Source organism: Phlebotomus papatasi, chromosome 1, assembly GCF_024763615.1.
Source record: "Phlebotomus papatasi isolate M1 chromosome 1, Ppap_2.1, whole genome shotgun sequence".
Taxonomy (NCBI): Eukaryota; Metazoa; Arthropoda; class Insecta; order Diptera; family Psychodidae; genus Phlebotomus; species Phlebotomus papatasi.
In genome coordinates this window covers 15,908,795-15,980,573 of record NC_077222.1, presented here as the reverse complement: position 1 = coordinate 15,980,573, position 71,779 = coordinate 15,908,795, and the positions used below count along the sequence as shown (strand labels likewise).

Here is a 71,779-nt window from a genome sequence, read left to right as displayed (position 1 = left end):
ACTTATGAAACTTACAATTTCACTTACCATTCCAACATTTTACTTACCGAACCTAATTTTTTACTTACCAATTTTGATGTTTTTACTTACTAAGTGATTTTTTTTACTTTTTTTACCAAAATACACAAAAAGTACGATTTTGGATGGTGAAAGTGCGGGATGGGGACGAAATGAGAGTTATATTAATAATCCTCCGGTTTACTTATTAGAAGGTTGTCTGAAGACTCTAAGTCGATATCTCAAATAGAGATGGCCAAGAAATTTCTATCGGAAATTCCCTTAGGGAATTTCTGGAAATTTCCAGAAATTGCGGAAAATGTCCCTTTGAAGAACATTTGACAGTGGTGCTCAAACCATTTCGCATTACAGAACATGAAGAAAATTAGTGAAATTGGTTTTATTGCTCTTCTTGTGAAGCTTAGAGCCATAGTTATGGCATAACGAAAAGGCCCAGATAAGCTTATGGTAGCTGAGATTCTTTACAGGTGACCTCGAAATGCGTGCAATTCGGGGTGCTTGCAACTCGGAATATGTGAAAATTCGATTGTGAATTGAATTTTGGGGGTAAAGAATCGCGTCAAGCAAACGGTTCTTGGCTATCGAAATGGATAAAATTGGCTCGAAGCGATTCTTTACCGTTTTACTTCATTGAAATCGGTTAATAAACATTAGAGATAGAGTCCGGTCCATTTGGATATAGTAAGGGTCGGGGTACAGTGGGTTGGGATAGAGACGGATAGGACCCATCGTTAGAAAGATCTTGATCCCAGAATAAAATTTTGTCAAAATCGCTTTAGAAACACCAGCAGTCCGGGCAAGACATTTTTGGTTATAGCTCGGGTCAGGGAACATGAAAGGAGGAATGCGACCCACCGTTGGAAAGGCCTCGACCTCAGCTGTAACGTACTGAAATTTAAAGAAAAAGCATCGTCTAGTTTTCGAAATATTTGAGATCGATTAATCAAAAATCGATTAATCGTATAATCGGACCTTAGATTAAATCGGATGAAATTGGGGTGTCATAAAGGTTGTAGTACTCCACGAGGGCTTTCCAAAACACCAAAATTTTTCGAATGGCGATAATTAGAACCGGAGATATTGCCATTCGAAAATTCAATTTTTGACCCTTTCTAGCTCGGGTCAGGCAGGTCGGGGGACCTTATTTTTGGTAATGATCGAAAGATCTTAGGTCCAGCTATAACATACTAAAATTTGAGATCGATCCATGCTATAGGGGCTGAGTTATTGAGAAAACAAAATTTGGTGGTGTTTCAAAGTGGCGGACGGAGGGGTTGGGGGTGGATCTGACATCACCTACTTCTAGCCGCCCATTGACATTTAACCTTTGCCGAAAACCGCTTGTCGATATCTCTTTCCGTTCTCTCTCCAGAAGTGGTTATACGACGGATGGACGGACGGACGGACGGGACGGGACGTCCACGAAAATCAATTTTTGGCGCATATTATATTCGTGATCTATGAGTGTCAGAACGTGTAAATCCAAAATTTGGGGCCAATCTGACGAGCTCGGATTTCACCTGTGACTACAAAAGCCGATTGTAAAGAATATCAGCTAAGAACTATCAATCTCTTCTTTTATACTCTAAAAGTTTAAAAGAGTTCTTCTAATTAAGTATTTACCGGAGCTTTTATAGAAAAAGTGAAAAAAGAAATCTTTATGACATCTTTTCCTTATCTTAATATCGTGGGTGGACTTCAATATTACTACATGGAGAGTAGTTTATACTTAAGATATTTACTAATTATAAAAACATTCAGTAAAATCATTCCCTAATCTTCAAATTTTGCCCAAACATAGGGTAAATGTCCTAATTCAAAACCATTTCCAGACGCTTTAACTTTGATAGAAGATTCAACACATTAAGTTCATATTTTTCTGAATAGAATTACATAAATTTGCTCATTGACTCTTCTAGAATGTGACTGTTTAGTGAAAATTATTTAGATATAATTTGAAAACTTCTTAAAAACAAGAAAAATACGCGAGTATGAAATGCTTCTATTGGAAACAAATTAATCCAAATGGAGACAAGGGAAAGTTTCTAATTGGAGACAAACAGTGTAAGTGAAACCGCGACGAAAGGCTTCCAAAACCTTGTTGAGTTGCTCCTGAGTGCAGGATTTGTTCTTATTCCTGGTCTTTTCTCCTTTCCCATATAAAACAATAAGAAAATCTCTCAAAAAAAATCATATTTCCAGGGTTTCCTATTGAAACATTTGCAGACACTTCAGAAAAAACCCTTTTTCTTCACGAAATAGGTAATTATTTCATTTGAAAACTTCACGTACCATTAACAATAAAGATTAGCACTGAATTTAACTAAAATTAGCCAGAAATATGACAAAAATGTTAAACAAAATGAATAAACAACAGTCAGCTCTTTGTGTTTTTCATTGGAAAACATGGTCGATCGATGAAAAATTCAATGCTGAAAAGGTAGACTTTTAATTTTTCTGAGAAATTAACAAATTAAAATTAGTGAATATGAATGTATTTTTGCTTTATTTGGAGCAAAATTAACTAAACAATGAAACTGTGGTATAGAAAATATACAAATATAATAATTTAGTACTGAATTTATCATGAAATTAATGACGTTTCCATTTGGAATAGAGAAAAATTTCCATTTGGAGCAGGTTTTGAATTAGCTTAATTTACCCTACTATCATAATATATTACTGTCGTGTTGAATTTATCAATGATCTAGTACAGACATAAAATAATACCCCCATTCTAATTGATTTCACATTCTAATTGATTTTTTTCGGACTCCGATAGGCAACAAATCCAATAGAGTTAACAGGCTTTGAAAATATTAGTTGACTCAATCGAGGTCCCACTGTATTTCACAAATTCATATAACCACGTTTTTCTGTCCGTTACAAGTTTGAAAATTCTTCGTTAAATTTCAAACTTCGCCTTTCGATCAGTTTACCTAATGTCAAATTTTTGTGTTTTCTTTGAATTGGTTTGTACGGAAAAGTTGTTTGTATCCGCGAAAACGTTTAATTACTGCACTGCATTATCTCAGTGAAAAATGGTAAAATTAACACCAGAATTGATAAATGTGTCTATGCAGTTTATGAATCCCTGCAGAGACAGGGAACTCTGCCTCAGGGGTAAGCCAAAACAGGGATTTCCTTCGACAAAACATCATGTTGATTCCTTGATGATTTTATTTTGCAGGCTACAAAATCCCTCAGATCGAAAATTTGGGAGCTACACTGGATCAATTCGATGTGATAGATTTCTCGGACAATGATCTACGCAAATTGGATGGATTCCCACATCTGCAGCGCCTGAAATGCCTGCTACTGAACAACAATCGGATTGTGTGAGTACATAACCTCAAAGAGTACGAAATTGCCTTCCGGAAGGCTTTTTGGGGCATTTCTGAGACTTTTTTACCCTTGCAGGAGGATCAGTGAGAACCTTCATGAGTCCCTGCCCAATCTGGAATCTGTTATACTCACTGGGAATGGCATCCAGGAACTTGGAGACCTTGAGCCCCTTACACACCTTCCGAAGCTGGAGACTCTCTGTTTATTGATGAATCCTGTGTCCACAAAGCCCCACTACAGGGAATACATGGCTTACAGATTTCCCAATTTGAGGCTACTGGACTTCCGGAAGATCAAGCAGAAGGACCGGAAGGCAGCTAATGAGCTGTTCAAGAGCAAGAAAGGCAAAGAAATTCACAAAGAAATCACAAAACGGGCAAAGACTTTCACTCCCGGAGCTGGATTGGACAAGGCTAAAGGTGAGTGGATTTTATTTAAAGATTTGTGGGCATTTCATTTATTTTTTTTGGGCTTCCAGTTCCGAGAGTCAACAATGCCAATGTTCAGGCCATCCGGGAAGCCATTAAGAATGCCACATCCCTGCAGGAAGTCGAAAAACTCACGCGAATGCTGCAATCTGGGCAGATCCCGGAGGAAGTTCAAAATGGAAATGGTGAGTAGAAAATCTTCTGGAAGATACCGTGAATGTCATATTTATTCTTTAAAAAAAAAATCTTCCCTGGTCAGGAACGACACAAGAAGAGGAGCCAATGGAGGAGAATTGAGCCTGGGATTCTTGTACACTGAGAATAAAATTTTTCCTTAAACAATAAATTAATTAAGAAATCAAGAAAAAAATGTTTCGTAGAAGGATTTCGTAATGAAAGGATGGGCAATGATTCCACTCAATGAACAGCGATCTTTAAGCTTTGGCTGGATCATCAACTTCACAATCACCTGAAAATTCATATCGTAGCCAAGAGTTTTGCACGGGATTGGCTCGAATTTCCCTCTGTGAATGTCCTTGGTCAGTTGTTCAATTGTGGTGCCCCCAAAGGGCGGCTTGAGGGTGCACATCTCATACAGGATCACTCCCAGTGCCCAGACATCGCTTAGGGAGCTGTATGAACGCATGGTGTAAACTTCCGGAGCCATATAGATTGGCGTTCCGAAGTACGAAGCTTCGACGGCTTTAGAAGGATCACTGGTCACGAAGGAAATGCCAAAGTCGCCAATTTTCACTCTCATACTGCTGTCCAGAAGGACATTTTCAGGCTTAAGATCGCAGTGGATGACATGCCGCATATGCAGATAATCGATCCCCATCAGCAATTCACAGAATAGTCTCAAGATAACTTCCTGCTCGAAGAACACTCCCTCTGCCTTTTGCTGCTCGATCAGACCATGCAGAGTCCCTCCGCTGGCGTACTCCATCACGATATTCAACTTCTGGCCAACGCTGTCCTCGAAGCACGAAAGGAATCTTATCACTCGGGGATGGTCCAATTTGGACATGATCATGATCTCCTTGGCAACGTCATGGATAGATAAATTGTTCGTCAGGAGCTTTATGGTCTTTATCACAACTTTCTGCTTCGTCCGGATATCTCGATAGAGCTTCACGTCCCTGAAAAATTCTCAGCAAGCCATGAGAATCAAATGCGAGATTAGTTGAGTACGTTTATATCCAAAGGGGTTAATCATTTTAATATTTCACTGATAAAGGAAAGTAAAAAAAAACACTCTTTTGGTTTAAATTTATATCCTATGAATAATCCGGGTTTACTTTAATTTTAATTTATTAAATTAGAATTAGACAAGGAGGGCTTAGAAAACAAGGAAATCCCAATTTGAACATTGTAGTACCGAAAAAACTCATAGAAAACCCCAAGACAAGTCGTCAGTTGGATCAGCAATTGTCGTAACTTCCTCATCAACTCATTAGCAGTTCTAGTATGGTATGTGTATTTCCATGTAGTTAAAAGAAGTGCTGGTGAGGCGATAAGGAACTTAAGGCAATTGCTGATCCAACTGACGAAGTCCTTAAATTATTATTATTAATCGTGTCGGAATACTTGTTAGAATGTAATCATGTTATATTGCTGCTGTTGTATCCCGTGTTGGAAGACTCCGCTAAGTCCATGTGTAGACCGCCCAGGAGCGCCTTCCCCGTGATGTGGATGCTTCTTCCATGCTCCCGGAGTTTTTTGGGCAGAGGCGGTGCATTTTTATTACGTTATATCACAGTGAAAGTGTCTTTTTCTAAACATTCAGATCTTTGCACCGGGCGGGACTCGAACTCACAACTGTGAGAGTCGAGCCAGAGATCTCATCCGCCCAAGAACCAACGGTCTTGCCTATTGCGCCACTGAGACCCCGTCCTTAAATTTAGAGACACAAATTTAAATACAGTAGAGTCTCTCAAATCTGAATCTCTCAAATTCGAACGCCGTTTGGATTCAAAATGTCAATTGTGAGGTTATGTTAGAAAGTTCGTATTCTTTGTGAAAGAAAATCATATTTATGTGCTTCTTCCTGAATGTTTACATGGCCGTGTAAAATGAAAAGGAAGTATGTTACTACTAAGACTTGCGAGAAAGTACGGGAATTCGATTCAAAGCACAATTTAATCTCACACAAATTTCGTTAGTTTTGAAAAAATCGTTCGAATTTGGGAGGTGAGAAATTTCAAAAATACCCCCCGAGCGTTCGAATTTAGGAGACTCTACTGTATTGTGCATTTCACATATTTTAATTGAGTGACAAAAAAGTAAAATCCTTTGACCGGATAAGAGTTTAATTATTTAGTTTAAGATTAGAGTTTAATTTAGTTTGAAATATGTAGCTTTTCCAGAGTTTTCATTAGTTGTTAAGCCATTGCCATTAGTTATCTAATTTAAATCTCAGATAAAAAACTGATTCATTTTGGGATTCAGCAGGAGTAGGTTCTAAGATTAAGATTTGTCACATTATGCACTCCCCATTCCTCCACTTTATCTTAATCCTCAAGGCAGTCCTCTAGCTCTATATCTCAGCTTCTGTGAGACCAGCCTGGGTTGGACCAGTTTCAGTGAATGTATATTTATATCGTCAGAACTCTTTACTCCGAAACTCGTTTCAGTACCCGCCTCTCTTCTTTAGGCGATTTATTGTCAATGCATTGGCATTACTTTACATTCATTCACTGGACTAATTCGAGACTGAACCGGCAGCTGATAAATCAGCAACAGCCGATCTTACAATCTGAGACCTCACAGTTATAGAAACACAATTCTAGCATCTGATCCACTGAGATTCTTTCAATGAGCTCTACTCTTATAGCCTGAGTGTACGAGGGGTATGAGGGTTAACATGAGCATTGTTAAATTATAAAGAATTTTGCTAATTTCAAAGATTTTAAATCTATTTAAATTCTTTAAATTAATATATTCCTTCCGCTTTAGGCTTACCGGTCTTATCTATAAAATAATACAAAATACCCCTAAAGAGCTAGGAGCTGAGGGTCAAAAAGAAAAGAAGTAGCAAAATCTTTATATTCTTGACGTGACTGGATATCATTTTTTTACAATTACTCATTAAGGAAGGTTCGGATAGAAAATTATGGGATTTTAGTAGATAATCTCAAGTCAGAAAACAGAAAATTTGCTAAATTTCGATAGTTTTTTTTTTGCTTTTTTTTTTAAATGTAGCTGCCGCGCGAATTAAAAAGTAGCCCGATCCTATAAGAATTGAATTACAGAGAGTCTACTGTATTGTTTTCGTTATTTTCATTTTGTAAAGATAGGAACGCTAGGAATATAAAAGGCAAAGTATAAAATAGGAAAAGGGCTATTAATTCCAGGCGAAAGACTTTTCTTTTGATGAACTATAATATCATAAAATATTTGCTATTTTCTTATTCAGAAAGGAAGTTTAGTTCGGAAATATTCGATATTTTATCAAGTATTTTTATTATTTTTTTTTAAAGATCTCATTGGGTCTTGGTTGGATGAGATCTCTAACTCGACTTTCAAAGTTGTGAGTTCGAATCTCGCCCGGTGCAAGGAACTGAATGTCAAGAAAAGACATTTTCACTGTGATAAAACGTAATATAAATACATCGGAATTCCATGTTCCCAGAGTTGATTTTGGGCAAATGCGGTATATTTATATTACACAAATCTTAAGAAGCATCAACACTTGCGGGATGGTGCTCCTGTACGATCTACACATGGATTTAGCGGATTCTCTAACACGAGATAGAACAACAATATAAAATGATTACATTGTAACGAAATATTCCGATAAGATTAATAATAATATTAATTTAAAAAATGTTTTTTTTTAATCAAATACAAAATAAATATTAAAATAAAATTATACAGGAGGAGGTGGGGCTACTTTGAGCTGTGGGCTACATTGATATACGGTTTTTCCGCATGTTTCTAAAAGATACTAGGCTTTAGAAAAATAATGTAATTTAGATAGACAAAATCATTATAACTAAATAAAATAATTATGAGGCCCACCTTCCATTAAAAGTATGTGAAAAATCGTAGTAGCCCCAAAGCTTTAAATAGCCCCACCTTCCCCTGAAATTATGTTTTTATTGAATTTTTATCGAAATTTTTAAAATACTAATTCTTCAAATACCAATAAACCGGCAAATTAATCTAATTCTAATCTATTGAGGTAAATGGCTTTGTAGAATTATCGTTAGATTTCAATTAAAAAAAAACTGGAAATCTCATAGAGGGACGTGGGGCTACTTTGAGCTGTGAGGCTAGATTGTTTAATGACTTTTTCGCTTAGTTCTAAATGAAGCTGGTCCTTACAATTATTTTATTAAGATCCACAATTATTTTGTCTATCCAAATTACATCATGCTAAAACCCAGATTCCTTTAGAAATATGCGAAAAAAATCGTATAATAATGTAGCCCTACAGCTCAAATAGTCCCACCTCCCCCAACCAATTTTTCTTATGATTAACCCCTTGGATTATTTAGTTCCAAAATGCGTATAAACGTATTCAACTTAGCTCACAATTCTTACCCATAAGTCCCATTTCCGAGGCACCGGATGTAGGAATAGTTCTCAATTTCTTTAATGGACATTTTACAACACTTAAGAACAGGAATCAAAGGATAAAACTACAAAAATATCAACAAAACTACACGACTGGAAGACCGTCTTGGTCGGCGAAGGTTCAGAGTCCGTTAAACCGTTATTAATTGTGGAAATCATTGTGGAATGTATTTGGAATCTGTGGAAATGGGTTTCGGAATTCTTCCGGATCACCCTATTGACGTTTTGTGTTTTGCAAGTTTTTTTTATTCTGCAAAAATATCCAAGATTTTCGGGAATTGAGACTTATTTTCTGTGTTTGGGGGCTCAGTAGGGAAGTCTGTTGAGATGGGGAATGCTGTTGGACTGTATTTGACGAAGCCGGATACCACGCCGGATCCCACCAAGGATCCCAGTTTCGATCCAAATCTAGGATTCCCTTCCGGACGCAAGGAAAGAGGTGAGGGGATTTTTTTGGGTGGGATATGGGGGTGGTGGGATGGCGGGGGAGGGGCTGGGAATGTCCTGGGAAGGCTCATTTGGGGATTATGTAACTGACAGGGGGGTTTATTTGTGGATTTCAGTGATGGTGGCCACAGTGGCTGAGATGGAATCCGCCAAATTGAGCGCTGAGGAACGAGATTACTGTGCTCATCACTTGTTGAACTACCGTGCATGTCGTCGGGAGGAGTGGCCATGGGTTTACAGATGCCATCATGAGAAGCATGAGTATCTAACCTGCGAATACGAAGAGTAAGAGGAAGGATTTGGGAGATTTGGAGGGGAAATGTTTGAATTTTTATTGATTTTTCCAGCTATGTTTTGAGAATGAAGGAATATGAGCGTGAGAGAAGACTCCTGGAGCGTCAGAAGAGGATTCAGAAGAAGCAGGGTTTGGAATTCTCCTAGAAATCTTGTCCCTAGGGAGACGTTTAAAAAAATTAGCTGCAAAAAAACCTGTGTAGAAACTCAGGATGCGTCTTGTAAATAAATTATCGAGGAAATTGATTTGTTTTCCTGGGATTTGGGAGCATTTTCTTGGGAAATTTTGTCTGGGTTTTGTGGCAGGTTAAACCCGAGATTGACAGTCCCGGTGTTCGGAATCTGTCGGCCTTCGGACGACGCTTCAGTAATGGCTGCCTGAAATACTCGAAGTGGTTCAATTGATTTTCCCTTTGGCCAAAAAAGATGTAAGTGCAGTGATATGTGGGTGTTTAGACATTGAGTGATAGTGCCAGGAGATGCTCTAGTGTCCTGTCTCGTGATTGCCAGTGAATATTTATCCACAGATTGCGGGAAAATTTGAGAAAACTTCGAGGTAAGTTGGTTCTGATGGAAAAATTCTCCCCTTTGTGTCAATATTGGATGAGCATTTTTTCCATGGAAAAATTCCCATGAAATTTCAACCAAATCCCCCTTCATGGGCACATGGGATTGTCAAGGGAGATCCAAAGAAACTTTCTAAGTCATCCCCAAGCCACCATGGTCATCACCTAATCCCACAGGAAGCCCAGAAAGGACCTGCATTGCAACATTAATTATTCATCTTTCAGTGTGTCTTTTGTACCTCGACAAACCCCTCAAACCAGGTGGTCATTTTGTCCAGTGAAACTGTGGTGATGGAGTCACAGAGAGATTCACCGAGTCAGGAGAGTAGCCAGCCCAGAGATGTGACAGAAAACCCCGAAAATGTGCAGCAGAATAAGAGGAAGTTGGAGGAGGAGGATGACGGACGAAAAGTCAAAGCAGGATGTCAGAGGGAAGATATCCCATCTGATCCTCCTGATGTCTTTGATCCAGGCACCAAACCCTCCACCTCAGACTCAGAGCCCTCGGATTTGGCGGAGATTCTGAAGCAGGGAGTGGCAATGGAGAAACCAATAAATCTCGCAGAAATCCTCCCAACTTCATCAACTCTCGAGTCTCCTCCAATCCTTCCCTTCTCCGATGACTCTCGCTCCGATCTGGCCAAGCTCACCCATGACTTTGACATCTCGGAAAAACTCCGGGAAATGGGCGAAATCTCAGTCCAGCCGGTGTCCAAGAGTGACACCAAGAGACTCTCCGAAGTGGACAAAGACGAAGTGTCCGTGGAGATAACAAAGAAGGGCTGCGATGAGTCTGAGGACAAGAGAAAGGTCACAAATCTCCGGAAGAATATCCGGGAGGTGATGGATGACAATCAGCTGGATGCTTCGACTCTGGCTGCCCAGCGCGAAGAGTTGGAGCGTCTGGCCAGGGTGCAGGAGCAACAGAAGATCATCCGGGCTGTTCAGAGGCAAATTGACGCTGAGAAGCAGAACAGCAAAATGCAGTCGAAAGTGATTTCACTGCTGCAAGGTAAAATAAAATACATTCCTCCAATTCTTTTGCCTTCCTAAAAAATCACAGATATTGCAAACAATTTGGGTTTCCCTACTGACTGATTGAGCTTTGAATTTTGAGTTCATTGACCCTTCTATTGATATATTATTTTTCCCTAAAGGCGTCTACACATTGGGAGCAATTTTCGTCAAAAATTGCGCTTTTGACAGAAATTTGGCGTTTCCCCTTACAACGCTGCAGGAAATTTCCTTCAAAAACGCAATTTTTGACAAAAATTGCTCCCAATGTGTAGAGGCCATAAAGGCCTCTACACACTACACTGAGAGAAATCCGAAAAAGTTAAAATAACATTCCGGAAATGTTAATTTTACCCTGCAGTATTGATCCGAAATCGGTGTAAATATTACCCTTTTTACTGTGTTATCACACTTGCACATTAAAATTTTAATATGATTCACATTAATTGTCGCTGGTGAGAGTCTAAATGTGTAATTTTTGTGTTTGAATCATTTTATATTCAAAATTTGATCTATTTGTTGATAAAAAGGTAGACTTGGCCCGCAAAATTTGATATAAATTGATTTATAGCATTAATGCGAAAAATTAATGCGATTTTCTCTTTAATTTTTTTAATGTGAAAAATATTTATGCTTTAGGTAAATTTAAACTTATTTTTGTAGGCCAAGTCCACTTCTTTATCAATAAATAGAAAAACCCCAAATATTAAGTGACTCAAAGACACATATAACATATTTGGACGCTCACAAGCGACAATTAATGTGAATCACATTAAAATTTTAATGTGCAAGTGTGATAACGCCGTTAGGCGTATCAGGGGTTAAAGTTAGCCTTTTTCATGTTAATTTTACCCTTAGAAAGGTGTAAAATTAACATTTAAAAATGTTGATGTATTTTTACACCTAAAAAGTGTTAAAATTATGAGGAAAAAAAGTTAATCGCACCCTCTTTTTTCTCAGTGTAGGAGTAATTTCTTTAAAAATGCCTTTTTAAAGAAAATTTCCCCTATCCTGTAGGCAGAAACGTCAGAATTTAAAAAAAAATAATTTTTGACGAAAATTGCTTCTAGTGTGTAGACACCATAATGCTACTTTTCAAATTTTGATCCAAAACTAGAATTAAAAAAAAAGATAATTGAAGATTTGTTGTAATGCTTTAATTTAAACAAAATGAAAAAAAAATAATTTCATAATTTTTGCGATTTAATTTATTTTATTTGTTTAACAAAATTAATCCGTAAAATAAGTCCTCATTCCATCATTAAATATTGCCCTACCTGATCTATTTTGCAATAAAAAAAAAAAAATTTTCTTATTTTTTTTTTTTTTTTTGCTAATTTTAGTTTTTAATGGGTTTGTCGTCTGTCACATATTTTAGGTCAGGATAAATTCATGAAATCGAAATTTTTTCCTTTTTCTTTTCTCAAAGATTCTGAAATATCCATCTCCCTCTTTTTGCATTCTTTTTCTTCTTCTTTTGAACATCACAACAAATTCACTTTAATTGTCTCTACACTCTCTCTCTACACATTGGGAGCAATTTTCGTTAAAAATTGCTTTTTTGAAGAAAATTATTATCTGCAGTTGCTCTAAAGGTAACGTTAAAATTCTGTCAAAAATGCAATTTTTGACGAAAATTGCTCCCAAAATGTGTAGAGGCCTTAATTCAAACGAATTTTAAGTGCGAAAGAGATAGACATAATGCAAAATGTTTGAGAATAAAGGGATAAAATTTTGATTTCATTTAAAATACAAAACGCATATAACTAACTTTTTGCGTTTGTTAAATAAAAAATATGTAAAGTATATTCAAAAAAATTACTCACAATTAAAATAAAATTCATTCTTTCGATAAAAATAGATCAATAGTATCAATATAAAAAAATTTGACTTGAAATTTTGATAAAAATAACACTCAAAGCAAGTCGTAAATGTAATCAAAAACGTGAGAAGATTTTCAATGAGTTCTTACACTGCTCTCATAGATAAAAATATTAGGATTTCGTGCAAGTTTTTTTTTATACAAATCAATAATTAATTAAAAAATAATTTATGAATATTTCAAGATTTTTTTAAATTTTTTTTTAAAAAAAATTTCTTCTTGAACTCATTTAATTATCATCAAATGAGAAAAAACTATGATTATCTAATTAAAGGGGGTGGCAAAGTGTCCCAAAATTTGCGAAGTGCTCGAACTCGTGACTTAGATGAACCCTCAAAAGAACATTCGCATCAATTATCGTTTACCGGATTTCAACTGATTTAACCCGATTTGTAAATCATTCGAAAGATCCCACAAAATATTTTAAGAGTAAGAAAATTGATTGTCGGACAAAAATTACTTATCGATTCATAGCCGATTCATTACCGGTTCACAGCCGATTTGAACGGATTTACAAATCACTAAAAATATTGCCCAAAATAACTTTAGGCCTAATAAAATTCAATTTCGAATTAACCCTCTAACGGGTGAGACCGCCTCCAGGCGGTCTTCACAAAAATCTTATTTACAGCGACAATAAAGGTTTTATTTATTTAAAGGCGCTATAGTGTCCTCGGTAATAGTCTTATAAACATCTCTTGAAAGTTTGAACTCATTTTGACTCTTCGTTTTGTTGCTCACATTTCCAATTTCCATAAAAATACCGATTTAAAGTTATCTGACTAAGATACATTTATTTTTTACTTAAAGATATGTCATTCTACATTGTATATTTTATTTAAAAAATTTGAAAAATCTAAAATTGGGAATTTTAGAAGCAAAAAGAGTTTCAAAAAATTTTATATTTTCTCACCTAGCGCCTAAACTAAAAGAGATAATGAAGAATGGATGGGTTTTTCGACTTTATTGGATCATAATTATCCTAGAAAACACCGTTAGAGGGTTAAGAATGATTCAACGGAATTTTCGTATAAAGACGAAATGTTCGCCTATGGAACCTCTAAAACATATCTAAAATATGTTAGAATATGTTTTAGAGGTAATCAAGGTGAATATTTCGTCCTTAAACACCCATATTCAAAAAACATTTCGATATCGAATTTTTGAAGGCGAAAGTTAAACCACTTCGCGGGCCTATTTTTCAACTGATTTTCCTTGATTAGGAATTTTTTTGAAAGGTCTTGAAAATTGCAATTCGGCAACATCGGTTTCAATCGCCAATGAATGGGTTAAATATCCAATATTACTTTTCTTAAATTTATTTAGTTATTTTTATTTCTATACATAGGCGAAAACGCCTATGTATACAGACGACTCAAGTATCATACAATTCATTTTTTTAATGTGTTTTAAATGAATTTGGCCCAAGATAATATTATATTTTAATAGCTAGTCCAATGCTTTAAATTTCCAGAAAAAGAGCTAAAGGGGAAATCCATTAAGAACAATTTGAGTTGTCCGGAACTTGACCCGTCCGATGTTGGCGCATTTTCCCTTATGCTTCTTACTCATGCCAAAACATTCTAAAATGCGCTCTTCTTAAACAATTTTTTATTTAGAAATAGTTTTCTTATGTATTTATTTAATAAGTAGTAAACCGATTAAATAGACCGAGTGCCTTTTTTTCTTGAATTTGAGCACTTCGCAAAGCTGGAACGCTTGGTTACCTCTTTTTTATTAGAGGTTTATCTATAAGATAAATTCTTTGAGATATTGCTTTTAAAGGGAGTTCCGCGAGACCGAAATCCTCGGATTAACTCAATTGACACAGTAAAATAGCATATCTACAGGAGATATCTTTGGGATAAGTTATGGAAACGCCGTGAGGTATGCAAAACATTTTCGGCCACATTTTTTCAGTTTATTTCCAACGCGCCAACGGTTTATAAGAAATGTATTTTAAATTTACTGCGTGAAAATATTTGCATACATTTTGGAGCATATTAAAAATTACTCTATTAATGAGTTCCCAATAGTAGGCAATTCAAATTCTTTCAATCCGTTTTCTTTCAAAGCGGAACTCCTTGTATATCAGGAAGATTAGCTGAGATTATTATCTTTTCTCAATCTTTAAAAAGAGAAAGAAAAGAAATCTGCGGAGACTGAAACTGCCCCTTCGTGAATTGTTCCATCTCTTCTAATATCTTCATTATTTGACTTGGTTGCAATAACAATCGTACTTCCCATATAGGGGCGTTTGTTAATCCTAAAATTCATGTTTTATTTTACTGTGTTGCCTTTTCAAAAGGTCACACGTCGCTGCTGAAGTCTTCAGCTGGCCAGGCGAGTGTGGCTGGGACGAGTGGCGGAGCAGTTCTCATGAAGGTTCCCTCGAATGATTCCAAGCCGCGGATGGCTAATCTTACCCCATCGGTGAGTATTGCTCCAGTTCGTGGTCCTCTGTCCAGCAGAAGGGACACGCTTGATGATGAGGAGGAGCGTGAGATGAAGATAAATGCTCAGATTGAGGCTGAGGAGGCGGCTGAGAAGGAGGCTCTGCAGAATGCAAGGAAGGAAGTTGTGACGATTGTTGATAGTAGTTCTGAGGATGATTGCATTGTTCTGTCTGATGATGATGAGGAGGAGGAGGAGGCTGATGAGGATCCCCACAATAGTGGGTTGCACGTGAAGGATGCATACAATGTGGCTGATGATCAGGGTAGGGTGATTATCAATATAGGTCATCCGGAGAATGAACCGGATGTCTTTGTTGCACCCCAAATTGCCCGAATCATCAAGCCGCATCAGATTGGTGGAGTGAGATTTTTGTATGATAATATCATTGAGAGTTTGGATCGTTTTGAGACATCGACGGGTTTTGGGTGTATTCTGGCCCATTCGATGGGCCTGGGCAAGACACTGCAGCTAGTTTGTTTCTGTGATATATTTCTAAGGCACACGAGCTCCAAGACTGTGTTATGTATCATGCCGGTGAATACGCTGCAGAACTGGATAGCTGAATTCAATATGTGGCTGCCGGAGAATGTGGAGAAGAGTCCACTGACGGCCCATGGAGAGGTCCGTGCGAGGAATTTTAAGATTCATGTTCTTAATGATTCGCACAAGAGTCTCTCGGCTCGGTCCAAGGTGGTTCTTGGATGGGCGAAAGAGGGAGGTGTTTTGATGATTGGTTATGAGATGTTCAGGTTGCTGAGCATGAAGAAGATGGTGAAGAAGCGAAGTAAGAAGGCAGAGAAGGATCCGAGGGTGCATCAGGAGCAATCAGATGCTCACAAGCAAGTGCTTGAGGAGATCTATGAGGCTCTGGTGAAACCCGGACCGGATCTAGTAGTTTGCGATGAAGGGCATCGTATTAAGAATTCTCATGCGAGTATTTCTGTTGCATTGAAACAGATAAAGTCCAAGAGGAGGATTGTTCTCACGGGATATCCGCTGCAGAACAATCTGATGGAATACTGGTGCATGGTGGATTTTGTTAGGCCCAATTATCTAGGAACTAAGACAGAATTTGCCAATATGTTTGAACGTCCCATTCAGAATGGTCAGTGCATTGACTCTACGCCGAATGACATCAAATTGATGAGGTATAGAGCTCATGTGCTGCATTCTCTTTTACTGGGCTTTGTCCAGAGACGATCTCACATGGTGCTGCAATGCAGTCTGCCGCAGAAAGAGGAATACGTTCTGCTGGTCAGAATGACAAAATTCCAGAGGAAACTCTATGATGTCTTCATGAATGAGGTCGTTAGGACAAAAGCTGTTCCCAATCCGCTGAAAGCTTTTGCAGTTTGCTGCAAAATCTGGAATCATCCGGATGTTTTGTACAATTTCCTGAAAAAACGCGAAGCAGATCTCGATCTTGAGATAGAAGTAGCTGAAGCTGCTGCCAATGGAGAAGTTCCGGTCGGCAAGAAGGGTGCTTCGCCCAAGAAGCCTCGTGCTAAAAAATCCGGCAATACGACCAAAACAATTGATATGGATGGAAAAATGAAGCCTGCTGCCACCATTCTGCCAACAACAAATTCCACAGCGAATTCCGGAATGTCATCCGAAAAATCAATTAACGAAGAAAGTCAGCAGAGTTCACAATCATCCGAGACACCTTCGGAGGTTCAAAAAACCGAACCTAATCCATCAGAAGTGAAAAACGAGCCAAATAAGGAAGATTTCAAGCCTCCGGAAGGAAATTTCAGCGTTTCATCGATGGTCGATTCCAAGCAAATGATCAACTATCCCAATTACAATCAATATCCAAGCTCCTACAATTACAATCAATATCCCAATCAAGATACCAAGCCACTACCATCATATCCGAATGTCTACGCAAATAATCAAAATGTCCAGTCTTACTATCCCAATCAATCGTACGGAGACAATTACAATTACAATTTGAATCAGAATATGCCGTACGACGGGAATTATTGGCAACAATCTAATGACTACAGCTACAACAGTCAGCAATATGGCCAAACTTTTGGCAGTTACGACAATCAGTACAGAGACAATCGGTCCTATCCGATAGATCAGAATCAGAGTCAACAGCAAAATTCTCTCAATTACAATCAATATCCCTACAATCCTCCATCACAGGATGCACAAGAACCAACTTCCTGGCCAACAAAAGACCCCGCAGAATCTGCAGAAAAAGCTCCGAATGACGATCAATCAGCAGCAATCGTTGATATGGATACGAAAGAGATTAAGCTCGAGGCGAAATCAATTATCCCAGAAGTCGACGAAGCGACTTCAGCAGAAAAAGATGAAGACGCTACAAAAGATTGCAAGGATGAAGCAGTTGAGGAGGCTGAGAAAGAGAGTGTTAAGTCGAGAGAGGATGTGATACCCTATGATTGGGCCACGGAATTGATGAAGGGATATGTGGCGGATTTGTTGGAAAATTCACCAAAGATGCAGATTTTCTTCTGCATTCTCGAGGAGAGCCTAAAATTGGGCGATAGGATATTGGTATTTAGCCAGAGTCTCCTGACACTCAATCTCATCGAGAGGTTCCTGCAGATGACAACACTCACGGGAACAGACATCAAATGGGCAAAAAATGCCAACTACTACCGTAAGTTCCATTTTATTTAATTGATTTTCAAGGGAAAGAAATTTTCCAGAATGGTGTACTTAATTTTCCACGTTGAAAAATATTTAACAGCGAAATTTATGGGATTGTCCTGAAATTCTTCTGAAATCCAATTGACATGATATTCCTGTTTCCAGAATATTAGTTTCCATTCCCGGAATATTATTATTATGTGCTGTTTTCACCTTGAAAAAGGGATAAAAATTAGTTAGGTCTATCCCAATTTGTTGGCAAAATTTCCTCAATAAAAAAGCCAGTGGAGAACTTCTCAAGGAACACTTCTGTATTAACAGAACTCACTATATTTCACAGAGATTAATTCAGATAATAATTCACAGAGATAATTTGATGTTGACTTTTTGACCATTTGATTTAGAGTAATCGAGTAATCGAGTGATCGTTGTGGAGAGAATTATTTGATCTCTCTCTCTAACATATTATTCAGGGTATTAATTTTTGAATATCACAGTGATACCACGGAGAGGACACACTAGAAAATTTTTTAAGGAGAAAGTGAAGTGATCTCAAAAATTGAAATGTATTCGAGTTTCCTCAATGCATCTGTTTTAAAAGTGTTCTTCACAGTGTAAATAAAATTTAGTGAACAATTTTTAAGGTCAGAATGACGTTTTTGACCAAGAATTGAAGTGGATAGTGTTTACTGATGAAGTAGAGTGCTAGGGAGTGTAAAAATAATACACTCAATCCCGGCATTATGCACAGTTGCAGGACTGAAAAAAACGCGCAAAATGGCATTACGCATCGAGAAAATTTGCATACCCGCAGGAGATTTCTTTTGAATGAATAGGCAGTAGAACAAATTTTGCGCGGAGTAAAAGTAGTCCGAACAAAAATATTCAACTGTTGAAAAGAAATTCATCAACAAACAATACTCTTTGGCCAGAGTTCTTGCGATAAATTCTTAGAATATTTAAAAATTTTACCTTAATAAAAGAAATTAAAGTTTAATACTGAAAAATAAGCAAATATCTTTAAATTTCCCGCGTCGCAAAATAGTATACATTCAGGCTATTTCAAAAATGATCTCATAATTTGTCTCCCAATGGTAGGCAAACTTGCATAATTGTATGTGCATAATTCCGTCAGGTGCATAATCCCGAAGTGCTTAATGCCGGGACTGAGTGTAAATTTCCATGATCAGTGAAAAGTTCGAACTTGAGGATTTCTTTTAGTGAGCACTTTAAAGAATACTCTTTTTTTTAAGAATATTCTTTCACAAAAGCAAAGGAATATCCTTACCGAATTTTTAGGTCGACCCCACGCAATTGGACATCTATTTGAAGTGAATTCATTATAAAAGTGCGTGCATCGCCCGAGAAACCAGTCCCAGTTACACTCATTTTATTTTAATTGAGGAAAATTATTTTATATGAAAACTGGCACAGATTTTTTATTCGAACGTCCTCTCCGTAGTAATTACTCTGAGGTATCAATATTTCCAGAATCGTATCTTTCCAGCAATGCTTCCTTATTCCCGAAACACACGGGAACCGTTTTTCGAGCAAATTGCTTTTGTTTTTTTTTTTTTAAAGAGTAGGCTCTGATCGTAATTGTTGAATTGTAATGAATGCAGCTCGTTAATCAAGTTTAATTGGTAAAATTTATTCCTTAGTTATTCCAGTATTGAGCACTGAGCATTATACGGGCTACAGACCTGAGACTTAGCTATATGGCTATTTCCAAAAAAATCAAGATTTTTTTGAAAAAACTTAACTTAGGATTGGATTATTAACGACAACTGACCTATTAAATTCTGAAAAGGCAATAAAATAGGTTGCTATTTAGAATTTTGAGACCTTTGGGAACTGGGCTAGACCTCTAGTCTGAAGACCGCTTTAGAGTGTTTCTAAAAGAAAAAAAATCGCACCAGTCTCAGGGTGCTCTACATAATGAGACAAGAAAGTGTTTCTTCGACGAACATATCATCAGACGCTGTTTAGAAGTGTCTGAACGATCCTATGCAGCGTGAAATCAGAAAATTGTTCTACATAGATAGAGGGTCGTTCAGCCACCTCTAAACAGCGTCTGATGATATGGTCGTCGAAGAAAAACTTTCTTGCCTCATCTTACAGAGCATCCTGAGATTTAGTGCCAAAAATTTTTTTCTTGTTGAAATACCCTACTGAGAGCATCATTAAATCAGAAAGGCAGAAGAAACTTCCAGCCCTGATTTTTATCCTTTGTGAAATTATCTCTTTTGTCGATCAAGTAAAGATCCTGGCAATATCTTAAATACAACATTCTTTAAAAGGAGAGGAGGTCCTTAAAGGGATATCCTGTCGTGATTTTCCATAAAATTAAACAATTGACGACGAAGACTCATTTCGGCAATATTTCTGGACGATTACCCTTATTTTAACTTTCTGTAACTTGCCATTTTAGGCTAAATTCTAAATGAAGGAAAAAGTACGTTATTTCTTTATTATTTATTACAACTTTCATACGCATATATTGACCATTGAAAATTTTAGAAAAGTGCAAATCGACTACTTGCCTTTCAAATGACATAACTTCAAAATAAACCTGAGGGGCAATTCACGAAAGTATCCAGACAAAATTTTAACTGGTTACTGCCTGTTTTCTGTGAAGCGAATTTCGCCATCCCGAAAAAAAATGTAGGGTATACAAGGTTTTGGGTCTTGTACCTGCTGGAATTTCGGAATGTATCCAGACAATTTTATCCTCCAGCTCGAGACCGAAGGGTACAATTTTTTTTGCCAAAATCTTATGAAAAAATTATTCATTTGTATTATTTTATTTAAATAAAGATGCCTAGGCATAAAAGTTATAAGAAATTTGAGGGTTTTAAAATTTTATAAACGTTTAAATACTCCATGCGTACTGAAAAAAAAAAGATTTTGTGATAGTTCAGGGATTAATGGATTTATCATTTTTTTTTTATTGCTAAATGTGCATACGATTTATTTCGGCCCTAAATTTTCGACAAGCTAACACTTCAACAATGATCCAAAGAAAATTATTTTTAATATCTATTTAAAAGTTTAATTAAATAATAATAAATCAAATATTAATATTATAATAATAAATTAAAAATTAATATCAATTATCCCTCTAAAGATCACCACGTGTCAATTAATGCACGCATCAAAAATATCATATTTTCAGCGTTTTAAATAATATTTGCCACGTTTATGTACAAAATGAATAAAAACTTTATTGTCAGAATAAATACAATTTTTGCGATTCTACTCTTGAGAGGTAATTAGTCTTTACAGACTTACAACATCTATCATAATTCTCAGAAAATTCATGTGACAACAACTTTATCAATACCAAAATAATTTTATAACCTTTTAATGTTGAAATTGTATTTAGAATTTAAAAGGAAGTAAAAGTGATTTTGGGAAAAATGGTTGAAAATAGAAACATTTATATTTGTACTAAACCATTAATTGCAATACTTATTTTCTTTTATATGAAGCAATATTAATGTACCATTTAATGTTCAAAAAACTTCAACAAAATATAAATAATTTATATTGGTTTTTGAAAATTTACTTCTATCTTAGAATGCTTTAAATTCTTAATTTATTACAACGATTCATATTTTCCAATTTTAAATATGCGCCTTAATAAATAAACTGCTAATTGGATTTTGCCTACATTTCGACGATAAAAATTGACTGAAAAATGCATTAATTGGGGTTATTTACTTTTCGCCACACCAAATGTGTTTCCACCATATTCACCGTCCAGTCAATTTTGTCTGGATATTTCGTGAATTGCCTGGATTAAAAAAAAAAGTTGCCCGTCTATTTTGAGTAGTTTTACAAATGTGTCAACAAACTTTTGGCCGATGAAAAATGAACAACTTTTAGAAAACAATTATTTTTTATATGAAACAAAAATAAATATATATTTTTTAAATACATAAATAACATCTTTGGATTACAGTCAACTCAATTGTGAAAAGAAGAAAAAATAAAGGTTATTTTTCTATCATTTTTTCTATCTGGTTTCTCGAACATAGATTTGTCAAGAAACTTATGGCCGATATTGTATCTGACTAGGTCCAATGCAATGTAGGCTTTTAGGGAAAATATTTTTAAAAAGAGGATTATTTTTTCTTTTAAAGCTGTGTACAGTAAAAACTTGTAATATCGGTCTCTATTGCTTTGGAAGATATCGAATTTTAAGATTTTCGACTTCTTAAATTGTCTTAAATTCACATAAAAATAATTTAATAAAAATCTGAAGGAATAATTTTTGTTTTTTGTGTCTTAATTTTATTTTATAAAGCCTTATAAATGCAAATATTCAAGAACTGGAAAGTTCGATCTTTTTCTGTAAAGCTAATTTATTTTGTACACCACACGCCCAAAATGTAATCACCTTGACTTCCTTCATTAAATCAATATTTAATGTTACAGGCCTGGATGGTTCAACGAGTGCCCTAGATCGGGAAAAACTAATCAACGAATTCAATTCCAATCCCAACATTCATCTCTTTCTCGTGTCAACACGAGCCGGTTCCCTGGGAATCAATCTCGTGGGAGCCAATCGTGTAATTGTTTTTGATGCCAGCTGGAATCCCTGCCATGACACTCAGGCTGTCTGCCGAGTGTACAGGTATGGGCAGAAGAAGCCTTGCTTTGTCTATCGACTTGTCATGGATAATTGTCTGGAGAAGAAGATTTATGATCGGCAAGTGAATAAGCAAGGAATGTCCGATCGTGTTGTGGACGAATGCAATCCCGATGCACATCTGTCGATTAAAGAAGTCACTAGTTTGTGCTGGGACGATGAAAAGGATACGGACGAGAAGGATTTCTCGGATTCAAAAGACAAATTTATTGATTTGGTGATGCAGAAAATTATCGAAGGACACTCGAAGATGCTGTCAAAGGAACCGTTTCAGCATGAGAGTTTGTTGGTGGACAGAAAAGAGAAGAAGCTGTCGCAGGCTGAGAAGAGATTGGCCCAGAGGGGATATGAGTTGGAGAAGCAGGCTTCAGCTAGACCAAGTTATGGATACAACAGCGTGGGAACTCAGTATCGTGCGATTAGGACACCCGATGGATCAATAGTTCATCGCCCTGTCGCTTCGGTGAGTTCCATTTTATTTAAATTGCTCAAATTATTTATTCAAATATCAAATTTGTCCTCAAAAAAAGTAAAAAAAAAAAAACTTAATAATCTAAATTTTATTGCTTCTTTTGATACATTTTAATCCCAGTGCTCTTAAGTAAAATATTTCTAGAAGAGTTTCGTTCACACTGAAAATAATGGAAATGCATTCTCATCCTCTGGAATATTTAAAAAAAAATACGAAATAATCTGTAACATAAAAATTACACTATCTTTTTCACTTGGAAATTTTTCTCAATGATTGTACTTGAAGCATAATGTTCCATTCATCTACATAAAATTAATGCCTTGATCGTAAAATTACCATTACGTTTTAACGACTTTTTTTTATAACGTTTAAATACGCAAAAAATCTCGGCAATGCGTGGTACTTAAACACATTTTAATGAGTTTAAAACACTTTAAAAGGTCTAAAGGTATAAATTATTTGTTTCGCTTTTACTCTCATTTTAAAATTAGTTACCGGGGAAGCAATTCAATTTTAACAACACAGATGGCATTGGTTTTTCGAACAGTATTCTCTGAGAAAAAAAAAGAGGGTGCGGTTAACTTTTTTCCTCGTAACTTTAACACTTTTTAGGTGTAAAAATATATCGACATTTTTTAATGTTAATTTTACACCTTTTTAAGGGTAAAATTAACATGAAAAAGGGTTAATTTAACCCCTAATACACCTAAAAAGGGTAATATTTACACCGATTTCGGATCAATACTGCAGGGTAAAATTAACATTTCCGGAATGTTATTTTAACTTTTTCGGATTTCTCTCAGTGTTTTATTAATTTGTAATCGTAAATAATTTCTATTAAATGAAGATTTATAATTAGAGCCAAAAAGAAGCATAGAAAGCAAAATGGAATTTTTTTTTAAAGCAAAGAAAGTAAAGAATCACTCAAAAGATCACACAAAATATTTTTAAGAATAATAGAATTGATTTTCACACGAAAATTATATTAAAGTGGGGTAACTGGATCGTTTTCCGAAGAGTGCTACTTAAACGCTTGTTTTTGTACTGATAAAATTCTTTTTTACTTCTTCTAAATCCATAGAATTATTCACTGTTTCATTCAGAAACATAATACTAAAAAAAAATATCAAAAACATTAAAGAGAATTTATAAAATAATGATAATACTGAAATAAGTCAGCATGCACTAACTGGGTCACCTTTTCGCTAATTCACTTTTAATTAAACCTTTGGATTTGAAATGCTTTTTTCACAAGGAAAATTAGCGAAAATATCACCGGTAGAAAATTTTTTAGTGAAAAACCCAGCTGGCACAAGATTAAAAAATGAGTCGATTACACTCACTTATTTAATGGATAAAATATTTTTTTGCTTTTTCTCAAACTTGAATAGTTATATTATGTTACTATAGTGACTATATTACGGAAATAAAAATAAAAATATTATTTAAATTGGATTAGGCATAAACGATCCAGATAGCGAAGCGCCCGGATTAGCACACTTGACTATACTTATAGGTTCATAACCGGTTCAACACCGGTTCACAATCGATTTGAACCGATTTAGATATCACTTGAAAGATTGTTTCAAATAGGTTACTGGATTAAGGCAATTGATTTTCGGTCAAAGAATACTTATCGGTACATAATCGGTTCACTACCGGCTCATAACCTATTAGAATCAGTTTAGATTTATCAGAAACTTCAAGACCTTTCCAATGGACCCAAATATGACACCATTAGGTTGAAAAATGGACAGATAAATCTAGATCAGTGTATTTTGGGTGAGATTCTTAATGCCTTTAAGAATAATGCCCTTATAACTTAAGCCGAGAGATGTTACTCTAGTTACTCTATCTAAATCAATAAAGTTTGTAGTGAATTAATGTACAGAATTTAAATTCAGTGACCGTTAAGACGCGTGTTTGAGGGCGGCTCTTCGCGCCCCCATATGAGATAAAAAAAATTTCTTTTCAAAAAATTCATCTACTAATCTGTAGGAAACTAATCCCAAAATATGAATATTCTATCTCAAGTATTTCTGGTATATTGACTGAATGGGTTAACATGCCCCTCTTTGTCCGCCTAGCCCGCCCCTTCTCCACCAAAATTATGTTCTTCTGGTTTGCTCGAAAACGCATCGTGCTTTTTTTCATTTTTGGATATGGTTTACAGAATATCCAGGTGAACATTTTCTCCATATACGAATCATTCTGAACACTAAACCTACCGACCGTCTTTAGTCGTTTTTTGGTCAAATTACAAGCCACGGTGGGATAGAATACTCAACAAATTTGTCTTGGAAAAAAGCAAAAAATTAAAATTTAAACATTGAAAAATATATTTTACATGCATATTTTAAGAAATTCATAAAGTTTGTTAGCGACATTGTATCGTTTAAATATGTGTTAATTTTAAACCCCGGTCAACTTGACCGGGTCTTGGTAGGGTTAGTGTTAATACGGTTATCAAAATCAAGAGTTAAAAAGGCTTTAGAAGAGAGCGTATTTTTCAATTACATAGGAGCATATTCGCGCTCTTTGGACAGCTTTTGGAATTCTTGGCAGGCTTTAAACCGGTTCTAATCGGTTCTGAACCGGTTTATAACTAATTTTTATCGGTAAATTCAATTGTATTACTCTTAAAGAATTTTAGGCAATGTTTTGAGTGATTTGTGAATCGGTTCAAAACGGTCGAGAACCGCTACACGGTAAATGTTGCGATAGTACTTTTCAGATATAGCATTTAAAGTCATGAGTTCAAGCACTTCTTTTTGCGCTCAAAATTTGATTGAACTATAAATTGCAGTATTGCAGTTCTTCTAATATTCAGACGAAGAATAAGAATGCAAAAGGATTTTCCTGATATAAGAAGTATGCTGGAGCATTTTTGAGTTTCTCAATTAAATGTTTATGCCAAACAAAAAAAAAGTTTATGCCTCCTAGAATGAAAACATCAGGAAATTTCATGTAATTAATTTTTAAAGGTTTTTTTTTTAACCAAATATATTATGCTCTTACTCTTTGAATTATCTAGAGAGTCTAATGATCAGTACTAAGCATAATCTCTTAAGATTCTTTTTTATAATTTTTTTTTGTGTTTTGACGAAATAAGTTTTTCCCCTGTTCAATATTGAGAGAAAAAAAGAACTGATTAAAATGATTATAGGGTAAGTGTGCCAAATTTCGGCATAGTTGCAGGCAAGCGTCAAAGTGTCAAGTTTGAAATGTTATACAGTGCTGTCTCTCTATATGCACACTCTCTATATGCACAGTTTTTGTGTCGGTTGCATTCAAAATCAATTTGTTTACATTTTGACAAAGTAATAAAGACAATTATTTTCTTGGTAACTAATTTTTCTCGTTTTTAAATATCTTAATTTTATATTTTCTGTTTCATATTATATTTAAATTAACACGGGAAATTCTAGAACAATAAAAAAATGATAATTTATTAAAAGAAAGAAAAAAACCGTTGGGAATTTCAAAAAAAAGTTGTGCATATTCAAAGAGAGAACTGTCAAAAAAAGTACCCAAACTGTGCATATAGCGAGACAGCACTGTATTTTAAATACAAATTGATTTTTTATTCTTTTTTTTTTGAAAGAGTGTTGCTTGGAACCTTGTGTTGTGGACAGAACGCCATCTGACGGAAATTTTATGAATTAATATTTTTGGCATTGTAATTTAGGCCCTTCCGGCATTCTGTTTTCATTTTGTGACTTTAATGGCGAGACACGCGTGACGACGACGACTACAGAATTTTGGTTATTTTCTCGAGTAATTATGTTGTGAAATTATGTTATCTATTGAATCTAAGAGGGTATTTCTTTTCTTTGCGATAGGTTGATTAAATAGAGACAGACGGATTCAATAGATATTAGGTGATATCGAGAACAAGATTGAAGTCTTATTAGGTATAGACAAAGACGATTTATTTAGCACTTAGGGCGACTTTTAATCAATCCTTATTAGCTCTACTAGATCTACTCGGGAATTAGCCGTGTCTCGCCGGCTGTAAGACGACTACAAAATAAAAGCATTTACCAAAAAAAATATAGTCCACTCGATTTGACGACGACCCCAACACCTTGTAAAGGGTTTACCGTCTTTATTTACTCTAAAATCATTCTTAATACTTTTTAAAATGAATAAAAATGTAGACATAGCTTTGGTGCTCTATTTCGGCCACCTTCATTCTCATAGTTCCTTGCCCTTCGGGAATTCTTCCAATATCTTTTTCACGTCTTCTCGTTTGTCAAAGCTACATTTTTTGCTACTCTTTCGCATTGTATAATCTCTAGAGTATGTAAAAAGTAAAAATTTATGGAAATTCAATGAACAAAAAAGGTGGACGAAATTGCAAGCTGGCCGGAATTTGGCAGACTTACCCTACCCTAAATTACTTTACCATTGTCTTCAGTGTGAATGAAGCAGGTTAAATAAATAGCACTGGATGAAAAATGATCTATGAAATGTATATTCTCGAAGGTATTTTCTTTGTTTTAAATGACTGTAATCAATTGATTTTTTTTAAATGTGCGAAATGGCAAGTAAAACTAAAGTTTTGACGTCAACAGTCAAAGATAGAAATAAAAAAAAGAGCAATATTTTTATTGGGAGGTAATTTTTGCAAGTCAGAGAGTGAAAAAGGGGGGATTGTTGTGCCAACAGGTTCGTCCTATGCAGGCGGTAATGAATGATCCCACGTGTCGTCAAAATATGATGAATCGCCAAACACGGTGGATACCGGCTGAAGTGTGGCAGAGGCAGGGAATGACGGCACAGGAAATGACGTTACCACTTGATGTTGTTATTCCCACGAGTTCCTCAGAAAAGTCAAATATTGTCTTAAAGGCTGGACAAAAGGTGATGGTACTGAAGTCACCAAAAGGTATTTATATGCAATTAGAGACTGGAAAGATTATTGCCATTAGGACGGCGTATAAGATGAATTATGGGAAGGAGGGTAAGCAGGATTGTGAGAAGAAGAGTTTGCCAATGGGTCAAGAAATGAGTGATAGTGAAACATTGGCACTTGCTGGACAAAATATGCCAAATGCAGGTGAAGATGATAGGGTTATTGATTTGGATAAAGATGTGGGAAATGGTAGTGAGAGTCTGGATGATTTCCCAGGGACAAAAATGCAGGATATCAATCAATTTCAGCGTGAAGGAAGTGAAAATAATAAGAGTTCTTCTTCTGAGGGAAATTCAGGTGGATTTGGTGGGGGAAAATATTTGGGGCCTAGTATTGGGAATCAGGGAAATTTTGTGGATCAAGGATCGGCAACAATACGTCCAGCACCTAATGAGGCAATCAATCAAGGGGGCATGAATAACAATTACGCACCGTACGCAACTCTCGGGCAGCAGAAGATTGATGGGAAAATTAAGGGGAATAGCAGTGATGGGAGTGAAATGGATAAAAATTCCGATGATGTCATTATGCTATCACCTGATCCGGCAGAATCAGATGGTGGAAAACGTCCTGTTCCGGGGACATTTGACAGTGGTCCATATGCCAATCAGGGCTACCATCAATATCCACCGTATCAGCAACATTACAATTATGGGAATCATGGGCAATCACAGTATTACTCTCATCATCAACAAATGTCCCATCAACCGCAAAATCCCTACAATGCACCTGGGCAAATGCCTCCGGGCAATCCGTCGGCTACTCAGACATCCTTTCCACCGCCCCCAAATAGCCAGAATCCACCTATTCCACCCACAATCACCATTGATGATGACAATGATCCTCCAATGAGGCAGAAAACTGTCTATAAACCAAATCTCATCGGGAGAAGCAAGAAACCCCTCAATTACGGAATGACCCAACAAATGCCACCCCAGCAGAATTATCCTGCTCCAGCCTCAAATCCACAATTTCCGACAAAAGCCGGATATCGTCTAAAATCTCCCACAGTCCATCATCGTATGCCCCCGGTTCAGCATCAATCCCAAATGTCACCGTACTACAAACAACCACCAACTTACAGATCTAGCTCCACAACTTTCGAATCCTACGGAAATCCCACTGGGGACTACCAACAGAGTAGCCTGAGTTGCCTAGAACGTACGACATCGGCTATTGATGAGTCAAAGTCAATGTACAAGGCATCATTGTCAAATATCACCAATAGTGCTCCATTGAGTCCAACAAATCCCCAAACACCTCAATTACCCATTATTAATCCCATTGGCAATCCAACTAAGGCCAAACAGCCCAAGCCACGAAATCGCCGGAAAGCCAATAGCAAAAGTCCAGCATTGCCAATTGTCGATGGCAAGCCAGATTCACCGGCGAGGAAAGTTTCCACGCCAAAGTCGCCAAAAGGTACCAATGGACCGCCAGAAGTGACAGGGAATGCACAGAATCAGCAACATCTTCTGCCTGGGCAGTACAATCCCAGTCATCCTCCCTACTACACTACACCGCTTGAGCCCAATTCCTACCAGAATCAATCGGCGCAACAGCTAAATTCCAGGCACAAGGATTCAACTCCCGGACATTTTGGAGGTAAGAGATACAGGAAATAGTAAATTTTTGGTGGTTGGGAATTGGTACAGGATTTTGGCAAATTTTGATGTCTCAATTTTTTTTTAAATTAATTTTTGCAAAATTTCGAAATTTTTCTCCTCCCTTTAAAAGGAGACAAAGTGTCTCGGCTAAATATGAAATGGTGTGTTGTACGAGATAATTGGTGTTGTCATGGATAAATGTTTGATAACTGAACTAAATAAGTCGATAGTAGTAAATTTTTTATTCATTTTTTATTAATTTTTGCAAAATTTTCAAATTTCTCCTCCCTTTAAAAGGAGATAAAGTGTATCGGCTAAATATGAAATGGTGTATTGTACACGGTAAAAACTTTTGGACACTGACCAAAATATTGGAACAAATTTACCTTGAAACAAATTTTGTTTTTTGAATCAATTTGTACATAGAGAAGATATTTGTTCCAAAAAGTTTTTTTTACAGTTTTGTTACGAAATATAGTTACAATTTTGTTAGAGTCTTCTTTAGGAACCGTTTTGATACGCTGGAATGTCTACAAATTTGAGTTTTTTACGTTTTATACAAATTTGTTCCTGAAAGTTGGAATAGAATTTGTTGCACTCGGCTGTTTTGTTTCTACTGTGAGAAACAAATTGGTACATTTTTATAACAATATTATTCCAACATCTGTAACATATTTGTTTTAAAAATTTTCGGTGTCCGTGGACCAGGGGGATGACATTAGCTCTGAAAAATGCTACCGGTTTTAGTGTAATTTTTTCCCTGTTTTCGTACACATTTCACGGGATATCTCCAAAACCACGTAGGTTGCCAATTTAGGGTTTTCGGTTGCCTCTTCGTTATTAAATTGGCTTTTATTTTGTATTTGTACTTTTTGAAAATTTATTCCACAATAACAGAAAACACCGAATAAATTCTAAAGTTTTTTCGGCTCGCTAGAAACATATGCCGTGGACGAGGTAATTTTTGGAACGAACTTGTTACTCATATGGGGAATCTTTTTGTTCCCATTGTCGGGAACAAATTCGTGTAAGTGATTTCGTCTTACAGTTAAGACCTATACTTCAGTCGAGATGGATTTCGGTGACGAAAGTTCATAAGGAACATCAAATAAAAATCAATTTAAGAATGTTTTAAGAGAAGCGTGCATGACGAAATCATATGCGAGTGCTGGCAGCAATTAAAAAAAGTGAAACTATGTAGCACGAAAATTTCCACAGATTTGGCGTTCTCCTCGCTTCGTTGGTGACGGGTTACTGAGTGTGAGAGGAGGGATACGATTTTATACTAGACGAACTATTTTTTGGAACAAATTCGTTACTAATATTGAATATCTTTTTATTTCTCCTAGAAGATACAAATTTATTCCAAAAATTGTCGGTGTTCGTGGACGAGCTACTTTTTGGAACAAATTCGTTACTAATATTGATTATCTTTTTGAGTCTCGTAAAATGAACAAGATTGTGCCAAAAATTATGGTGTCCGTGGACGAGCTAATTTTTGGAACAAATATATGGCGAAATTTTTTACCGTGTACGAGACAATTGGTGTTGTCATGGATTAATGTTTGATAACTGAACTAAATAAGTCGATACAGTAGACTCTCTCAAATTCGGGCATATGGGACCGAAATGTCAGCCGAATTAGACAGAAATTCGGGCGACAAACGTTTTGAAATGCAACGATTTTTTATTCATGTGCATATAAATATTGAGTTTACACACTCATATATAACATAAATTGCATGAAAATCCCTCAATAATGCAAAATCACATCAAAACTAAGACAAATCACGCCAAATTTGAGCATATTTGATTCATTTGATAATCATAATCAAACTTGAAAAATGACAACAAACTTTTTTCAAATGTAACCGCTGCCCGAATTAAAATGTAGCCCGATCTTAAAAGAGCCAAATTTGCGAGAGTCTACTGGAGTTATAAAAATCAACTATAGACTGAAAGGGCTATTAGACAAAAATATATGGAAGGTGGTCTAACCTTTCTAGAAATGGAACTAGGTCCATTTTGTAGGTACTGATAGGGGGAGCTCGGGTTACTTTGAGCTGTGAGGCTATATTGGCATTCGATTTTCTCGCATATATCTAAAGATCTTTGCATAAAATTTTCGAGCAAAATAATTAATCTATTTTGTAGCACCACAAACATTGTCTAGCGGTAAAGCGAAGAAACAAACGTGTGGAATTTTCTTAGAAAACTGTATGGAAAGGTAGTGGAATTTTCCGTGGAATTATTCCTTGTATTTTCCCCAGGAAATAAGCAGGAATTTTCCTACAAAAAAGGGGACGTGTTGCGGTAAAATTCATGGAAAATCCATAGGAAAACTTCTGGAATATTCCATGGAAAATTTCAGTAGAATCCGCGGACATTTCACGTGTAATTTTCCATATAAACTTTTCATGGACTTCCACTAGAAAGTGACGCTAGATTTCCATGGAATATTGTTCAAATTTTCCATGGCCTCTCCTTGAAAAAATTCCATGGAAGACTGCGGAAATTTAGCTTCCAAATTCCATGGAATGAGCAGAATTTGACGCAAAATTTCCAATGGAATTTCCGCAGAAGTTTGCTATGGGGACCTTTAACAATTACCCTATAGCCAACGGCCGCAGGGATTCCACTGGATTTCCAGCAGCCTTTTCTGCCATGTCCGCTGATTTTACCGCTAAAAATCCGCGTGGAATTCCCTGGATTTTACCGCTCAAAATCCGCGTAAGCTTCCGAGATGGAATTTGACGCTAAATTTCTTCCTAGCGTTCCAAGGACGTTTGCGGAACTCCAACAAAATTCTCCATACAACGGCCTTAGAGGCTTTCGTGGTTTAATATTACGAAATTCCACGACTTTTCCAGTGGATTTTTTTAAATATATTTTTCTTCAAAATATTTCCAAAAATTGATTAAAAATTTCGTGGAACTTTCATATAGAATTTCCAGAAAAAAACATCCACAAATATGGACGATCAGTGCCAATTGGCATCTTAGAACTTGGAGAGTGTTCATCTATCAGACGAACGAACACTCAATTGTTCTACTTTTGAATTGAAAATATTGCTACCATATCCTGCATTTGATTATGTCTAGCTTGCAAGAATTATAGCGTTAGGGCGAAAAATAATTGCAGAATTTTCGCGCTTAGTTCCATTACTTCCATCTTGGTCGGAAAGATATCAGAAAATATACTCGGAATATTCAAAGGAAATTTTGAAACAATTTTCAGGGAATGCTCTCAGAAATGTTGCAAGAAAATTTCTCGGACTTTTTTTCCAGGAAATCCACGCGAAAAAAAGCTGATAACTCCGCAGAATTCCAAGCGGAATATTAGCGTTTATTTCCACGGAAACTCTCGCGGAAAAATAGAAGACGAATTCCAGGGAATTTTCTGTTACTGTGAAATTGTGCGGCCGATCGGCTACAGGGATAAACTTTAGGAACTGACATGGCTTACTTACTTAAATCGTTTTGTTTGAAAGTCTTTGCGCGAATTGTAAACTCCAGGGGGATGATATTAGCTCTGAAAAATGCGACCGGTTTTAGTGTAATTTTTTCCGTTTTCGTACACATTTCACGAGATATCTCCAAAACTGCGTAGGTTGCCAATTTAGAGTTTTCGGTTGCCTCTTCGCTATTAAGTTGGCTTTTATTTTGTATTAGTATTTTTGCTAAATCATTATACAATGGCAGAAAACAGCTAATAAACTCAAAAGTTTTTTCGGCTTACTAGAAACATATGGGAAACATAGGAAATGTCATGCCCCTGGTAAACTCTGTACAGAAATGAAAAAAAATGTTCGTGGCTGAATTTTTTAATAAAAACTTTGGATATTTTTAAAATAAATTGAGAACAGTTGCCAGCGCCATCCGTGAGAGAAAATAACGCCCCCATGCGGAGGAAAAAGTGTCAATATTTTCTGTCACTCAGAGCAAGAAAAGGCTGTTTTTGAAACAAAACCGTCTAGCTCACTTAATTTATTTAGCCAAGGGCCATTTGGTCTAGTATAACATCAAAATTTGCCAAATTACATTATCGTGAAACCTCTAAAAGCCTTGTATATATTCACTTAATTTTTATTTAAGTTTTCTTATTATAGTGCTGAACCCTTTGAATTTAATTTGTTTATAAAATATTTTTAAGCAAAAACTAAATTGATTTAATAAAAATTATAAATTGACTCTTTTAATATTCTTGTGTTTTGTTTAAAATTTGTGTTTTGGTTTAATCTGTTTTAGGTTTTTTTTTTCTTGTACAAATTTTTGGATGTTTAGTAGATTCTTTGTGAATTAGGTTTGTGTTTTGTGGAATATCTTGAGCATTTCTCTTTCAGGCCATTACAGACAAAGTCAGACAGTGCCACAGACTCCAGTTGTTGAGGCAGCAAATTATCCGGCACCTACGACAGCTCCTGAAGTTCCAATGGCGTCAAGTGCAACTTTTGCACCATCAACGCAGTCACAACAATCAAATTATGCACCGTACGAGGCTCCTCCTCCATCTGCTTACAATGCAGCACCACAAGCTCCTGTTACAGGATCAGCCTTTCATCGTCCCGATAATACCCCAACCTTTACGAATCCTCCTCCTGCACCACCCAATCATCCAGATTCCGGTCACTTGCCACCGGCTAATTATGCTGGAGGACAGTATCAGAATTCGTCGTATTTGCCACCACAGCAAAATTCATCCTACACGTACAATCCGCCTCCGGGTGGATACTATCATCCTCCTGCTCCGGCTGCCACCCATTCGTATCCATCTTCCGGGGACTATGATCCCTCCCGATATCAGCCCCTTCCTTCGGCACTGCCACCAGTCCCACCGCCTGCTCCCCATGATCCTCAATATCCTGGGAATTCCTATGGGAATCCCCCCTACAATTACCCCGTGTATCCCGCGCCGGCTGGTCAGGCGCCCCAGACCAATTCCCAATGGCAGTAAACCCTTTCTTCGGGCTGTTTTGCCCGATAAATCCCTCTACTGTTGATCCATTTGCAGTCAGTGGACAGAAAATTCTACGCACTGAATTCCCTTACTCAAAAAATATCTTTTTTTTTAGAGATATCTCTCTTCAAAGTTTATTTTTCTTTTTTAAAATATTTTTTTGAAATTATCCTTCGTAAAAGTTTACACATTTAATAATTCCTATATGAGAGCATATTCTTACAGAATATCAATTTTTTTGAATTCCATCAAATAATCCAAATTGGGTTTAAAAAATTTAAAAAAAAGTTTATACTACAATCGAGCAGAAAATAAAATTTAGTGTTACATGCTACTTTTTTCTTAAAGTTTTTGTTGAAGTTTCAAGAGCAAATAATACTGCAGATAACACTGAGAAACAAATGATTAATTTGTTTGTTTTTTTCTACTCAGTATTTAATTGAAATGAATTTCTTTTATGCTTTTTTTTTAACTTGCAGTGAAAATAATGGTTTTTAAGATCTAAATAACTTGAGCGAATTTCTTTTACTTAAGAAATTTCAGATATCAAACCTATTTGTTAACGTTTTAAGGGCTTTTCTTCTAAATAAATGTTCAATTTTATCGATTTTCTCTCTAAAATGAAGAAAATTTGTGGTTTCTTTTTTTTAACACTTTAAGGACGATTGGGTCACCGGTGACCCAAAAATGAAACTTTTCCTACGGTCTTCTAAAGTGTCTAAAGTTGTATTTTGCTCTAAAAAGTTAGAAAAAATGATTTTTTCTGATCCTCAATTTTTGACCTTCTCGTCCTTAAAGGGTTATGGCCTCTACATATTGGGAGCAATTTTTGTCAAAAATTGCTTTTTTGAAGGAAATTCCCTGCAGCGTTGTAGGGGGAAACGTCAAATTTCTGTCAAAAACGCAATTTTTGACGAAAATTGCTCCCAATGTGTAGACGCCTTTAAAGTAGAGGAATTGTGTCAAATTTCGGACAGTTTGCAATATCGGACACTTATTTTACGTCTCAAACTTCTATAGAAAATTTAGTTTTTCTTCCAATTTCTAAAGGTTGTACAGGGTTAAAGAAACAAAAGAGCCCAGCCTGTACGAACAAGATGCTGTAGAAAAATCCTTGTAAGTGTTCTGGAAGTTTTCCATGGAATTTGGAGTCGGAAATTCCATTGGAATCAAAGCTCTCCATGGAATTTTAAGTACGATCCACTGGAATTCCAGCGTTAAATTCCGCAGAACTCCGCGGAACATTTATATGGAAAATCAAACGTCGTGAATCGTCCTGGATAAGCTGGAGAAATCATATAGAAAATTCCACTATCTTTCCATGGTTTTTTCCACTATTTTTCTCGAATGTCTAGCAAATAAAATGAAGTTGTGACAACATGGATAATTTGTTTCCAAACCTTCTCCAAAAATTATTAGTGACTCCTGTGAGAATTATAATAAAATTAGATATGCCCCTTTAGGCGATGGGCCGCAAAGTTTCACAGTAACAGAAAATTCCCTGTAATTTGTCTTCTATTTTTCCGCGAGAGTTTCCGTGGAAATAAACGCTAATATTCCGCTTAGAATTCTGCGGAGTTATCAGCTTTTTTTCGCGTGGATTTCCTGGAAAAAAAGTACGAGGAATTTTCTTGCAACATATCTGAGAGCATTCCCTGGAAATTGATTCAAAATTTCCTTTGAATATTCCGAGTATATTTTCTGATATCTTTCCGATCAAGACTCCATGGAAGTAAGCGCGAAAATTCTGCAATTATTTTTCGCCCTAAACGCTATAATTCTTGCGAGCTAGACATACTCAAATGAACGATATGGTAGCAATATTTCAATTCAAAAGTAGAGCATTTGAGTGTTCGTTTGATAGATGAACACTCTCCAAGTTCTAAGCTGCCAATTGGCACTGATCGTCCATATTTGTGGATGTTTTTTTCTGGAAATTCTCTATGAAAGTTCCACGAAATTTTTAATCAATTTTTGGAATTATTTTGAAGAAAAATATATTTAAAAAATCCACTGGAAAAGTCGTGGAATTCTGTAATATTAAACCACGGAAGCCTCTAAAGCCGTTGCATGGAGAATTTCGTGGAAATAAAGAGGATTTTTCCAAATTTTTAAAGGGCTGACTACCGATTATACGCTAATAATCCATAGGAAAAGCCGTGGAAATATTCGTCAGAGAAAAGTCCATGGAAACTCGCGGACATTTCTTATTAGACGGTCCTATACAGAGTTCCGCAAGCGTCCATGAAACGCTAGGAAGAAATTTAGTGTCAAATTCCATCTCGGAAGCTTACGCAGATTTTTAGCGGTAAAATCAGCGGACATGGCAGAAAAGCCTGCTGGAAATCCAGTGGAATCGCTGCGGCCGTTGGCTATAGGGGCGGTATTTTAAGTTGCCAACCTAAAATAAAACTGTTTTTATGTAATTTAATGTGTATTTTAGGAAAAAGTATTTTTTTATAAAATAATTTTTTATTATCTATAGCAGTAATTCGCTATCGCTGATTTAGTAAAACATATTAAAATCATCGTGATATTTGCTATTTCTTTAATATTCGGAAATAAAAGCATGAGGTGCATGTGACAACTTCATTTCTCCTCCATTTTATTTTTAAGTGGAAAAATCCATATAAAATCCACGAACATTTCCATGGAAGTATTACACAGAAAAAATCCTCTATGAATCCATTTCCCTGGAAATGGATTTATCCTGATATTTTCCCTTGAATTTATTATGGCAAATTCCTATGGAATTTTTCAAGGAAAATTACTGGAAAATTTCGAGGAATTTTTCGCTTGTTATTCCTATTCCGCTTTCTTTTGCTGTGGGGATTACAAATGATCTATTTTTTTTTTCAAACTGTAGTAAATCTTAGTTGGCTGTGAAGAGCGAGTGACTTATTTTACAGTTGTTAACCCAGGCGGCGGTCGAACCTACCAATTCCTCTAACATTCGCAAAGGGATCAGAGATTCTTTTTATTTATTAGCGGATTTTTGAGGTTGCTGAGAGCTTTTGTTATAAAGACGACTGCTCCATAGTTCAATTGGTCAATTTAAAAAGTTGTTGCCCCTTCAATTTCTCATTTTGTTATCCTCATTTTTAGAATTTAATAGAAAAGGCAAAATAGCGGAGATGAAAGATTAAAGTTTTGTTCTGAAGTATAAAGAGATTAAAAGCTCAATAAATGTTTATAAATGAAATATAAATAATATCAATAACTGGCTGAAATAGAGGAATTTGTTACAAAAACGGCAGAAAACTCGGTTGATTAGTCGATTATAAAGTTAAATGGCTTGAGCTATTTCACCTTCTCCTTCATCAAGTTCACAAATTCATACAATAACATAATTGACAAGATCATCAAAACGCGAAAATTATTAATTAGCATACAGTAAAAAAGGGCTAACCTTTCTTACCGCGAAGGGCTCCATTATAATTATGTTATTTTAAATCAATAAAATTTATTGGTCGCTCTTCATTGGAATTGTTGAGGGATTGAAGCATTCTTATTCGGACGTGCTTCTGGGGCTTCTGGTCATTAAAATTTGCTGAGTTGTGATCTTGAAACGCAATTTTGTGGTCCAAAGTCAAGCCGCGTTTATCTTGATTTGAGAAATGAGATTGAGAAGAAGTTAGAATTTGTTCTTTTTCTTTTAATTTATTAAAGGTCTACTGGCTGGGTCCTTGTACATTACAAGCATGAATTCATGCAGTTTTCATCCTTGATCTATCATCAAGGACATCAAGTGAAATGTCTCAAATGTATCTTCAAAGTTGTTGTCACACTTTGCAAATTCCAGTTAAATCCCATTGCCTTCAGCGATTTAATTCCAAGTTCAAGTTCAACAAAAAGATGAATAGTGAAAGAATAATTATGCAGAGCATTCAATTTCCTGTCCACAAACTGCAAATTCTCTTCGATTTTCAATATTCGTGGCATTTAACAGAAGGGAAGTAGATATACAGTAAAAAAAAACACATTTTGTATTAAAATTTAATTATTCATATCATATACCATTCTGCTAGAAAAAAAAAGAATCAACAAAACATTTTAACTTATTCACACAGGATTACTTTCCAGAAAGAAATGTTACAAAATAATAAATGTGTAATTGACATTATTATAAACTATTTAAATAAAACACATTAATTATTTGTATTTGTACATATTTAGAGGTATATGTAGCAATTTTTATTTAGATTTTAGCGATGTAGAGGCAGAATTCAAACTTCTATTTAAGTAGAGTTGAATTGAAAGTGAAAATGATGATGAAAAAAAAAATCTTTCGGAAAAGATGAAATGAAAAGTATTTAGAAATGATGAATTAGAAGAAATCATGTGATTATTTCAGCAGGAAATATTAGTTTTTTTTGTTCGACTGGATATTCATTTAGAATAAATTTCACAAAGTATCCATTAAGCAAGAAACAATGACCGTAAAGAATATTTTCAATGTGTTTTAGATAGCGAAATTGAGAGAAGACGAAAGAACAAGAAAAAAAAATGTTTCTCGGCTAAGCAAAGCAACAAAAAACAAGAACACTAAATTGTTTTTGGTTCATCAACACGGAACGCAGATCAGAAACGTCTTCACTAAGCAAGGGGCATTTCACTAAGGCAAAATTGGTTTTCTATTTTTGATTTTGTTAAATGTTTGCCAGTTTGTAAATTATTTGCAAAATATTCACGATATTAGGAATATTCGTAAAATATTTGCAGAATATTCTCAATATTTGAAAAATTTTTGCGGAATATCCTCAATATTTGCAAAATTCTAGAGGAATATTCGCAATATTTGCAAAATTCTTACGGAATATTCCCGATATTTGCAAAATTCTTGCGGAATATTCACAATATTTGCAAATTTCTTACAGAATATTCCCAATATTTGCAATTCTTGCGGAATATTCCCAATATTTGCATAATTCTTGCGGAATATTCCCAATATTTGCAAATTTCTTACAGAATATTCCCCATATTTGCAAATTCTTGCGAAATATTCTCAATATTTGCAAAATTCTTGCGAAATATTCTCAATATTTGCAAAATTCTTGCGAAATATTCTCAATATTTGCAAAATTCTTACGGAGTATTCCCAATATTTGTAAAATTCTCGAGGAATATTCTCAATATTTACAAAATTCTTGCGGAATATTCTCAATATTTGCCAAATTCTTGCGGAATATTCCCAATATTTTCAAAATTCTTGCGGAATATTTCCAATACTTTCCAAATTCTTGCGGAATATTCGTAATGTTTGCAAAATTCTTTCGGAATATTCTCAATATTTGCAAAATTCTTACGGAGTATTCCCAATATTTGCAAAATTCTTGCGAAATATTCTCAATATGTGCAAAATTCTTGCGGAATATTCTCAAAAATTTTCAAAACATTTGCGTTAAATTCATATTATATGCGAAATTTTTGCGAAATATTTTCAATATTTGCAGAATTCTTACGGAATATTCTCAATATTTGCAAAATTCTTTCGAAATTTTCCCAATATTTGCAATATTCATAGAATATTCTCAATATGCAATATTGAAGAAAACCCTAATTAAAGCGGAGGATTATTAATTAAATCGCGACCGAGTCACCAACGTGTATTCTAGAACTCGCAGGAGAATTATAGTGACCTTTTGGAGGGTTAACCCCAGCGCAACCCCAAACCCATTCTTTGACAATCGGCGAGACTGAATAGAATAGCCATGCGCATAGCCCTCCTCAAGACGTTACACCAAAGAGAAGGGACTATATTCAAATTCAAATAGAGCCGTTGAACGCTGTTCTACAATACTAGCAAAATATTCACAGAATATTCTCAATCTTTTCACTGTTAAAAAAATATTCACAGAATATTCTTAATATTCGTAATACTTGCAATATTCTCAAAACATTCTTGGTATTTTCAGTAATTCCCAAATATTCGGGTTATACATTTACACCAGTTATTCTAAATAAAGATGTTAGCCAGGGGTTTATTCTTGGGTCTCTACTCGTCTTTCTGCCTATATTCTATTATATTCTATATATCCTGCGTTTCCAATAGGGAAATTCTATAGTAGTCCGACAATGTCATATGACAAATTTAAATTGTTTATGTGATAAATTTGGAAAAATTAATCGCAAATCAGATTCATATTGATGATTGAGAGCTTCATGAAGCTCCTGGCAATGGCCTTTCCACGCTCTCTGGGCTTTAATATTCTGCTCCCGAATTTACCACACAAATTTGTCATATGACTTTGTCATACTGCTAATGAATTCCCCAGCAGACCATACGTATTCCAGCACCAAACGTTCTTTGATGGAAATAACGACGAGAGTACAAAGTAGTTTCTATTTCCCGCCACAAATCTCTGGTTCTTTACCTCTATCTATTCTCTATCCGAGGTAATTGAAGTCATTGAAAACCTGAACTGCTGCTTCTAATTTATTTCTTATCATGTCAGGAATTTTTAAGAGAGAATTTTCCTTTACATAGATAAAAATATTTTGTAAATCGTCAATCAGAGAAAGTGACACTGAAATCATCCAGTTTATTTTCGGAGTATGCATTTCCCTATTAAAACAGTTCACTTCTGCTGTGAGCGTCTCATATATGTTCCTTTGATTTGAATGGTTCACTTGAATCTTTGATTTTGATTCTTTGTTCTTGAATTTTTTGAAATTTTGTATGCACATTTATCACGATAGATTATGTTTTATCGTAAATTTAATACTCTTTTCATATTTCTCTTATCTGAGCGCACACCAAGGATGAGTTTTTCATTGTTTTTATTCGTTTATTCCGGAGATAAATAGGTGTCAAAACAGTGACCCTTTCAAAGGATCATCGGTGACCCTTTCATTTTCACCAGTGCACAAAAAAGTTCGTACTTTTGTCACGAACATTGTTCATAACGTGATCACTTGACGAGTATTTATTATTCTTATAAATATTTGTTCGTAAATGTTCGTAAACACAAAAAATGTTCGTAAAATTTTGCCATTTGTTCACAAATGTTTGCCAGACAAACAAAAATATACGAATAAATGTTTGTAAAAGAACAAAAAATGTTCGTCAAGTGATCATTTTAAGAATATTGTTTGTAAAAAGAATAGAAACTTTAGGAATTCATAATCAAATCATTACAAACTATTTGCAATATTCGCAAGATTTTCGATATTGATAAAATATTTGTAATATTTGCCAAGTATTCGCGATTTATTGGGCAATTTCAAAATATTCGTTGCAATAATTCAAGAACTTTTTTTGAACGATAATCCGGTGTTCGTCGGGTGGGAGCGGACTAGCTCAGAATAGAAGCCTTTTTTCCCATCCCATCTAAAAGCCTTTTCTTTCTGTTCCGAATTAAGACGTTGCCCCAGATGTATTGTGACATTTTCGAGTAAGTGTGCAAAAGAGTTGATGTAAATAAATGTTAATTTTTTTGAATAAAAGTATTTCCTTCAGCCGCTGAAGAAGGTGCGTAGTGCACCGAAAGCTCTGGGAAGAAAAGGCTTTTATTCTGAACTAGACCGCTCCCATCCGACAAACACCGGATTATCGTTCAGAAATTGAGTATAAGTCGGTTCTCCTTATTAATTCAAGAACGATATGGGAGACTGGGACAAAAAGTCACAAATCGAAAAATTCAAAATTCAATATCTTCCAAGGTAAAAAAGATAGCGGCTCATTATTTTTCTATACATAGCATCCATAGACCATCTTCAATGTCGTAAGTTTTTTCGAATTCGAATAAGGAATTTAGAAAATAAAAAATATCGAAATTTTTAGCCCTATTTTTGAAATATTTTCCTTGCAGAAGATAACAATTATTACCTACTTATTTTCCAAAATTGATGCACTGGTGAATATTTTTTAAATAATTTGGATTCTTTAATTCTTTAATTTCACAAAAGTTCTTTTCTCCAGAAATCCTTTTATTAAAAATGGCCACTTGGGGTAAAAAGTAACAAAAGGTATAGACAGAGCAAAAAGTAACAAAAAAGCGAAGAAATTTCTGATGTCTTACGGCGAAAAGAAACGTCATTACCATGTCTCGCCGCTTTTTGTTTGCATTGGTCAAACGATTTGTAGTCTTTTGTGTGTTTTTTTTCTAAAATACCTTGAAAAACGCTTTTCTTCTTTTTTTCATTTTTCTCGCAGAGAAAACGGTATTTTACAAAGGTGTAGATGAATAAATTTTCTATGAAAATATGTCCTCAAGGTATTTTTTCAAATTTGCGGAAGCCCGTAATGAAGCGAATCAAAATATAATAATACCCAATTTCTGATACTATTTGCCCCAGCAGTTTTGAGAATGGTCACAAAATTACCTTTTAGAAATTGGCTCGATAAACGTATTTCCTTACAAAATAGAGGAATATTACTTTCACAAAGTTGTAGAGCGGTAAATTTCCTATAAAACTTCGCTAATTAGAAATTTTTGAAGCGCTCGAATAGCTTGTAAAAAAAAAAAAAATATCCGTTTTGTGACTTTTTGCCCCAGTCTCCCCTATTCAAAAAGTCATCGCATATGTTATCTGTTTTTGCAAGTGAGATGCCCCTTGTTCCCAACGCACAGCGTTATGATGTTACCTGCACGTGTAACTACTTTCGATGGTAAACAGACCTTCACCTCAGCATAAAAGCACCCAATGTTTTTGCTCCAAAACTTCCCCAATGTATGTGTGCAGAAAAAAAGCTCCACGAGAGATCAATATCTGAGACATATAGTTTATAAATTTTGAGCGACCAAGTACAATTAATAATTGTTAGTGTGAAAAAAAAAATTACTAAGTTGAGGCAGCTCAGTAACTTATTTTGTCAATTGCACAACAAAGTCTGAGACTGATCACTCTTATGTTGTTTTGTTTTAACCACCACGAGGCCACTCTGAGAAAAATTGATCATGCTTTAATGCGAAGATTTCTGAGAAATAATTTTTCAACATTAACGGATTTTGTTAACAAAGCTATTTAAAATCTTTTTTTTATTTATTCGTTCGAAGTTACATAGGTTTTTGGGTGAACCACCCAGGCAGATAAAAAATCTGTTCTAATCATCTCTGATAGTCATTGTTTCATCCATACAATCTCGAATATGAACATCTAATTACAGTGCTTCAGCTGAAAGACATAAGTAAAAACAATAAAAAACACATTTTAGAAATACGCAAACATGTCTGATGTAAGAAAAAAAAACAACTTATCGAAAGAAAAATAATAATAATAAAAAATTAGAAGGTAATGTTCATTGAATTGAGCTTTTTTTTAATTTTTCACAAAAATGATACAAATAACTTACAAATATTTGCCGTCTGAACTGATAATTCTGTATTTTTTGTCTCTGTAAAAGTCTCTAGCCACCAGGAGGAGGGAAATAGATCCAAGTGCTAGGCAAACTATCCATCCTACTAACTGAAGTGGTTCTAAATAAATCACAAGGAACGACAAGGCCAAATTGATAAGAGGTGTTAGATCCAACATACACTGAAAAAACAAAAAGAAAAGAAAGGCAATTGATAAAAAAACTAACACAAAATGATCAATTGTTTGTGAAGATATTTTGCCAAGTAAACCTGGAAAAACAGATATGGGAAATCATCTGCAAAACTCAAGGTAACGTATACCTCAATTAAATTAATAACCTAAATTTACCAGGTGAAATATTTCAAAAGTAGCTCCTTCTATTTACAAATACTCCATTACAAACTCAATATGTCGCAATTGATAACATTTCAAACAATTTTTGCGAAGCATTGCAATCGATTGTGATCTTTACCACATCTAAAACAGGATCGAAACATCATATTTTGAATCGCAACTTTGCATAATGTGCCCGATTTTTTGGCACTCCTTGCAATATTTATTAGGTTTTCCTGATGGAAGCCACAATATTACATGGACAATACTAATAAAATGCAATACTTTTAAAAATTGCAGATACTAAAATGTTGGAAAAAGGATTATTGCTTAAGATTGATCAAAAATCCTACTCTTTATAAACAAAACTCAGGTAGAACGCATAATATTTCGACTTAAGATAATATTTAGCAAATCATGCACTATTCAAATTCCATAAAAAAAAATTATTTTGAATGTTAGAAAGGTCTCATCAGTGAAGACTCACGAAGCTAATAAAACTTAACCACCTAGATCATAAAACGTTAGAATTATTCACACCATTCACACCTTGAATAGAGCTAAAAAAAACAAAAGTGAACTTACATATTCTAGCCACAGCATTGGTACCACCATATCGCTAAACTTCATGAGATCAGGATTTGAGAACCCAGACAATTTTCCAATAAAGATATTGCTCTGAGATCTTGCACATTCCCTCAGCGGAACTCCCGTCAGTGGTTCCGCAATAATAAAACTTCCATGATCTTCCTCATTTGGAGTCATTCCCTCGAGCTTCTTCACCCACTTGCCGGTGCGATTGAGGAAGTGGGGCTTGGAGATGACTATTGGGAAGCCATGGTAACACTTTGAGGCATCGCTGAGTCCATCGGGATATTCAGCTCCATCTTCTCCACGGTAGCAATCCTCCTCGAGAGGCTGCGTACGGTCGTAAGTGCTGTCCGGCAGGACGTATTTCTTCCCTGTTACCCCATTTACAGTGACATCCTCGGTGTAGTAGAGATAACTCGGCCGGCAGATGGTTTTGCGCCAATACATCAATACAGATTCATCTGTAAGACGTTGAGGATAGAACAAGCCTTCAGTGGAGTTCTCAATTGTAGCATAGCATTCGCCAATTTCTGGCCGAAAACCAGGAACTGTAGGTCGATCGTTGTACAGATTCATCTCGAAGAAGTGCTCATGTCCATGAGCTGTTCCAATTTTGACATTTTGTCGGTCCGAAAACGACTTGTAGATCTATAATGGAAGGTATTATTAAGTAACGGGTTAAAGCTTAAACCGCTTAAACGGGTTAAAGCTTAAAGCTTAATTTTCTTCTCAAGCTGATCCTTGAACACTATGAAATTTTTTTTTAAAAAATGCCCTTTTAAAGAAAATTTCCCCTATCCTTGTATGCCGAAACGTCAGTTTTTTTTTTAAATCTTTTAAAAAGAAATTTAAAAAAGGATATTTTTGACGAAAATTGCTTCTAGTGTATAGACACCATAAAGGAGCAGAAGGAAATTTATAACCTCCAAACCCTGATCCTAAACTCCCTCAGTGTATTATAATTTGGGTTGATCCTTTACAGCCAAATTTTACGGGTTAAAAATTCTCAAGAATCAGCCTGAGTTTGGGGATTTGAAAAGTGGCGAAGTGATGAATAATGGTAAGGAAAGGAGCGAGGTCGAGTGGGTCCCGGGGTCCCGGTCCCGACTCCTAATACAGGGTTCAGACTTAAAATTTAGTCATATGAACCAACTTCTCTAAATTCTTATCAACTTTGACTTTGAATTTAGGGGATGTCTTTAGTCCCCTGCATTTTGAAAACTCTTCTTCAATTCTAGCACTTGAGGATGATCGTTAGACCAGATTCAGAAAAGAATCCTTAAGCGCCCTTATGGTCTTTGGTGCATTGTTAAGTGTTAGAATTAAAGAAAAGCTTACGAAAGGCAGGGGTGCAAAGCCAGCCCCGAAGTGCAAAATTACCCGCATACATTTTCTCGGTAGGTTTTTTTTTTAAAGAATTTTGATTTAAGAATTGGATATATTATGGGCGATTTATCCATTAGCATTTGAAAAATTATTAAAATTTCTTGTTGTTTAGGATTCCAAGACCTTCGGGGACTGGGTTAAAAATTTCAATGTATAACACTCGTACAAGTATCTGTACCCCATACCGATACCTATACCGCCGTAACGTCCATGAAAAACTCTCAAACCTGAGGACAAATTATTGAAATTGTACTCGCACCCGTCAGCTCTGTAGTGGCCGAGAGAAATCCACTCGCACACCCCGCAAATTCTTGAGTACGTGCAGCAAGTACTTTATATTATAAAGAAGTAATTACAAAAGGATTTGAATCTGCCGGGTGTGCGAGTGGATTTCTCTCGGCCGTTGCGGGTGACTTTGCACGTTTTTTCGCTGTTTTTCAACTTTGCCCTCTAAAAGTGGATAGTTAAAGTGAAGGGAGGGGGCTTTTTGAGTAAAATTATTTGTATTCAGTTATTAATGAATGGATTTTGTGCCACTAGCATTAATTTTATAAAATTTTACTATGTTTAAAAAAATCAAGAAAAAAGGCTTGCACTGGGGATAAGGTGCGGGTGACTTTGCACTTTTTAATAAATACTAAAAAATCAACAATTTCTGGTAATAAACGACAATGAAGATCTATAGATCTAAGGGTAATATGCACGAGATCTACAAGATGACATGATCGCCATCTTGATTTGACGTTTCTGTCCGCCATTTTGAATAACTGTCAAAACCTAAAACAGGTTCGATTGGGTTGAAATTTTAGTATGTTGTAGCTGATGTCGAGACCTTTTCAGAACGTATCTATGTCCCAGTCTACGTCAAGTATTTACCTAGATACAGAGGCTCAAATTTTAAAATTTTGAAATCATCATATTTTGGCGTTCTTTATTTACTAATCCTTAATTTTAAAATCTAAATGAAATGCCCCAGTAACCATTAAAAATGGTTGAGGCTTTTATTTTATGTATTTATTTACTCTTACATAATTAAAAAAATAAATAAATGAAAAGTGCATTTATTAATTTTTTCATTTTTTCATTTTTGCAAAAACAGTTTTTCAAATCTTCAAATAATATGCTGTTATAAATAAAAACATTACTTTTCTTTTTGTTTGTTATTTAGATCTCATCGCCTAACGATAGTACTGTCTTTTTTGTGATGATTTCGATAAAAGAAGCTCTCCGTAGTTCTGCATTCATGAAAATGTCAAAATTTTGAACTTGGAGCTCCTGTATCCAGGCAATCGCTTGACCTAGGTCGTATGTTATATATGTTCTGAAAAGGTTTTGACATCAGCTAGAACATACTAAAATTCCAGCTTAATCGGATGAAATTTTTGTTTTGACAGTTATTCAAAATGGCGGACAGAAACGTCAAACCAAGATGGCGACCATACCATCTTGTAGATCTCGGTCACTTTATCTTAAATTATCAAAAAATTGGATAATTTTTAGCCAAATACTTCTCTAATAAAGCTTTAGAAAGACCATTACATGCAATTTTATAACATAAATCATGCGTTCTTAGAAAGATAATAGGGAAAAAACATATTTTAATAAAAATAATCAACAAAATCGAAGTGGATTATTCTAGCCAGATAAATTTAGAATAGATTTGGGCAATTTACTACTCTGAAATCGATTTTGGAATTGAACCTTCAGATAACTTTTTCACGGAGCCGTTTTTTGACAAAATACCTATACTAGGATTTCATTGACTATTACTGAAACTACAAGAATCCTTTTGAGAATCATTGTACCTTACTTGGTACTTAACATATCCCTATATACTTTGACATAGTAGACCAGATCGGCGAAGACTATCAATAAGTGCTAGAATTGTTCAAACTCTCACGAACAGCAGAGTGCAAAGTCACCCCACGAGTGCAAAGTCACCCGCAACGACGGTACGATTTCAATAATTTGCCCTCTGCATGGTTTTTTTTCTAACTCATAAGACTATTTTGCTCAAACAGCCCACTTCACTGAGAGAAATCCGAAAAAGTTAAAATAACATTCCGGAAATGTTAATTTTATCCTGCAGTACTGATCCAAAATCGGTGTAAATATTACCCTTTTAAGTTGTATTAGAGGTTAAAGTCACCCTTTTTCATGTTAATTTTACCCTTAGAAAAGGTGTAAAATTAACATTAAAAAATGTTGATATATTTTTACACCTAAAAAGTGTTAAAGTTATGAGGAAAAAATGTGAATCGCACCCTCTTTTTTTCTCAGTGTTTAAGATTAATTATTTTCATCATTTGGTCGTTTCATCTAATTCAAAGAGTTAACAAATGTCACCTTTTTTGTGATTTGAAGACTTTTAAATTTTTTTTAATAAATATTGCCTTCGACCTAGAACCTCATTTAAGAAAAAGAAATCTTATATAGCCTTAGGGCCTTGATAGATTTGAGGATTAGCTGAGAGACGGTTTAGCGTAGTGATAATTGAAATAATGGTTAATCATATTTCTATCATTTTTCGCTAAGCCGTGTCTTGGCTTAAGTCTTAAGTGTGTTAAAGACCCTATAATCTTATTATATATATAGTGAAATTTTTTTTATTGGTGTTTTTAGAAAACTTTAGATTATGAACTATTAGAAACTGGAATGATTTTTTGGAATATTAAGTGAATTAAATTTTATCCATTAAAAATATCTGGATTTCTTACTTAACTAAGACATATGAAAAACAGGTTTAACATTATGAATTATAAATGAATTCATAAATTGAATTTCTGGAATTTATTTGCTTTCTAATTAAGTAACAAGTCAGTTTTTTTTTGGAAAATATTGATGTCTCACTTTTCCTTAAGAAATAAAATACGGTAGATGAGGGTGATTGATCCCTTGCTGTTCGCAAGCTTTTTTTTTATTTTCGCACTTAAGAATGATCTTTACCACTCAAATATAAGCAAGTATTTTGAAAAATAGGGCATACTAATTAGACTTAACTTTCTTATAAAGCTTTTTTTGGGAATGAAAATCATAAACTAAACATCTTAAGGATTTCCGTTTCAAATTTTTTAAACTGGAACATTAAAAAAATGCAATTAAAAAATTCTGGGTGATAAACCTTAAGGACAAGAATGTCTAAAATTGAGGGTCAGACAATTTTTTTCTGACTTCTAAAAGGAAAACATTAAGGGAAAGCGCGCTAAGTTCGGACGACTCAAGTTTCGGACATTTCAATTTTTTCTATATGTTCCTTATGGATTTTACCCATAGCTTTGAGGCATTGAACTAGCTGGGCCGAATTCATTTAAAACACATTGAAAAAAAAATGAATTGTTTGAAGCATAAATAGTCCGAAGGTAATGCGCTTTCCTCTACAGTAAATGGCCGTAGGAAAATTTCATCTTTGGCTCTTTTTAGGTCGTATTGTCCTTAACCCTTACCGGACCGCAGCATATGCTTCAAGCCAATTTCAACATATTTTTAATCAAGAATATCTAAGCTCAGGAATTAATTGAGGTCCTACAAAAAATATCTTACATTTGGACATCCTTATAGTTTGTAATCATCCACGAGAATAGGATTTTTATCAATTCTGAATAATTAAAAAAAAAACATTGTTTTTCACAGAACATTAATATGCTGCTTTGGGTACTCAGAGTCCCAAAAGAGACGAAAGAGGTAAGAGATCCTCTATTCAAAAGCTCACATTAATTTAGTTTAGAAAGTTTTGGCTATTTTAAAAATTGAACTATAATTCTAATCCAGAGGATAACTCATTTCATAAGCAATAAGAGTGACTCGAGTTCCCTGGTTTTCTGAAATTATAGATGTCCTGAGTTCCTCGGGTATACCATGAAAAAATTTATTAATTCTCTGGGTTCTCTATAAAATACATAGGTTCCCCGGGTTCCCTGAAAAATTCACAGGTTTCCCGAGTTCCCTAAAATAGGTTTCCTAGATTCCTCATGGATTTCGAAGAGTCCTAGTTCAACGATCTTCGTTCTTTTCCTGGATTCCACGTGGTTTCCCTGTCCATTGCCTCTATTTTTCCTTCTGTTCAGTTCCAATGAAACACTAATTACAGCATTTTAATGTTATTAAAAGTAAGATCCAAACATATATTTTTTTTATTTAAAAAATTTATATACAGTACTATATAACTGGTAAAATGATAGTGACATTGTGTCCGAAAAAATTGGTGAAGAGAGTTTTACAGATTTTTGTTCGTGCTTCTTAGAATTTCCCTTAAACTTCCTGTCAGTACGACAAACATTGAAAGGATCATGAACGTCTCAAAGCGATTGAAAAGCTTAATAAGAGGAGCCGTCTTGAATAGTGAGCATCTCAATTTTTATACAAAATTAAACATAGGACAAGGTTTAGCACCCCACCTCCCTCCGTTCATTAATTTTTCTCAGTATCCCGGGTTCCCTTAACTCTTTAAGGACGAGAGGGTCAAAAATTGGGGGGTCAGAAAAAATTACTTTTCCAAACTTATTTGAGTCTCTTATCATTCTTAAAAGGTTAACTGTTACTGATTCGGGCTTTTACCTTGTATTCGCCACTGGTTTTGGAAGAGATTCTTTGGAGTTTCTTAGGATAGATTAGATTATAATGAGGCAGGAGGGTGGTACAGGACCGCAGCATTGGAGCCTTCATTTAGGCTTATTATCTTCAATTGACTAACACTTTCTCAAGGGTAAGATAAATCAAGCCAGCCCATTTTCCGGAGAAATACCATTACAAAGCGCGGTTTTATCCTTTTTAAATTTCTGGTTACTTACCGTGTGGAGAATTCCATAGTTATCAACAGGAACCATGAAGGGTACTAATTTTTCGCCCAGCCTCATTAAGCTTCCATCCATATCCCACAAGTATTTATAGATTGTGGTATTCTGGAAGATTGAATCTTTGGATTGTCTGAGAAGTACATTAAATGCAATCTTCATGAAGAAAGGTGAATCGTTCAGTCGAGAAGCCATTGCCTAGGATTAAAATTGCATTCTGTTAGAAGTTCCTTTCCCTGATCTTTCAGTTTTTGATTAATGTTAATGCTTTCAAAATAGAAAACTAACCAGAATACCCAGATTAGGAATGATGATTGTTCTATTGAGGATTCCTGGCTCATTTTCTTCCTCAAGAAACTCCACAGTTCGAACGGCTGTGAAGCTCATTGTATCATTTTCCGGATGAAATGTAATATTTTCATGAACAATATTTTCTCTGTACACAATTGGACCAATCTGTTGGAGTTTTAGCATTTCATCTCCTTGGAGGAACTCTTCGTGATTGATCACTTCGAAAATGAACACACGCAATCGTACTATAGGATCTGGTTTTTTCCACCATTCGTATGGGGGCAATAGAGGTCTCATACGCAATTTTTCATCAAGTACCAAATCTTTGACGGAAATTTTGCTGAATACGCATCCGACCACAATAAACATGATGCCAATTGAAAGAAAAATAATAGTACCTGGAAAATTTGATGGTTTTGGTTTAATGCTTAAATATTATTTGAAAAACGTGTGAAGAACAGTAAAAGTCTTAGGTTTATAGCATGAGTCGCATTAAGAAACTTTTAATATAGGTGACAGACACTGAGCTTTACCTTATGTACCAAAGACAAATAACACGTGTTTGCGTATTTTGACTTTTTGGTCTTGATGATCATGATGATGGATGGATAAAGTTATATGACACACTATAAAATGATTCATAGAAATGATCAGTTTTTTATGAAGGGAATCTTCTTATGCTACCAGAATTTTCACTATAAAAATTCATCGAATTATTGTATATATTAGAAATTAACAGATGAATGTGATCTTAAATGTTTCAACACACATTTACCACTTCTCTCATGGTAATATATTTGTTTTTTCTAATATACTTCTTTTTTACACCGTCAAACAATTCATCTTGAGAATGCCAATTTGTTTTTAAAGTTATCTTGCGAGATTATTGGCAAACATTTGCAAGAAAGACAATTATCAGCAGAGTCCTTGAGTTACTGTGAAATTTTTCATTTTAATTACATTTTACTGTTTACGGATCTCTTTTTAGAACTTAATTTTTTGGTACTATGTGTATTCTAAGTTTCACGCATGTTTCATTGATGATTCATGAATAATTTAACGTTTAATTAAATATGATGTTTATGTTGACTTTTCGGTTTTGAGCTTTAAAAAGAAATACAAAAGATATGCAATCACAAAGTGTGATAAAATAAAATTTGCTAAAATTTCAGACAAATAACTACGCACGTAACAATCAAAATTATTGTGAAAAGATACGTCATAATTTTGTTGATTGAATTGTAGAATTCCAATAACATTGTGCAAATATCTCCGGAATTCTTGTTTTTGTCTTGGTCAAATTATAAAAAAGAGAATTTAATATAACTTTTTACAAGCTTCGCAAAAAGCTTCTCTCATTCTCTTTTGCAATCTGCATTTCAAATATTTATATTATGTACCTAAGTATTCTGGGCTATTTTCGCATTTTAATTCAAGAGACATTTATATTGCAACTTTAAAATCCTGATCTTTGTTCTTGTTATTGCAGCTTGTTTAATTTAAAAGAGTTGATATTATTATTATTTCATTTAATATTTCTAATTCTAAACTAATTCTTAAGAATTTGTGTATTTTTTTTTATTCTTTTATCTAGGATACAACTATTTTTTCAGTAAAAGTAGAGTTTTGAAAACAAGAACTAGGGTAAAGTGATACAAGTTGGACATAGTGTTACAAGTTGGACAATTCGCCGGTACAAGTTGGACATGGCTTTTTTCTTGATAAATACAGTACAAAATTTGTTTTTAAGCACAAGGAACCAAATGATAAAACTAAAGCATTAAAAATATACAAATAAAAATGAAGTACTAAATTTATCAAGAAAAAAAAACTCTGTCCAAATTGTACCATTGTCCAACTTGTACCACTTTACCCTAATTAATAAAATTATGCTAATATTAAATATCAAATAATAAGACATTCCTTTTTTAAAATTTTTCGTAAATGTTTGTAAATTATACAAACCACTATCAAGTTCGTAAAGTTTGTGTTTTTTTTCACAAACATTGTTCGTAACACGATCACTAACAAACATTTATTCGTAAATGTTCACACAAAAACAGAAAAAATTGTAATATTTTGCTCTTTGTTCGTAAAGTTTTGCCAGACAAACAAAATGTACGAACAAATTATTGTAAAAGATCAAAAATAGGAGAATCACCAGTAATGACGAAAACCCCTTAATAAAATGAAATGAAATAAAAAGAAGAAAAACTGTTTGTCAGGGGATCATGTTACGAACAATGTTAGTGAAAATAGATGGCAAAGTATTCCAGCTTTGTGGGCTGTTTGAATTCACGAGAGAGAGCTTTCTGAGTATTAACTTTCTGCATGCTTTTCGGGTGCATATCGTTTTACTGCATAGGAGGATGTGGGGCACCTTTGAATGTGGGGCAACTTTGGGAAATCGGAATTTTCATCTATTTTTAAATAACATTGAGCCTTATAATGATATAATTTAGCTGTACAAACAGATTGACAAGCTAAAATACATTATAATATGGCTCAGTTCTATTTAATCATAATCCAATTTCAAAACTGGCCACATTTAAAGGTGCCCCACTTCCCCCTATTAAATTGATTCATAAGTAAAAAAAAACACCATTCAAAAATAAAAAATAGCTTAAGAAAAGCACATTTTAGAATGAGTAACAAGCATAGGGGGAAGTGGGGCACCTTTGAAAGTGGAGCACCTTTGAAATTGGGATTTTTCTCCTATGTTTAAGTGGAACTGAGTCATATGATAATGTAATTTAGCTTCTCAATCTGTTTATGCAGCTAAATTATATCACGATACGGCTTAATTTTATTTCAAAATAGGTGAAAAATGCCATCTTCAAAAGTGCCTCACTTTCAAAGGTGCCCACTTCACCCTAAAGATAAATAAAAAAGTAAATACGTGAAGGGTATATCATTTACCGGTACTTTACCGATTCATTACCGATTCAATCCGGTGAAACTGGGTTCGAAATTTTAATATCTATCGAAAAAATCAAATAGACCTTCCAAAATAGTTTAACTATGATCTTCGAAAATTCGATACCGAAATGGTTTTCGGACATAGGTGTCTAAGGAGGAAATATTTACCTTGACTATCTCCTAAAGATAGTACAAATACCAACAATTTTGTCTAAGTGAAATGCCTCTCATTTTACTTTCATTGAATATGACTAATATAATGATATAATACTTTTAATATTTTTGATATTTGATCCACCCTGCTCCTGAGAATATTCTTCTTAGCAGCATAATTTTACAAATCTTAATATTTGCAGAGCAAAATATTAACAATCTCACCTAATATTGTCCCAAGGAGCTACGCACGATCTTTTTTGGCGTAAAACAAATGTTTTATCACTCCCACATTATACAAGCAAATATTAAGATTTACATTGAAATTCTGGGAAAATACTGCAAATTGATATTGACATTCATTTTTAAAATCACAACATTTAATCTGAATAAATTGGGAAAAAAATTAAGAACACAAGAAAAGGAAATTGGAAAGAAATTCTTGTAAAACTGAATTATCGAATCAAAGTATTGAGGATGAAATATTTACGAGAGATGACTTTTAACCTAGACTGAAAGGTACTAATGATGTCACATGAACATAAAAACACTCATAGTCATTAAGATCTACTAGTCTGTACATGAGAATGTTCTCAATCATTAACTTTTTGATTCAAAATTTCAGGAAGAGGTACTTTTTGATAGGGTCCAAATAGACTCAGGGTGAACCTTGAGAATATTTAGACTGAAAAATTCGGAAGCAAAGGATTAGGTAAAATAAGTTTATGAAAAGGACCTCTAATTGATGATCGTGTCCGCAATGTATGACAGTTTGGGATAAATCTTTCCTGCCAAATTTTACAAGCTAAATACTCGAGGATTAGCCTGAGTCTAAGGCTATGACCTTCAATGACCTTCGGTCCTTTTTCAAGGATAATGTTTAGGAAAATCTGTAAAACGTGGGGGAAGTTAAATGATGGTATTTGTACTAATCGTAGGAAAATCTTCCTTGAGCCTTCCTCTAAAAATTGTTCTTTTACTCCAGAATTTTAGAACGTATCGGCAGTATTGAGATAAAATAATGCGTTAAAGATATCTCAGAAGCTTGACATGATGTTCTGTAAATGTCTTTGGGAAATATGTCTGAAGACATCATGAAGACCAAAATAACTCCTACTTAAGTAGAATAGAAGCCATGGAGAGATCGATCAATATTATTGTAAGGTATCTTAAAGCTTGTAGTTTAAAAATATTTTAAGGGTAGCTCTATAATCCTTCGATTTTTACATACACATAAATATATCAACTTGATACATAATTCCTTAAAATTGCTCAATTTCAATAATTTGTATAAGCAAATGCAAGGAGTTTCGATGAGCTGAACTACTTCTGAACATTGATAAATCGTTATAAAATGCTCTAGGCCTTGTTATTTTTTAGTAGTAGATCATGAGTAGTCATAAATACTACTAAAAGTACAGAATATTCTGCAAAATATATTCTTATTCAAAATAAATTCTTAAAAATTATCTACAAGATACCATAGGACTTCTCTATCAAACTTCATGAGATTGCCAAAACTCTTCTTTTGCGAGACCAAATTTCTAAGATTAAAGATAACTTTCTTCTGCAATGCAAAACCTCCGACCACTCGGTTGTAATACAGGCTTCAGACCTAAGGCTTAGCCACCTGGCTTAAGTCCTCTAATTCCTTATCAGGCTCGATATTTTAGGAAATTGTTGTTTAGGATTGGATCTTAATGGCAAATGCTCCATTAGATTTTAAAAAAAATCAATAAAATTCCTTGTTATTTAGATTTTTGAGACCTTCGGGAACTGAGCTAAGCCTCAAGTCTGAAACCGGCTTAAGTCAATTAGGATTTTAAATTTAAACAGTATCATTTGTATAAAATACATATCTGTCTCACATTAAATCAGTAAGAACCATATTACCTTCTGCTTAATTTATTTTTCTTAATCTTTTATTTCTGAATATAATTCAAATATTCTTAACAAGGTATTACAGTTGAAGCAAATCAATGATTTGGAATACTTACAATGTCATTATTTTGTAAATGTACAAAATGTAGCTCAATAAAATATTTTATAATAAAATATATTCTGAAAAGTTTTTATTACAGTAAACTTGACAATTTTAAAGCGTTCATAAAAGTTTAATTTTGAAATTTAAAACTTGATTGACTAAAATGACTGGCAAAAGCTTTTCAATTGAATATTTGGAGATGTTATTTATTAATGAAAATTGTAAATTGAAACTGCCTCTTCCATTCTTTCAGAACTTGAAACAAATCCTTTCAATCCTGAAAGACTGAAAGTACTGAAATTAATCCTCGAGTTGCTAAAATTAACGACAAAGGTTACTTAAATTGACCCTCTCTGATATCTAAAATCAATCCGTTAACCGTAATATTCCGTAATAATTCGTGATATTCAAAAATGATTTTAGGATTTTGGAAACTTTTTATCCATCAGTTACTTAAATAAATCGCCCTACGTCTAGTTACTCACATTTTAGTAATTTTACTTAAAACCAAAAAATCGAATTAGGGTAAGGCTTTCAGGCTTCGTATATACTCTGGATTCAAACACTTAATAATTTTCCCGTATTCCTCTAATAAATTTAACCCTTTGGCAATCTATATTTAATCGGTGCCGGTTAAAATCCCGACCAGAACGCCAAAATTTCGAAAGCCAAAATCCCGAAAGCCAAATCCCGAACGCAAAAATCCTGAAAAGCCAAAATCCCGAATGGGTCAAAAATCTCGGAAAGCCAAAATCCCGAAACGCCAAAATTCTGATTCGGGATTTTGGTTTTTTGGGATTTTGGCACATTCGGAATTTTGACCTTTTCGGGATTTTGGCGTTCTGGATTTTGACTTTCGGGATTTTGACCGGGAACCATATTTAAAAGCTAGTTCAAAGCCAGCATATAAAGTGCGTACCATTACCATAAGGTCACTTTACAAAACTCATTTTTTTTCTGTATTCGTTTTATTTAAATTTTTTCTGCAAATTACTTTGAATTGAATTAATTGACAATAGATTATTGTAATTTTTTGACACTGCAACGGCTCTCCCATATTTGCATTGAAGAAATGCTGATTTTTATGGTTTTCCAGTGTATCAAAACCATAAGTTCACTTGTCAATAATCACATTTTCTTCTATATATATTTCTTTATATAATTTTTTTCCACAAAATACTTTGATTGGATCCTATTAATGATAATTTTTTGACAGTGAAACATCTTTCTTAAATTTGTATTGAGAAAATATCACTGGTAAAAAAAGGTGGATCATTTTGATTCATTCGCGATCCTTTTGGTGAATCAAATATGATCCATCTTTTCAAATGTTTCATTTCGATCCTTTTTTGAAAGATCATTTTGATCCATTGCAAAAGAATCAAATTTTGATACTTTGAATGGTTCACTTTGAGGAGCTTTTCAATGGATCAGCGAATGATACTCTAAAATTGATCAAATGGAACTTTTAAAATGATGACTTTTTAATCTTTTTTTTTAAATGTAATGCATTTGCCCTTCAAAACAAATTAAAAGAAAAACATATATATCTGAAATATTTCCAGATATGCGCTTCTAAATGTTCCGAAGCTTGAACGTAGAGCAAAAAACACTTTTTACACAATGAAAATCTAAGGATTTCTTTCACTATTTGATCAACAGAAAGTTCTCTCTTTCCGGGGGTGGAACACCGACAAAATTACTTGGAATTGTACAAATCCGTGCAACTGGGGATTATTTTAATTTTCACTTTTTTTACTCACTTTTGGCAAATTTTTCACGTTTTCACAAGTCTATAAACTTAATCCTTTTTTACCTATAACATTATTATTTGTAGAAAAGCGTCACTAAATATCTAAAAGGACACAAATTCCACGACAAGCGCACCCCGTTTATTTATGCGCTCAGCGAGTGTCAGTGACTGTCACTGACGTCACTAAAAGTGGCGTGATTATCCAAGTGATCCATTCAAATGTATCACTTTTGACATATCGTACCAAATTTTCAATCGCTGAAATATCACGGTTAAAATTTTAAAGCTATCAATTTATTAGTTAAGACACGTTCCCCTTATATGAGCAAATACAGTAAACACATTTTTTACTGTTTTAATGGTTTTATTTAGTAGGAAAATTCGTGGAAAATAATCGCAATAGTGATCCAATTGAAATGTTCAATTTGATCCATTTGAATGTTATCCCATATTTTCTATATTTTTTGACGTAATATCCTGAAGATTGAAAATAGTTGTCTCAAAAATGTCTCATTCTGCCTTGTTATATTATTCCTTTAAACCTAAAAACTCATTTTCACTGTTTTCCTTTTATTAGTTGCCAGAAAAATATTCTTGAACATCGATCTTTCTGAAATGATCGATTCGAGGAACCTTTCAATGTATCATTGAATGTGATCCTTTACTTGGATCACTGAAGTGATTCATTAAAGAAGAATCAATTCAATTCAAGTGATTTGATGAAAATGAACCTTTTAGGCCATGATTCTTTTGAAATGATCCCTGGTGATCCATTCATTTTTACCAGTGATCAATTTTATACGTTTTTGATCGTAAGACTACGATAATGTTAATAAATTCTTTTGTAATGTTATTATTCGAGATAATTTTTATGCAAATCTTTAAAATTAGTGATTCCAACATTTTTTTGAAGTATTTCAAGAATGTGATTAGGCATACTATCGATTAAATTTTCGATGAACTTTTCTTCAGGCTTGTTGCAGGTATCCAAAATTGCAGATTTTAACTCCAAGACGTATGTGTATTGGCAAATATCGGCGAAAATATGGCAAACAAGAATCCCAATTTTTCTCAATTAGATTGAAGTCAGGAGTTCAAGAGGTCAGATGGTCACGCCAAGATTTTAATAGTTATTCTGAGCTCGGATCCAAAATAAAGGTTTTGCGCTCATATGATTTCGAGCATTATTCGCACTTTATTTGAAGCCTGAAAGTCTTCCCCTACTTAAAGTAGAGTTTACCTTAATTTTAGTACGGTTTAAGTAAAAAATTTCTAATTTTAGTCGAGCATTTCTATTCATAAATCGTCTTAAGTAAGTTAAAATGCTTTCGACTCGACCGGTAGTCAATTTTTTAAAATTTTATGGTACATTTCTATGAAATGTTATCACTGATTCGAATTATTTATGGAATAATTGACGTAATAATGTTAAATCGGTTAAATCATACGCTAAATATTATAGGAAATATAAATAAATTGTATATTTATTGATATAATACCGGTCGAGTTGAGGAACCGGTCGATTCGAGGGCATTTTACCTTAGTCAAATTTATTCTAGATGATCAAACAGAAAAAGTGGCAAAAAGGATCAATTCCACTCTATTCAATTTTAAGGATTTTTTTTTAATTTTTGTATGATTGATTTGCACTTTTTATTAACACAGTGCAATCTATAAATTCGAGCACTTTGCGAATTTTACTTTACCATTGTTCTTGGATCATATGCAATTAAAATTTTCAATTCTATCTCAAGATTAATTCTCTTTTTTTTCGTGACATGCAAAAATAATTTATTTAAGAAATCGCCTTGTATAGAGATATGTATTTAAACTAAAATTGGTGCAAAAAAATTTAACTTCTCGGGAGTATATTATAGTATTTTTACAAGGTTATGCCCACAAGAAACTGGAAGTCAATCTTCATCACTTTGTGCTAATTTTTGTGCAGATTGCAAAAAAGAAAAAAGTTAGTTAAATCAAATACTTTCATCAGTTATTAATTAAGTCACTACGAAGAGCAAGAATACCTAATTTTTGCATGCTTTTTCCCACATTCTTTACGATTTTTGGGGGCTATTAAAATTGCACACTAAAGTTTTTACCTATGAACTAATTTATTGCAGCACCCTAAAAACTAGATGTTACTTAATGTTTCCTACAAAACGTTGCAACTAATATTTGGAGATCATTTCTAACCGGTATATTAAAAGAAATATGACCAGTTCGGTCATTTGCAATTTTTATCACTTTCACTGTTAAACTTTTTTGTCCTAGTACAAAAATTCTTATAAAACAATTTATTTATTTTTGTGCCAATAGCCGGTACTTTTTTCTAACTCACTTTCATTTGGTGAATTGAGATGAGTGGTTAAAAAAATTTAGGTAAATTCATAACTAATTTGCGGTATGAGATTTTATGAAAATTGCACAATTAACCCAATTTGTTGGATCTGCTGAGGGTCTAATTTCTGAATAACAGCTTTTTTCCTTTTAATTCACTTTTATGAGGATATTTTTATTAAACGAATCACTTTTTTGTTTTGCAAGAAAAATGGGAATAATTGCAAAGGAGAAAAAGCATCATGATCATTTTGTGAAAATTGCATGATAATTTTTGATATGGTGAAATTATGAAAAAAATTATCACTTATATTTTTTTAGCTATATTGATAGGGGAACTTACGACGGGAATTTAAGCTAAATCCCAAATCTGTGATAGTGTTATTATTAATTTCTGTGTCATTGTTCACAAGATTTGCACTTATTAGTGGCTTATGCACTTTATTTTTCATTGTCCTTTGTACTATTTGGATTTTATTATTAGGACTTCAATAAAATTTTCCTTTGCTTAAAAATTAGAAATTTTTAAAATCAAACGAACTTGTTATTAGATAATTTTGATCCTCTCGCTTAGAGATCTAACGGAGAACTGATTCGATGTTGGGCGATATTAAGACTTCATCGTCTTCTGTGTATCAATTTATGACGCCAAACACTTGACGAGATTTCTTTTGCACAAGCATAACTTGAATTTACTGGGATACCTTTTTTCCACAAAAGAACATCTTAAGTGCCCAACAATGAAGGGTTACATCGTCTTAGAATTAAATCACGTATTATTTTTGATTTTTTGCGAAGAAAAATTCCCCTAGAATCTTCCGAAAATTTCCCAATACAGGTGTATAAATTAAAAAATATTGTTTTTTATCAAAATTCTTTAATTGATCACACTTTTTCATTGTATTATAATACCATACAATTTTTAATATTTATTTACTATTCAAAAAAAAATTGTGTAATATTCACAGTACTTGTCAGATAGTACATGCATATATCTCAAATTATATCAATGGTCATCGTCTGATTTACTTATTGATATTGCAAAATAATAAACATGCTATCGGTCAGTGGAATATTTGTTCGTGATTCTCACACAAGACACACTCAATCATGAAAATAGTCCCTTATCTCCATTGTTGACCAATTGCGATGCTCATGTAGGGATTTGATGTGTGCAATTGCTTCATACCATACAAAATCATCAATAATCCAAATCCATAAGCCAAGAAGCAGCCAATGGGCTGAAGTATTGGTACAACAACGACCACCAAAATCATGAAAGCTCTGATTAATGCCGGCAATTGGTGAATGCACTGCAATAGAACAAAAAAAAAAGACAGAAACATTTAAAAGTAAGAGTAGAGCAAAAAAAAAAGAACACATGGGGGCCAAATGATTTGCAGAAAAAGCTTCGCAGCACGTAAGCTTAATGTGTTATACCAAAGTCAGTGTGCCAACATTCTCTAACAAGGCTCAATTTTAAAATTTAGAAAAACAGTTGCATGTCAAAATTAAGCACTAATTGTGAGTCTGTGATTGATCTTGATGGTTTATTACCAAAATTCACCTAGATATTTATTACAATTTACTCCAACTGCAGCTAATCAAGAATTTAATCTTGTTCATACGAAAATCTGTCTTTAGAAAAAGCAAGAGATATTGATCACATTTCCGCTCAAAGATCTAATCGAACATTAAAGTATTGATGGTGCATAATGATGAAATGTACAAATGATTTAATAATGGTATATTAACACTTTAAAGTCCAAACCAAAATTTCATACCAATTTGAAAAAGATATAGGAAGGTAGGGCTATATTGAGATGGGGCAACATTAAAAATGCTATTTCTCGCATATTTACAAAAAAAACAGGGGCATTACGTTTCCTATATGTTTGTAGCGTTCCGAAAAAACTTTTGAGTTTATTAGCTGTTTTTTGTCATTGTAGAATGAATTAGCAAATAATACTGATACAAAATAAAAGCCAATTTAGTAACGAAAAGGCAACCGAAAACCCCAAATTGTCAACCTACGTAGTTTTAGAGATATCTCGTGAAATATGTACGAAAACAGGAAAAAATTTACACTGAAACTGGTCGCATTTTTCAGAGCTAATGTCACTCCCCTGAAAAAAATAAGCCTTTGTAACCATGGTATCTCATTAGAGAATTTCACATTAAAATTTTAATGTGATTCTTTTGTGTGAGCTTTTAGAAATCGATTCATTTAGTGTTAAAAAAAGTGGACTCGAGTCACAAAAATAAACCAACTTTTAAAAGTAGCAGAAGAATATAATGGTGAATGATCTTAAGTTAAGAGATGGCTAAAATTGAACAAGTCACCGACTTTATAGCCTTTACATTATGAAAAATTTATTTAAAAATAACTTAGAAATTCGAAATTAATAGGAAAAAGGCTCATAATTTTGTCCAGTTTCTTATTTTGGACACTTTGAGGATAAAATTGGACACTAAAAATAAATTGATTAAAATAATGGATTTTTATTCCAATATTTGATGAATAATGAATTCTATCTAAATATTTGTTTTTTTTTTGGAAGATTTTAATACTGAATACGTTAAATTTTTTTTTCGTGTGAATAATAGGAAATTTTCTAAGAGATTCATCAGTGAGGTGATATTTCTTATTTTGGACAGGTGTTTTTTCCTCGAAATTTCGTGAAGTTTTAGCTTTTGTGATGACTAGGTTGGAAAAATGCCTGGAGAAACAAATAAGCATCATCTCTATCAACGAGATGTAGTGAGAAAAGCCTTGCAAGGCTCCCGGAAAGGCCAGGGAGTGCACAAATCCGAGCGTACTTGGATTACCGAAGTCAGCTCACTTTAATGAATGATATAGAAAGTTTCCGGGATTCTTGTGACATACTACATTTCCCTTACATGAACAGGAAGAGGACTTGGTAAGATTGGTTCATGAAACGAAGATCAATGGGCATCCTGTTGAGGCGGATTAGCTGTCCAAATTTACAGCCAAATCGTTCAAATTAATAACCAAGTTGTTCAAAATAAGAGTCAAATTCACCTCTACATATCAATTCATTTTTAAACGTATTAAGACTAAGTTTGGTAAAATCAAACACAATTAACCCTTGCCAAATTTCTAAACAACCCTTATGAAAAGAGAGTAACAAAAAAATCAATTAGTATTGAAAATATCCCACTCCAAACTTAGAACATTGATGCTTATAAGCAGACTGTCCAAAATTATGAGCCTTTACCCTATTGAAGTATTTTTTCTGACTAAAATTTACTATGATTTACGCCGTTCTACTCAGTCAAGAAAAAATTGCGTTACCTCACTTTGAAAGGTTTCATGAAATTTGATAAACGTAAAAAAATTATTACGGAAAAATTTTTATTGCTATTCCTTTGAAGTTGGGCCGAAATCCATGAAATGTTTTGCGCTACGAAATTTTTTGATAAACTCAAATCTAACTAGGCTGGAGCCATCCCTTATGAACGTTCTACACTTATGGACAGTTGGTAATAATGTTCAGTAAAACAGATTTAGAAATGTCAAAAAAGTTAATCACATCATAAAATATTATTTTTTTTTGATTTATGAAAAACTTAATATTTCAGCATGCTGCCCTGTCCATAAGTGATGGCTACACCCTATATGCTCTAAATTGGGTTTAAACGGTTAAGATTTTGCCAAAGAAACACCACTAGGGGGAAGTGGGGCACCTTTGAAAGTGGAGTACCTTTGAAATTGAGATCTTTTACCATTTTTTAAATAAATTTTAATTATAATTAAATAAATAAATTTTTAAATAAAATTGAGCCTTATTGTGATATAATTTAGCTGCATAAACAGATTGAGAAGCTAAATTACATTATGATATGGCTCAGTTCCACTTTAACATATGAGAAAAATCGCAATTTCAAATGTGCCCCACTTTCAAAGGTACCCCGCTTCCCCCTAGCATGCAATGTTTCTCTAAACATAAGATACTAAAAGCACTTGACAATGAGATATGAAAATAAATAACCCCTTGTTTATCACTGATTATTCGATTCGATTTACTTATCAAAAGTTCGAAGCACATACATTCAGGCGTTAAAATGTTCTGTTAATACTTTTTACTATATCAGTAAAGTCAAATAAAAAATACAGAAACGGTTTATTTTAGCTTTTTTGTGGTATATCTACTTTATTGCCATTCGGAAGGTTACTTGATAAGTGATTGATCATGTTATATCGAAAAAAGTTTTTGATGTTCCTGGATACTTTTAGATGGAGGCCGGAGGGTAATGGGTTTCATACAATAAGCCTTAAGGTCTCAATTTCACATACTAAATTTTAAGAGTACGCTGTACCAAAGGGTCTGAAATATTGAGGAAAAAAGTATCAATGTTCGAAATCGATCAAAATTGTCGATTTGAACAAAATTGTATTTAAATTGAGTATAATACGATTCGTCATTTTACTACCCTAATAACTTAGTTGAAAATAAAAGTGCTCAATGCAGAAAAACAGTTAGGTGTGCACAAAAAGCAATATAAAGTTGTCTATATACATATTTTAATATTATTTATTTTAATCCACGAGCAAAATAAATATGAGATTCTGTATATTTTTAGAAAGACCCATAACAACATTCTGTTTTTGCATACTATTTAGTATGTATAAAAACTTTCCAATCCATTATGAATTTTTCGCTGTTTTTTTTTTTTAATATCTGAGAATTGTGCATGAAAAAATTCAAATAAAAATGATTAAATAAATATTTAGAAGTTTTGTGTGTATCTTTAGAATATGCGATAGATCTCATTCGTTACTCGAGCTTTTTCGATTATGACTTAGTACTTTAACCTTCTCAACCTCCCTTCAGCCGAGGAATCATTAAACTTTTCCCTGCATAAATGAACTGTATTGTATATAGTGACAACAATTGCAGGGTTCCTAATTTGATTTTTCTTATAGCATCTAAATTTTCTTTTTCGTTAAAACTTAAGAAAAAAAATTATGAGAAATTAAAAGCAACGAGGAAGAATCTGCATACATATCTCCAGTCATACAAAAGCGGCTGTAATTAAAAATTAAGCAACAAAACGCAGGGGCATAATGATGTTCAGTGATGTATGATACAATAGGAAAACTCTTCAACGACTATTAAAAAAAAAATTGAGCAAAAATAATTCTACTCACGACATCTCCCCAAAACATTGGTACGACCATGTCGCTGAATTTTTGAAGGTCCGGGTTGGAAAAACCAGATAATTTGTGGATAAAGATGTTACTCTGTGATCTTGCGCATTCCTTCAGTGGTACTCCCAAGAGTGGTTCAAGTATTACGAAACTCTCGTGATCTTCTTTATTTGGCTGCATTCCCTCAATCTTCCTCATCCACTCGCCTGAGCGATTTAAGAAATGGGGATTCGATACAACAATAGGGAAGTCGTAGTAGCATTTAGATGCATCACTCAGTCCATCGGGATACTCAAATCCATCGTCTCCGCGGTAGCAATCCTCCTCAAGAGGGTGCGTTCGATCGTAACTGCTGCCAGGTAGGACGTATTTTTTTCCGTTCATCTCATCCACAGTCACATCCTCAGTGTAGTGGAGGTACCCTGGCCGGCAGATGGTTTTGCGAAAATAATTTAGCACAGATTTTTCCGTGAGACGTTGAGGGTAGAACGCGCCTTCAGTGGAATTCTCAATTGAAGCATAACAGTCTCCTCTTTCTGGCCGGAAACCAGGAACTGTAGGACGATTGTTGTACAGGTTCATCTCAAAGAAGTGCGCATGTCCATGAGCTGTTCCAATCTTAACATTTTGTCGGTCCGAGAAGGAATGGTACATCTAAATTTTGGGATTCGAATTAGTATTTACGTAACGCCCAGCGCATAATAATTTTTGTTTGTAAACATATTTTCAAAATTCCCATGAGTGTGAGCGAGATGACTAGATCTAAATCTCATTCACTCTCATTGAAAAGTCAAAAACATGTTTACAAAACAAAAATTATTGTGCTTTGGGCATGAAAGGAATTGAGATCTACTAAAAAGAAAAAAACTGCCTCTTAGGGGGAGGTAGGGCTACATTGTGCTCTAGAGTTATAGCGAGAAGTGGGGCACCTTTGAATTGGGGTTCATTTAAAATAGGGCCCTTTGCTTCTATTTTTAAATGGAACTGCATTTCTGAATTATATGATATACCTTAACTTTTTTAGAAATAGAAGAAAAAAACCCAATTTCAAAGGTACTCCATTTGAAAAGTACTTTACTTTCACTTATTTGTAGAACCAAGTGAAAATATGCCTCAAATTTTGAGAAATATAAAGTTCAAAAATTTCTAATAAAGCCAAAAATATGGGCTCAGATAAAAAGATACGAATTTACACTTAGATTCTTTTTCTCTTTTATTATATCTACTAATACAACTCTTCAGAACTTGTTGGCTCCTTCTACAATATAACTACGTTACTTTGTATACCCGAGGAAGAAACCAACTAGTTTCGATCCGAAATGTTGTATTATTTAATAAATGAGGAGCATAATCTAGGTCTAAATCTGTGTCTTTTTATCTGAATTCGTTTACTGACCAAGAATCAAATAGATAAGTAAATAGGTTGGGTTTAAAAATCTGGGTTTAAACGTATAAAAAATTCTTCAAAGCTTTAAAATTAAACAAAAGAAACAAAACCTTATTAAATTTGACCTTTCCCTTTAAGCTTAGTTTGTGAATTGGTTTTAACTTGAAGGTGTCAGGAAATTTGATGCTTTAATATTAAAGATTAAATCCTGAGTTCAACTTTATTGAACATTTTATCGGCATATCAATGATTTTTATGTGGGGCCTTTATCCATATTTTCCATATAGACAATGAAACCTATAATGGCAAGAATTTTCCCAAAGAGAATTGATGTATTATTCTGATATATTTCTATAATATTAGAAGTTATCAAATATTACATAATTCATACTCCTGGGCAAACTCATACAAATTACGTGTAAATTTGTTTGAGACGGCGGTCGTACATTTTATGAAACAATTAAAAAATTAAAAATTTTTTAACTCGGGTTTTTAAAAAAAAATCAGTTTTAAAATAAAAACGTTTTTCATTGACAAAAATAAAAGTTTAAAAAATAATTGACACACGTGTTAATGTGCTGATTTTTTAAACAGGAATAAAAAAATATTTCCCTGGATTTCTCAAAAAAAAGTTTTTATTTATTTATTTTTTTTTGAAAAACAAAAAAAACATACTTAGTCCATCTGTTAAATTTGATTAAAAGTCTAATTTACGTCAATGAAACACACGTTTATTTAAAAATTTAAAAGAAATCAAAAACCCGAATTTAAAAAAAATGATTTTTAATTCTTCATACTTAGGGCGAGGTGCGGCTTCTTTAAGCTGTGGGGCTAGATTGTTATAGCACTTTTTCGCATTTTATTAAAGGAAGCTGGGTCTTATTATTATTTTATTTAGTTCCACAATCGTTTTGTAAAACTAAGTTACTACGGGTATTACGTTAAATAAGCCGAGTTTCCTTAATAGAAATATGCAAAAGAATTATATATCAATGTAGCCCCACACCTCAAACTAGCCTCACATCTCCCCATTGCGGAGTACTATATTTCCTGAAAAGTTAAACTTCCAATTTTGAGTTCAATTTATTTTATTTTATTTTAAAAATGTTGTAAAATTTTAATTAAAAAAAAGTTGAGAATCCTATTACAAAAAAACTTAAGCATATAATCCAATATCGTATATATCGTCTGAAAGAGAATAATACTACCTTTTAAATAAAACCAATAGTAAGAAAAAATCACGACCCGTTCCCGAAATAAAACACTTTAAATTTTTTTTTTCAAAAATCTGAAATGTGAAATGAAGCACGAGGTGCTATCTTTGACAGCCTGTATTTGGAGCCAGGATTTTTTTTCGGTAATAAAATACGTGTATACTATTTTTGTGTGTGTTTTAACATTATGTTAAATTGAAAAACATCCAAGGCCGTGAAGGAACGATATTCGTTTTTCTGTTTGAATTGATAGATTGGCTCTTTAGCATTTTCTTTTAAATTATTTCTGATTTTTTCTAAAAGTCCTTGAATCTTTTTGTTCGTAAGTCCAGTAAAGTAAAGTGCCCTGAAGTTGATCGGTTCCTCAACTCGACAGGTAGGGTTATTATTCAATTTATTTATATTTGAAATAATATTTAGGGTATGATCTAACATTAATATAGGTCAATTATTCCATAAATAAGGTAAAGTACCCTTACTCGACCAGGTTCCTCTATTCGACCGGTGGGTCAATTTTTGAATATTTGATGGTGAATTTCATCAATTTCTATGAATTTGTCACTGATTCGTATTATTTAAAGAATAATTGACCTATTAATGTTAGATCATACACAAAATATTATAGCAAAAATAATTAAATTGAATAAATAAATCTACCGGTCGAATAGAGGAACCGGTCGAGTAAAGGGTACTTTACCTTATTACGAATCAGTGAGAATTTTATAGATATTATCCATAAAATATTCAAAAATTGACCACCGGTCTAGTCGAGGAACAGGTCGACTTGAGGGCAATTTGACTTAGGGGAAACTGGGGCACTACCAAACACGGGGTATCACCAAACACTGCGATTTTTTAATCGGATATTCAACTTCAGAGGATAAGATCTATAGGAATTTATAGGCACTATAGGGATGCTTGTCCACTGAAGAAATGGTCGAGATAGTCCAAATAGTTTAGAAATAAAAATTAGTGTTTGGTGGTACCCCGTGTTTGGTGGTGCCCCAGTTTCCCCTATATCACTTTTACATAAAAGAGGCAAAATGCATTAAATAATATAATTTAGAATTTGGGGAATTTGGCAAGCAAGATTATTAAGGATATTATGGTTCTATTATCGAGAGAATTATACTATAGAGACCTGGGGATATTAAGCATATATCTTCGTAAATGGTCAAATTAGAAAATTCCCGTCAAACCTTGCAAAAAGATTACCGATCAGTACGCATTTTACTGCTTGAACTCAAAGAGAGAGAGCAGTTATATTTGAACACAAGACCAAAAGATCACTTTTGAATGCACCGTGAATAGCGCTTAATCACTTCTTTACGATAGGTAGAAGAAAATATGTTTCTTGATATCATTATTAACATTACCTGATGTAGTACTCCGCTATTGTCTATAGGTACCATGAAGGGCACAAGTGTTGCGCCCAACTTCATTAAACTTCCATCCATATTCCACAAATAATTGTAGACTGTTGTGTTTTGGAAGACTGAGTCTTTAGATTGCCTTAGCATCATATTGTAGCCCGCCTTCATAATAAATGAAGAATCGTGCAATTTAGAAGCCATCCCCTATAAAATCGAACGATTTTTTTTCTATTTCATCTCATTTTATGAAAATTATTTTATTCGCATAAATACCAGCACTGCGAGATTCGGAACAATCACTGTCCTATTGAGGATTCCTGGCTCATTTTCCTCCTCAAGAAACTCCACAGTTCGAACGGCTGTGAAACTCATTGTATCATTTTCCGGATGAAATGTAATATTTTCATGAACAATATTTTCTCTGTACACAATTGGACCAATCTGTCGGAATTTCAGTACTTCATCACCTTTGAGAAATTCATAAGAATTGATAACTTCAAAAATAAATATCCTCAAAGTTGAAGGTGGTGGAGTTTTCCAAAATTCAAAAGGTGGTAAACCAGGATGCATTCTCAGTTTTTCTTCCAATAACAAATCCAAAATTGAGTAATATGTCGTGAATAGTGCAACACAAATAGAACATATTCCAGTTAACAGGATGAAGACGATAACTAAAAATAATTTATTATAGCGTGATCGATAGTTATTTGCAAAAATTTAATCATCAATAAATTTTACTAACAAATTTTTGATGTCGATATGCGTTTGCCAAAGTAGGTCTTCATCATTTGAACTAGCACGTCAATTTTATTAACTTTTGCTAATGATTCACCAATTTCCGGAGTCATATTTAAATTTTTCTTTGTAATGCACAACAACTGAATATTCTAAAGCAGTCCGACTACGTCTACGGCTAATAGTCTACTGTCCCCATGTATAGAGATTTTCGCTGAAAATGTTTAACTTGATTCCAAATAAATAATTCATACAAAAATTTTTGGTCATTTGCATGTGGAAAAAATTAACTATCATCAAAACACTAAAACAAGAAGTATAATTTAAAATAACGCACATTTCACAATTTCTTGCGCCATTCTTCACGATACCCCTGAATTTTCTTCATAATAATATTAGAAAAAAAACCAGACACACCTCCAGCACTTGTACTTCTGTTCCAGACAACTGGTCACTTTGGAAGATGACATTGTCTTAATTTCAGTGCCTATGACCGAAAAATGTTCGCAAATCTACTTTGAAATGGTTCACCTTTGCCACATGTTTGTAATTATTTGTTTTTAAACAAACATTACCCGGAACTCTGATTATTCTATTCTTGAAAGTGATATGTACATCACAGTTTAGGTATATAGAATTATTCTTAGTTTACTCCCCTGCTTTCATGAGAACTTTTTTTTTTCAATTCGTCAAATTTTTATTACTTAAAAACTATTCTTAATCAAATATTTGAAAAAAAGAAGTCATGAAGATTTATATGATCAATGAAAATTTTGTATAAAAATTAAGTAGGGGAAGGCTTTAAGGGTTCGAACACTTCGTACTTTTTTTTTATATTCCTGATATGAACCTGACTTATTTTTTTCACGAAATGTGGTGACTTAAGAAAATCTATTAAAATATATTGCCAATAGATAGGCCAGATTTTTTGAAGGAATATGGGAAAAATGAAGTGTTCGAAGCCAGAGAGCCTTCCCCTACATAATGTTTTTATTGCGTGCAATTTGTTTTAAAGCAAAATTCAGAGGTAAATTAAAATTTGTAGTTTGGAGTACGAGATGGAATTGTAATAACAATGAGACAATAATCTCATGTCATCATCATTACATTATGTTTTTGCTAAACACGTATGCTTAAGCACAATCGTAAATTAATAATTAACTGAACCGGTAAGTCCTTACCCAATTTTCCCATAAACTTCAAAAGTGAATTGTAAAAAATGCTATAATGTATTTTTTTTAATTATTAGTAATTATTTAGGAAATATTTTTTCATGATATTGTCATGAAACATTTTACTTAAACGGTTTAGACTAGAATCGAGTATGGTGCAGTGAATTATATTAATATTAATTATATTATTATATTAATTATAAATACTTCTTATTATTAACCCTTCAGTAATTGATTTTAAGGACTTTGATTAACTAGTTCTAATTCTTTAAAAAACTATTTAACTTCTTGGGAAGTTTTTTTTTACAGAAACTTTTTAATTCAATTCAATTTATTTAGAAAAAAAGGACAGTATGTCCTCTATACAAAAGTTAGCCCTAAACATTATGATTGTAATGTTGGACTTGAGGAATGAGTGGAAGCCATATGATTCAAGATAAGCCCCCTCTTTTGCTCCCTAGGAAGGGAATTCCAAAGAATGACACCTTGCACATAGAAAGAATTGCGAAAATTGCGACTCCCTGAACTGGGCACACTTTAATATTTTAATTACACATTAATATATAAAATTTCTTTAACTTGTTTTATTTTAAAGATTTGCGATTAATCTACGTAAACTTTTTC

At 34.1% G+C, this 71,779-nt stretch overlaps 6 protein-coding genes across 6 annotated transcripts in view; 3 read left to right on the top strand and 3 right to left on the bottom strand.

Moving 5' to 3' along the window:
* Positions 1-4,161, top strand: part of LOC129797994 (probable U2 small nuclear ribonucleoprotein A') — a 92,196-nt gene extending 88,035 nt beyond the window's left edge. Inside the window, exons 2-6 of the mRNA XM_055840922.1 lie at positions 3,041-3,141; positions 3,209-3,356; positions 3,439-3,782; positions 3,842-3,976; positions 4,051-4,161. Coding sequence (XP_055696897.1) covers positions 3,060-3,141; positions 3,209-3,356; positions 3,439-3,782; positions 3,842-3,976; positions 4,051-4,088 — 747 coding nt within the window. The 5' untranslated portion in view covers positions 3,041-3,059 and the 3' untranslated portion in view covers positions 4,089-4,161. The remainder of the gene's footprint in view (positions 1-3,040; positions 3,142-3,208; positions 3,357-3,438; positions 3,783-3,841; positions 3,977-4,050) is intronic.
* On the bottom strand, positions 4,001-8,398 carry LOC129797992 (serine/threonine-protein kinase Nek3). Its single transcript, XM_055840921.1, has 2 exons — positions 8,337-8,398; positions 4,001-4,930 (listed from the first exon to the last, which is right to left on the bottom strand). The coding sequence occupies exons 1-2, from the start codon at positions 8,396-8,398 to the stop codon at positions 4,150-4,152; spliced, it is 843 nt and encodes a 280-aa protein (XP_055696896.1). The 3' UTR covers positions 4,001-4,149.
* A 55-nt stretch (positions 8,399-8,453) lies between these two features.
* On the top strand, positions 8,454-9,352 carry LOC129797996 (NADH dehydrogenase [ubiquinone] 1 beta subcomplex subunit 7). The gene is made up of 3 exons (XM_055840924.1): positions 8,454-8,808; positions 8,933-9,101; positions 9,164-9,352. The coding sequence occupies exons 1-3, from the start codon at positions 8,697-8,699 to the stop codon at positions 9,255-9,257; spliced, it is 375 nt and encodes a 124-aa protein (XP_055696899.1). The 5' UTR covers positions 8,454-8,696; the 3' UTR covers positions 9,258-9,352.
* A 119-nt stretch (positions 9,353-9,471) lies between these two features.
* On the top strand, positions 9,472-34,595 carry LOC129797990 (uncharacterized). Its single transcript, XM_055840918.1, has 6 exons — positions 9,472-9,666; positions 9,902-10,688; positions 14,881-17,664; positions 22,095-22,771; positions 27,452-29,303; positions 33,648-34,595. Exons 2-6 carry the CDS (start codon positions 9,968-9,970, stop codon positions 34,256-34,258), a joined length of 6,645 nt encoding a protein of 2,214 aa, XP_055696893.1. The 5' UTR covers positions 9,472-9,666; positions 9,902-9,967; the 3' UTR covers positions 34,259-34,595.
* An 8,623-nt stretch (positions 34,596-43,218) lies between these two features.
* LOC129797989 (platelet glycoprotein 4-like) lies at positions 43,219-60,692 on the bottom strand. The gene is made up of 6 exons (XM_055840917.1): positions 60,445-60,692; positions 50,950-51,350; positions 50,659-50,859; positions 44,480-45,133; positions 43,557-43,741; positions 43,219-43,378 (listed from the first exon to the last, which is right to left on the bottom strand). The coding sequence occupies exons 1-6, from the start codon at positions 60,551-60,553 to the stop codon at positions 43,375-43,377; spliced, it is 1,554 nt and encodes a 517-aa protein (XP_055696892.1). The 5' UTR covers positions 60,554-60,692; the 3' UTR covers positions 43,219-43,374.
* Positions 60,693-61,225: 533 nt separating this feature from the next.
* Positions 61,226-69,818, bottom strand: LOC129799335 (scavenger receptor class B member 1-like). The gene is made up of 4 exons (XM_055843143.1): positions 69,522-69,818; positions 69,252-69,452; positions 65,275-65,928; positions 61,226-61,414 (listed from the first exon to the last, which is right to left on the bottom strand). Exons 1-4 carry the CDS (start codon positions 69,816-69,818, stop codon positions 61,226-61,228), a joined length of 1,341 nt encoding a protein of 446 aa, XP_055699118.1.
* Positions 69,819-71,779: the final 1,961 nt, after the last annotated feature.

Bases quoted from the DNA above. Each gene is read 5' to 3' on its own strand.
- LOC129797989 (XM_055840917.1), bottom strand. From the start codon at position 60,553: ATGAAAAATAAAGTGCATAAGCCACTAATAAGTGCAAATCTTGTGAAC. The intron at 50,860-50,949 runs GTTAGTTTTCTA...TTTTAATCCTAG, and splicing joins TTCCTAATCTGGGTATTCTG to GCAATGGCTTCTCGACTGAA. The intron at 43,742-44,479 runs GTAAGTTCACTT...TTGTTTTTTCAG, and splicing joins CAATGCTGTGGCTAGAATAT to TGTATGTTGGATCTAACACC.
- LOC129799335 (XM_055843143.1), bottom strand. From the start codon at position 69,818: ATGCATCCTGGTTTACCACCTTTTGAATTTTGGAAAACTCCACCACCT. The intron at 69,453-69,521 runs GTATTTATGCGA...TCGATTTTATAG, and splicing joins TTCCGAATCTCGCAGTGCTG to GGGATGGCTTCTAAATTGCA. The intron at 61,415-65,274 runs GTGAGTAGAATT...GTTCTATTGCAG, and splicing joins CAATGTTTTGGGGAGATGTC to TGCATTCACCAATTGCCGGC.
- LOC129797996 (XM_055840924.1), top strand. From the start codon at position 8,697: ATGGGGAATGCTGTTGGACTGTATTTGACGAAGCCGGATACCACGCCG. The intron at 8,809-8,932 runs GTGAGGGGATTT...TGTGGATTTCAG, and splicing joins TTCCGGACGCAAGGAAAGAG to TGATGGTGGCCACAGTGGCT. The intron at 9,102-9,163 runs GTAAGAGGAAGG...TGATTTTTCCAG, and splicing joins CTAACCTGCGAATACGAAGA to CTATGTTTTGAGAATGAAGG.
- LOC129797990 (XM_055840918.1), top strand. From the start codon at position 9,968: ATGGAGTCACAGAGAGATTCACCGAGTCAGGAGAGTAGCCAGCCCAGA. The intron at 22,772-27,451 runs GTGAGTTCCATT...TTGTGCCAACAG, and splicing joins TTCATCGCCCTGTCGCTTCG to GTTCGTCCTATGCAGGCGGT. The intron at 29,304-33,647 runs GTAAGAGATACA...TTTCTCTTTCAG, and splicing joins AACTCCCGGACATTTTGGAG to GCCATTACAGACAAAGTCAG.
- LOC129797992 (XM_055840921.1), bottom strand. From the start codon at position 8,398: ATGTCCATTAAAGAAATTGAGAACTATTCCTACATCCGGTGCCTCGGA. The intron at 4,931-8,336 runs GTAAGAATTGTG...AGAATTTTTCAG, and splicing joins CTCGGAAATGGGACTTATGG to GGACGTGAAGCTCTATCGAG.